The sequence below is a fragment of the Plectropomus leopardus genome, chromosome 3, assembly GCF_008729295.1.
Source record: "Plectropomus leopardus isolate mb chromosome 3, YSFRI_Pleo_2.0, whole genome shotgun sequence".
Taxonomy (NCBI): domain Eukaryota; kingdom Metazoa; phylum Chordata; class Actinopteri; order Perciformes; family Serranidae; genus Plectropomus; species Plectropomus leopardus.
The window spans coordinates 28261335-28333423 of record NC_056465.1 but is presented as its reverse complement, the minus strand read 5'-3'; the positions used below and the strand labels follow the sequence as shown (position 1 = coordinate 28333423).

The 72089-nt window shown below is 39.8% G+C and overlaps 3 protein-coding genes and 1 long non-coding RNA gene across 5 annotated transcripts in view; 3 read left to right on the top strand and 1 right to left on the bottom strand.

The window, feature by feature from the left end:
* cbarpb (CACN subunit beta associated regulatory protein b) overlaps positions 1-10560 on the top strand; it is a 20976-nt gene extending 10416 nt beyond the window's left edge. For both annotated transcript variants that reach the window (XM_042512467.1, XM_042512475.1), the window contains exons 6-10: positions 389-560; positions 1721-1873; positions 3065-3308; positions 4631-4820; positions 7548-10560. In XM_042512467.1, coding sequence (XP_042368401.1) covers positions 389-560; positions 1721-1873; positions 3065-3308; positions 4631-4820; positions 7548-9054 — 2266 coding nt within the window. In that variant the 3' untranslated portion in view covers positions 9055-10560. The remainder of the gene's footprint in view (positions 1-388; positions 561-1720; positions 1874-3064; positions 3309-4630; positions 4821-7547) is intronic.
* A 13982-nt stretch (positions 10561-24542) lies between these two features.
* On the bottom strand, positions 24543-28580 carry LOC121941320 (homeodomain-interacting protein kinase 1-like). The gene is made up of 7 exons (XM_042484097.1): positions 28386-28580; positions 28106-28288; positions 27733-27914; positions 27443-27566; positions 25867-26048; positions 25556-25777; positions 24543-24822 (listed from the first exon to the last, which is right to left on the bottom strand). Exons 1-7 carry the CDS (start codon positions 28578-28580, stop codon positions 24543-24545), a joined length of 1368 nt encoding a protein of 455 aa, XP_042340031.1.
* Positions 28581-48480: 19900 nt separating this feature from the next.
* Positions 48481-52050, top strand: LOC121962162. The gene is made up of 4 exons (XR_006107115.1): positions 48481-48640; positions 48812-48975; positions 49540-49592; positions 51497-52050. It is a non-coding gene; the product is annotated as an uncharacterized LOC121962162 (long non-coding RNA).
* An 813-nt stretch (positions 52051-52863) lies between these two features.
* fstl3 (follistatin-like 3 (secreted glycoprotein)) lies at positions 52864-59124 on the top strand. The gene is made up of 5 exons (XM_042515457.1): positions 52864-53078; positions 53506-53691; positions 56434-56649; positions 56750-56977; positions 57789-59124. The coding sequence occupies exons 1-5, from the start codon at positions 53009-53011 to the stop codon at positions 57839-57841; spliced, it is 753 nt and encodes a 250-aa protein (XP_042371391.1). The 5' UTR covers positions 52864-53008; the 3' UTR covers positions 57842-59124.
* Positions 59125-72089: the final 12965 nt, after the last annotated feature.

Here is a 72089-nt window from a genome sequence, read left to right as displayed (position 1 = left end):
CTTCTTAGACGTGGCTCAACATGCAGTGCAAAAACAAACTTGGACGATAAACATAAAGCGTGTTTCTTTAAAAAAAACAGAATAAATGCGTAATACAGTAATTCAGACAGAATAAGTTGGTTTACTTTCTTATTTTTGTAAAAATAAGATAAAAAACCTAAAGGAGCTATTTGGATGCTGACATTTTTTCTATTAAAGTGTCAAGCATGTACACTGGATTGATTTGGATAACTTTAAAGTACTTGACGTGTGCATCCAGGTAAATACAAGTATCGGATCGGGACACTGTATCAGCAGATGCTCGATATCAAATGACTCGAATCGGGATCAGAATGGGACATCCCCAGATTTTAAAGCTTTTTATTTAACTCTGTGTTGTCCACCGCAGGTACACTCTGACCGAGGGCGACTTTCACCACCTGAAGAACGCCCGCCTCACGCACCTCCACATGCCTCCACCGGCCCTCAAGATAGTCACCATCCACGAGTGCGACTCGGCTGAGAACAGCATCACCATGACGACGCGCCCTGTCGCCAAGTCAGCACTTTCCATCTTCCAGGTGACAGCCTTTAACCTGCTATTAGTCCTGATGCATCGTTAGTCGTGACTGGGGTCAATTAGAGCATCAATCACGCGGGTCAGGGGCAGGAAAATGTTTCAGTGTAATGTAGCCAAACACATGGAGCAGGGAGCTCTCTGCCTGCTCATTTCAACAGGCTGTGCACATTGATTTCCCATTTTGTTGTTCAATCAGTGGAGCAGGGCTGACAGCTGGAGAGAGGATCTGGACTTTATATTCAGTCATAAATGTTGAACATGAAAACAAACTTTGGAAGTGGAACCACAGACTTTGGTTGTACGAATGAGAGAAAATCAAATAATACAATATATATACAATATTTTTGACCAAATACTTTGAACTTGCTATTGCTACCATATTGCAGGGTTGACAAGTGATGCTTTTTAAAAATATTTACACAATAACATTTTGGAAAATTCACCCTTTGAAACCTGAGCAAATTGTCCTGATTTCTTTCAAAAAGAAGAAGGCAATGAGCAATTTAAGAGAAAATTACCTAAAATAAGCAAGAAATGATTAAGAAGTTACAAAAAAATGACCTGAATTTTTTTTTAAAAAAAAAAAAAAAAAAAAGATTAAAAAAACCCCAACATGATTTAGAATAGATTAATTTAATAATTATAAACTGAGTTTTATGGAGGTTTTTTAAATAATAATTTGCTAGTAATTTACCCTCTGTCTCTCTATCTCTTTTTTTTCCTGACACCTTTTTCATAATGTATTGCTTTATTTGCTGGCATCTCTTGCTGAATGCCTTTTTTTCTTTCTTTTGAAAGAAATCGCACCAATTTACTCAGATTTCAAAGGTGTAAATACTTTTGAACAGCATCTAAACGCAGCTCAAAAAAAGTCACGTCTATTCAAGTTTTGAAGCGTTTATCATCAGTAATGTGGATATAATGACTATGTGGGTAAAGGCAAATAATACAACAGCTAAAAGAGACTGGTAAGTTCAGAAAACTGCATCACTCTCCTGCGATGCAGCCTTTAATCGCAGAAAATGACAAAACTTATGATATTATGATATCCAAAATCTAAGATGACATCCATCTCATTTCACGATACTGCTATAATGTTGACATATTGCTCTGCCCTAATTCAAAAGGAATAGAAGCTTTTTTGTGTGTGCTTCCCTTCAGCCAATGCTGTGCCCCCTCCCGCAAACAGCGCTGACAAGCCTGAGCGTTAACCCCAGCTGCGCCCTCCCTGGAGATGCTCTAAACTCTGTGGTGGACACCAGCTTCAGTGAGAACACTCTGACTCTCAGTACGAAAGAGCCGAGCTCCACCTCTGTAAGTTACCTCCAACTACTGTCTCAATGTGCTCCACGCTAAGTGGTAACCAATAATCACAACTATGACGAAAGGATTCCTGTGTTTGGCATTTAACAGTGATGTTCTTGCTGAAAAGCACAAAAAAAGCAAGCATGAATATCTCACAAATTGGAATGTGAACTATTAGCCAACTTGTCCATTAAAAGTTGCTAACATTGTTGTTCGGCACCAGAAATACTGGTCGGAGTCAGTTTTTTTTAAAATATGGCAACTGCATATTGATTTTATGGGAAAAAATGGCAGTTTTAGGTACTATTGGCTGATATTCTGTGTTATAATGCATTTGTAGTATGGCACAACTTCCTTATTATCAAAATGTCAATCACATCCTTTTTTTCTCTTTGGTTGTTTTTTTAATTAATGTATTTATTTTTTTATTTTGTTTGTGTGTTTTTTTCATTATTCCACTGTTCCCATTGGGTGAACAGTGGTTGCGGAGTGTGGGGCTTGAGTGGGCAGAGAAAAGTTTACTTTTTATTTTATTAATTTTCTTTGATTTTCTTTTACATTTTACTAACTTCTTGCTTATTTTTGGGTCATTTCTTCTTTTCTTGCTCATTGCCCTCTTCTCATATTTTTGAGAGAAATCAAGCCAAGTTGCCCAAAGAGCAAAAGTCAAAGGGTTAATGATTACAAATGGCGCTTATGATATACTCAATAATTTATTGGATAATGTTTGTCCTCATAGATTAACTTGTGCTCAGTTTTGACTGTTTTCTGAATGTTGTAGGGTTTTTTTGTCTTTCAGACTAATTGACCGAAGTTTAGAGTTCTGTTTAAATGTCAGGGAAATTAGTCGTAAGGAACATCCTTACTCACAAGAACTGAGTGTGCATACAAATCACCCGTAAGAGCTCGTGTTTTGGAAACATGCAGCATATAGGTCAAAGTGAAGTGTGAGGAGTTAATCATTTCTAGAGTGATGAATTTTCAGTACACCAAACAGCTATTCAAGCAGCCAGTCAACCATTGAGTCATCCATAAGGACATTAAAGGGTCACGCAGCCTGAGGGAGGACCAACACGAGTGATGGTTGATGGGTAAACAAGGAGGCCTGTGTGGAACATCACTGTCAGATAGAGTTATACACACACCACTCGTCTTGGCAGGTTTTCTGTCTGACCACGCTTCTCTCTCTCCGTCTCTCAGATCGAGATGATGGGAGCGGGGCCCCGCGGCAGAGGCAGCAGTGTCAGTGTCGGAGAGGGGGCCGCGGTGCGGAGCGGCGGTGCCCCTCATGCTAGTGCCGGAGCTGCAGGAAGCCAGGGCCCGGTGCTGCAGTTCTTCACAAAACTGCGGCGCCATGCTAGTCTGGAGGGGGCCAGTCCCTACTTCAAGATCAAGAAATGGAAGCTGGACAGCAGCCAGAGAGCCTCGAGTCTGGACACCAGAGGTAATGGATCCTTGATGATGTAAGGAATATTTTTAGGAACGATCTGTGCCAATGCAGCAGGAAAGTGCAATAATTCTTTGTCGTCCTTCATAATATCAGAGAAAATAAAGTACTCTTGGCAGTTTCTTTCTTAGTTACAGACCTCTGCAAAAGTCTGAGGCCACCATAGATGTGTAGTTTTAGCAAGGTTGTAATGAGGATATATATATATATATATATATATATATATATATATATATATATATATATATATATATATATATATATATAATGTACATACACATTTATACTTATATGTGTGTGTGTGTGTGTGTGCTAGCCCAAGACCAATGAGACCTAATAGTAATTGCATGCCAGTGTTTACATGCTACCCAGAAGCCTCCCCCACACAGAGAGAGACTTGTGGAGTAAGCATCAATTATTAAGTCCCTTTTTTGGATTTAAAACTACTGCGTGTGGGGGAGGCTGTGTTCACACTAGTGTGCAGAGAACGTGACCTCTCGGTGGTCATGTGCAAGTACGCATATGTGAATGTAGCTCCCACATTAGGAGCTACAGGCTACAACAATGCTAAAAACATGACGCCAGTGACTTTTTCAAAACCACTTGGCACGTCGAGGCTTCAGGACACTTGGAGTACTTCGGACGAGCAGTATAGACATTTTGTGTATAGGTTTTTATGTAGTATGTATTTTTTTGAACATTTGAATCTTGGTCACCATTTGCTTCAGTTGTTTTGGAAATGAGTGCAACGCCTTTTCCCTGTGAAACTCCTGCAGTGTTTTGTGGACCATAGAACCTCACCCGACTTTGCAACTGGCATGAAGGTACCAGCAATGATTGAATTTTCATTTTTGGGTGAACTATCCCTTTAGGGTGGCCTAAGTCTTTTGCACAGTACTGTAGATGTATTTTCTCTGTGTGTTTAGTATTTCTGGCAGTATTCCCTGGTGGTAAACAGACAATTGTTAAGCAGGAGGCTCCAGCAACCAACTGTGAGATGCCTTTTGGCTGCTAAGACGGAAAAACCACACAGACACACATACGTACAAGACAGATGGCTCAGTGACGTAAAGTTCGGTCGTTCCAAGTCAATTTGAGCCCTGAGTAAATCCTCCCTGCCGATCCCCTTCATCCTATATACACACTCTTCCCCAGGCCCAATCCTTCGATTTCACCAAGGGACCGAAAAAAAAGACCACAAAATCCCCTCAGAAACCTCGACAGTTGATGGAAGCTTTATCCTGAATTAAGTGTCACTTCACTCCTGCCTTCTGTTACACAACTCACTGCTCTTTCACCCCGTGTTTGTTGTGAGCCAGGCTCTCCGAAGAGGAGGCAGTTCCAACGCCAGCGAGCCGCCAGCGAGAGCATGGACCAGGACGACAACGACGCGCATCACATAGACCTCATCCAATACATCGCCCGCACACAGGACATCGCCTTCCGTCCCAGCCACCCCACCACACGCCTCCTCTCACCTCCCTCCACACCACCCCCCTCCCTCGGCAGGTATCTTTAATTCCCTTGCCCATTCATCCCGTTCACTGCTTTGCTGCCTTGCACTCATTTCTTTACTGTAGCTAGAAACCGTGTGGTAATGATATACAGTAATATCTACCCCTTAGTCCCAATTCTTCACTACTCTGCCTGAACACAAGTGTGCTTTTTTCTTTTTTCTGCACCAAAAACCATTGCACAAAAACTCACAGTGGTTGTTTTTGCATGCCAGACTAGCAGAAATACAATCAAACCTGAAATGTTTGAAAGGGATATTGAACTGTAAGTCATTCAAAAATATCTTTGAAAACTGTCCTTGTGTCTTTTTAAGGCAAATAGTTTTGCAGTGACATTTAACCCCTTGAAACATGAAGGGACATCACTTTTCTTGTGCTGCTTTTAAATGCCTTTTACAAGTATTTAAACCTTTGAACCTTGAGAAAGTTGGTGCAATTTCTTTCAAAAACATGGGCAAAAATGTAATGAGTGGCTTGGTCAGAAATGATCCACAAATTGCAAGAAATTAGTGGATGTATTATTTAATTTATTTATAATTTTATACATTATTTTCTTCTTTCTTTTTTAAAATATTTTTTGAAAAAGCTAATGAATTTGTCTTATTTATTTTGTAAAAAGGGTAGGTGTAATAAGCCAAGGCTTTAGCCTACACCTTTTCAGTCATTTGTTTTATTTTGTGGTGTGTATTTCACTTTTAAGTTGTAAAAATGACTAAACTAAATTAAATATATATATATATATATATATATATATATATATATATATATATGTATAACACATTTTAAGTCATTTTGTTGAACTTTTCCCTAATTTCTTGCTAATTTTTGGGTCATTTCTTCTTTTGTTGCTCATTGCCTTCCTCCCATGTTTTCCCAAAGAAATCCAGCCAATTTTCTCAAGTTTCCAAGGGTTTATTAGATTAAAACTACATACAGTGTAACTGTAAATACTGTCCAGTCACAGCCTGATTTGTATGTAATGAGATCCCCGTAAACAAGAACCACTGTCAGAGTCGGAGCCAGATGTGGGGGATTCCCAGAGTGCACTTTTTTTGGAGAGTGAAGTGGAGAATGGGGACACAGGGTTTATTCTGGCATAGGAAACCATTCCATCGCTGACATGATCTGATAATGTCATGAAGTCCGCAAAAGTGCAAGGGTCACTGGGATTCTTGTTATTTTAAGTACTCAGTTATGCCCAATACTAGCTCGTACAACAGAAAATAACCAATCTCCTTTTATTAAGTATTTTTCTTATGTAACTGTTTATTTTCCATCGCTAAATATTAGATTAAACAAAATCAGGATTTCCTGTGTATGTTTGCAGATGTTTATTGTTAAAAATGAAAGCAATTTCCTGGAAGCCACCCTCAACCATGAAATTCGATGATGCTCATTTACAGTTTATTGCTACTGATATCACTGAAGATTTGGTTCATACAGTATGTGCTCTTTAAATCTGCTTCCCCGAGTAGAAAGCTGGGGATTTCTGGGGATTTTCGAGCATCAGCATTCAGCTACATTTAGTTCAAAGGGGTAGTTCAGATTTTTTTTTTTGAAGTGGGGTTGTATGGAGTATTTACCGTAGACATTTGATTACATACAGAGAGTAGATGTCTGTTTGTGCACCCAGTTTGGAGAAGCATGCTGGAGTCCAACATGGAGGCTAAGCAATCCACAGATGTGAGGGGGTCAACAATGAAATGTATTCCAACCACCTAAAAAAAGTACAACCTGAATCAATATCATTTGAAGTGTACCCAATAATGAGAGTATTTTCACTGCTTTCCTTTGCTGTCAGATAGTGACAACGGCATAATGAAGCCTTTATATCACTTTATTCAACAGATCAAAGCAGCAGTAGACCAGCAGCTCTTATGTTCACTGAGCCAAAATTACTGGTGGCTTTGACGAGAGCATTAATGGGAAACTGAAGCCATTAACAACTTACCCCTCAAAGTGGGTTTTCTGATGATTTGGAACGACACGACATGACTCGATACAATACGATATCATATAATATGATAAGAGAAGATACAGTACAATACGAGACGATACAACACAATGCGATGCAACATACTTTATTGTTTGTCTTGGACTCAGATGCTGGACCAATAAATGCCTTCACAGGTCATTATAAAATAAATTAGATATGAACAAAACAGCTCCAGCTGCACCAAAGCACACCCAATAAATTGCACATACAAAATATTGCACATACGTTGCACATAACTTATATTGCACGTCACCCGTTGTTAAAACATCATGAAAGTATAGCACAATCCCTGAAGCCTGAATCAGCATTGTTTAGGTTTTGGAGGTATAACGAAATTTGGTTTTAAAACAGTTGCATTTGCAGTAGTTTTTTAGGTGGCTAAAATATGTTTTGTTGCTGACCCAGTCAGCAGTACATTGCTTAGTTTCTTCACCATACAGGTGGCATGCCGAACAACATCTCTGCGGTTTGTCTATGAATAGGCGCCCGATACAACCCCACATCAAAATATCCAAAAGATCCCCTTCACGACATGCAACAGCAGCCATTGCAAGTCATGAAATCATTCTGTGCTCTGTGAACACGGCCATGTGTCAGATAATGTGATATTTAGGGAGATGCTGTTACACTGACACTTGTTTTGCGTTTGCATTTGTTTCTTCCCTCCCTTCTCTCCTTACTATTTTCATTTTATCTCGTCTCTCCACACCTGTGTGCACGCTACAGGGTAGAGGTAGAGGTGATGGTGGAGCCCAGCTGCAGCCATGGAGGACCAGGGGTGATTGGCCTGTCCCCTGATCCCCAAGACGAAGCACTGTCCCTGGCAAGAAGGGAAGGTGCAGACCCTTTGGAACCCCCAGATCCCCAGGACCCCCAATCACTTTACAAAGACATCTGGACCCTTCGTGCATCACTGGAACAATACGCAGCCTCTGACCAGAGCAGCAACAATGACAGGAACTCCGTCTGCAGTGATGCTGAGAGTGTGTGTTCGTTGGGTGGGCGCACAGAGACAGAGAGAGGAGGGCTGCCCAGCTACCCATCCCAGGATTTAGGAGATGAGGCAGAGTGTGGAGACGATGACAAAGACATTTCGATGTATATGGATGAGAGGTTGAGGGTGAAGGAGGGAAGAAGAAGGAAACAGGACAGCACGGAATCAGAGCGAGGGGGCAGCGATGGCGAAACAGGGACTCGTAAATTGCTGCAGATGGACAGCGGCTATGCGTCAATCGAGGCTCCAACTCGTGGTCCGGAAGAGCTGCGACTGTTTGGGAGCATCAGCGGCAGCCCGAAGGACAGAACAGCCCATGAAAAAAGGCACCATTTCACCAACGCAGGGCGCACTGGCACTATTGGTGAGAGCTTCGAGTCTCATCTCTTCGAGGAGGAGCCGGAGGATGAGTTGTTGTTGGGTGCCAGTGGAGGAGTTTCCATAGAAACAGGTGCTGGTTCACTGAGCTGGTTCCCATATGGTCAGATGCTCACACCTCGAGAGGCTGTGCAGCCGTCCCCTCAACCGCCAACGCTGCACCGGCGAGACTACAGCATAGATGAGAAGACGGACGCCCTCTTCCACGAGTTTCTCCGCCACGACCCTCAGTTTGACCAGCAGGAGTCGCCGCTGAGGAAGCACCGGTCCCGAATCCACCTCCGCAAGCAGTGGCAGCGGCACAAGCAGTGGAGCGACCCCGGTGTCAGACACTTCCAGTCCTCTTTTGACAGACAGCGGACGCCGCTACGGAGGGGTGAGAGCGTGAACTACCCACTGGACACAAGCTACCACAGCACGCTCCCTCGCATCGTCAGTGCTCCTGACGAGGAGGCCAGCGACGGCACCGGCAGCACTCCTGACACTCCAAAGGTCGAACCTATGACTACTGAGAGAATAGACAAGGAGCAGGCTGCCACTGAGGACCGCGCCTCCTCTTCCTCACCGACTCTTAAAGCGTCCGTCTCAGAGAAAGATGGGGCGCTGGTGGAGCACCACGACCCCCAGGAGGACAGCAAACAGCCCGGACTCCCTCCAGAGCCCTCGGACGAGCGCTCGCCGCCTCAGCAGCCCGACTCCTCAGGCTACGGCCCGCAGACCATCACAGCAGAGCTCACGGACAAACTGACTGCTAACCTGGACGAGAGGCTGTACATGGGCCTTCGCAGGACCAAGGACACAGCCACTGAGTGCGTGACGGTGACGGCCACACACGCTTCTCCGGACCACAGCCCAGTGTAGCACGGCTCCAGTCGTCCTCCTCGTCAACCTCACTCCTGCTGATTTTCTTTTGATTTGTCTCGTCTCAGTTTTTACTGTGTGCACAGCTTGAATGGTGCGATCCAGACCCATAAACACACAACGGAAAATATGCTTTAAATCATTTTACATACAGCAGATCCACTAGAAACGCAGCCTGTCTGTCTTCATGCCTGTTAACATTACAAAAGTGTTCAGTGTTGCCATTTTGCATTTTTCTCTCATAAAGTTACAACTCAAAATAATAGACGAACAGAGCTAACATATCAAAAATCATATGGTTTGAGTAACAATTGTTTCCTCATTGACTGTTTCTGTGTCTGTTTCTGCTGCTGACATCTCTGTCTCTGCTCTCCAGTGTGAATAAGTGAAGCTTTACTTGTTGATCCACTGTGAAACCAGGTGCTATTAGACGACTAGAAAGCTACAGATCTGGACGCAATAGTTAGCGTGCTAATCCCATCATGCATCAGTGGAAAAAAAGCAGTTGTATCAGTATTCATGAGCTAAAAAATTTTTGAGAATGCCATATTGAATAAGTCAAAGCTTTATGCGTACTTTAGTTGTTCACACTGGTTGTTAAAAACAGTAGTTTCCAGCCTATGGTGGTCCCAAGAGAAGTGTTTCTTTAACACAAAATCATGTTTTTTTTAAAAAATTTGAATCAGTGATCAGTCAATCAACGTGAATCAGTGATTTTTAGGAACACTTTTACTTGCATTGATTGAGGGAATATATCAATATTTTTTATAAGTCGACTTACAACAACTTATCTAACTCAATGATTGTAATTTAAGATATGGTGGATGGCGTGACAGCTCCCGAATAACGAAGCCAAAACATCTCATTCGACCCCTGGTGGCTGGCTGCAGTACAGGTCATAAACCCCGCCCCCTCCATGTCAGCAGATGGGACAAATCAAAAGTACATGTCAAATAAATTTTTCCTCAAGATGGTTTCTGTCATTTCAGGTAATTCTTATCATCCTGATGTCTCTTCAGAGGTTTGTTTTTCTGTTGAGTTTGGTTTTGATTAGTAATTTGATGCTTTGCAATTGCACTGTGTGTTGGCAGGAACTTCCTGTTTGCTACTGCGCAAACGACGAAGATGACAGCAACCATATTTAAGATATTCTGGCTTAGTTTTTACAGTGAGAGGACGTGGAGACGCACCCATCTACAGTCTATTGTCAGCTTCGTTTATGGCCACAAAAATGGCAACAAGCACGGAGCTTATGTCATTTTTTGTGGCCATTTTTCATGGATGCAGCTAGATGGCATCTCTGTTCTTAATCCCGCCTACAAAGCTCTGATTGGTGGTTGTTTTTCTAATCAAGGAAACAGCGGTTAAGCCATCAGGGGTCACAAGTACCAATTGCTTGATTGTAAGGGGCCACAAACCAAAAAGGTCGGGAACCGCTGGTTTAGAATAACACAGTTTCTCCCATAAAGTCTTATATCCTTTGATTTTCCTCACGTCTGACTGCAGCCCAACAAATGTTTGTATTGTACATTTCTGCAAATCTTGGATATGTAACATTTGTATGCTCTGGTTCTATGACGCTGTGGTTAATGTGATTATGTTTAGGCACAAAAAACACAATTAATGCTTAGAAAAAGATCACGTTTTGATATAAATATCTACTTTTGGTTGCACATTCACAGCTGGAAATGCCGTTTTGTTGTTTGTTTTTCCTTAACGGTGGCTTGCAACTTGGCAGTCATCTCGCCCATACGCTCCACCTCCTGATGACGAGCTCAGCTCACAGAAATGTAATCAGAACTACGTCTTTTTAGAAACTTTATCACAAAGGATAAATACAAAAGTAACATCCGTGATCTGCAGAGATGTACAATGCCAACTTTTATTATGGCGACTGGGCAGCTGACTGGTCATGTTTGCTGTTTGTCTTTGACTGAAAATGCTTCTCAGCTCTGTGACACGTGTTTTTTATTTTGTAGTGTTTTGTTTAAATGAGTTTTTATGTATTTTGTACGTCTGCATTGCTTGAATGACAATGAAAACTGAGAGTGGCAGGTTTGAAGAGGACAGACTGACAAAAACATGTCTCTTTTTCTGTTATAGACATGATTTTAATCTCGATAAGCTATGACTCTTAGTACTCTGGGCATCACTGACATGACCTCTGTCCTAACAGGGAAAACAAACAGGTTTACAGCCACGAGGCGGACAATTCCTTAAATCTATTAGACAAGATGGCTGCCCTCAGACGTTTGGTGTTTACGAAATTATAAGAAAGGCATGCTTCCTCGTGCATGGGGCTCACAGGACAGGCTTTATTTGTCCGCATCTGACATTGTTGTTCTCCCCTCCTCTTCCTCTTCTCCTCCTGAGAAAGTTGACAGTGCAGTAGACGCTTCCCTCGAGGGGGCCGCGGACTTCACTTCCTGTTGGCTTATGAAACCAGACCGAACAAAGATGTTGTTTGTAGTTAAGTCCTCTCTATTTCCTTTCTTATTTGGCTCTGTCTGCGCGATTAAAACAAACTGCCATCTGAATGAAAAACAGCAGATAATGTCCTGTGGGCAAAGGATGCCTGAATTATGTTTAAAAAAATCCGTCTTTGCTCACAGATCTCTGCTTTTACGTCCGCGGCAGCAGCAGCAGGTTGATTGTAACCCAGTCACGCTCATAAAATCTCACTCTCAGAGGGGCTGTTGGGCTTTCCGTCTCTGCCACATGCAGCAAGGGGAGCCTCCGCAGGAGATGGTGTTGAATATTAATCATAACAAGAGAGGGGTTTCCACCTTTCAGCCCCCGTCTCCCTCTCCTCGTTCTTTGAGGCCATTGCAGTAAATTAAAAGAGCAGAATGGAAAATGAGGTAGAGAACATTATCCTCCTCTCTTTGTTTGGGTGTGATGATGATGATGCTCCTCCTCTCCACCCGACCCAAATTAGATCTCTCTGCGCTGCGTGACAGGAGTCTCCTCTTGTGGCTAAGTACAGGAGCTCCTCATTAGGAGAGCAGTGACTGAGATGAAAAGACTCAAATAAGGTTTTTATGCTCCCCTCTCTCTCACACACACACACACACACACACACACACACACACACACACACACACACACACACAGAGATTTCACCATGAAGAAACACAACGTGCTCCGCCACAATTTTGTGCACACACCAACACACATTCTCTCTCTGGCGGATCTACACAGCAGAACGGAAATTAACCCCCCCCCCCCCTTAATTATAATGGAACTGATGCGTCCGTGATGATAATAATTACTCAGCAAATTCTGACAATGCAGGGGGAAGGAAAGGGGAATAACTGCATTTCCCACAGATCGAAAAAGTCTACGCGCTGAGTCAGATGACAGAGCAGCAACACTTTAAATAAACGGCCATAAGGGGTTTTCCCTTCATGTGTACAAAGATGAAACTTGCTGTGTATACAAGCACAACGTCACAGACTAAATGGATGTCCTTTATTAGGTTTAGACAGATGCTGTTTAACTGGGGACACTGTGGTAAAATGATGTTTGTATACTAACCAGTAGCCTGTCAAATGCATCGATGCATAGCTGTGTGTAGGTCTGCATGAGAGTTAACATTTTAGTACAAAATCTTCATGTTTTCTCAGACTTGCGGTACAAAAATGATCCATAGTTACTGCTCATTTGTTAAAAAGGCAGAAGTGGAAACATTGGTATGACTAGAGATTTTGTACTTTTCAGAGTCATGCTAGGATGCTGTGATGAGATTTTGTGAGATTTATCTCTTTGAAAGTATTTCTGTAATCCTTGCTTGTTAGTAAACTGCTTAATTTCTCAAAGAAAAGAAAAAAACACGAGCTTTCTTAACAACTCCGCTTTTGTTGAGCCTTGAGGGACCAAATTATGAAAAAAAAGTGTTATTTTAGGGTTCTTTTCCAATCTGTGAATAAATGAATGAAGCAAAGGTGTTTCTAACTCGCTTTATTTCAAGGGAATGGGTGTTAATCAAGGCGTGGGAACGGATCGCAGATAAGGTTCCCTCTCATGAATCTCATTTCATTTTTTCTCCGTTGCTCGGGCTCATATTGATTTCTTGCCTCTCCTTATCACCTCCTTCAAATTAATTGGAGAGCAAAGCCAAATCCAGCCTGTGATCTACAAAGGGAACATCTCAAAATGTCTGCCTTCTTTTTCACACCATGTAATCTATCCTGCTGGCCTACGCCTTATACTGCTACATTTTAGAGGAGAAATACATGAGACAGTTAGAACATTATTGTATTGACATGAAATCTTATCTAATGAAAAACAAATACAGGTGTCTGCTAACAATCTACCAAGTTATTTAAACATGAAAGGCTCAATTTTGTATGCAAAAAGAGTGCTTTTTCTCCAAATTCTGCCTCCACATGATGGTTGGGGCAACTTGTTCTCGGCTTTAAAAATGTAACTAAATTGAAAAAAAAATTGCAGTCTATATTTGAAAACTTTAAGGCCCTGACACACCAGCCCAGTAGTCGGTTTCAATTGAGAAAGCAGCTGGACAGAACCTGTTGTGTGTGCATGAAATGCGGCAGGACAGTGGCAGGTTGAAACGCTGCCGGTAACCATGTAATATTAGGAGCACAAGGACACCTTTAGGGAGGGCGGGAGGGGAGACGGATGGGTCGATCAAACCCAGACTGTGATTTGGGACTCTATAGTGTTCGCTTCTCATTTGAATGTGATGATTTTTTTCTACACCTCAACCGAACCAGCCGTGCCCTCATTTGTTGACATCCTGGCGTGTGTTGCCATGTGCTGTTGGTTCCCTAAACATAACCATGTTCAGCATCATCCCACCATGTGCATTTGTGGTAATCACAGTAGCAGCATCCCAGAGAGTAATAGTCAGATGCAGAGGGATACCTAGCTCATTACATGTAGATGCAGAAGTCCACTGACAGAGCGGTAATGTGTGATGAGTTGGGATAAGATCGTGCTGGTTGTTCCCTCTTATGCAGGCACCAAACATGCACACTGTTTGGCCGTTGTAGTAGCCCTTGCAGTGTGTAACTGTTTGGGCAAGAAACAGATGATATTAGGTGATGTGACAGTGAGGCATGGTATGAGGATGTCCACTTTAAGGCTGAAAGTGAAACGACTGAGGCCGAGTATGAGCATGGTGAATGGCAAAGGCATAGCTGCTTTCAATCTTGCTTAAAAAGGGCTGTCCCAACTGTGCCCGCTCTCCCAGAGTGCTTTATAACACAGTCGATATATCAAAGTCAAGATGAAGCAAACGTTGGTGGGTGAGATGGAGACTGCTGCTTTGAATGCAGAGAGAAAAGTCATGAATACACAGTAGGCATGTACCAAAATATTGTTGTATTGCTAATTACAAGGTCAATAAATGCTTATTAAATATTCCCTTTAATCCACAAAGAAGAGAACAACCAGTCACGGCAGTAAGAAGGCTTATAGAGTCTGTTGTTCTCTTTCCCTTTTTTCTTTCCCTCGAGCCATATCATGTCATGTCATTTATTCATTATGAAAAATACATTTTTCATAACAGCAAACGTATTGTCCTCTTTGAAATCATTGTCAGTCAACTGATTTAATACACACCACTTTGCACTTCGTACTGACAGACTGCAGGGTGAATGGTGTCGTCTAAAAAAGCTACATTGAGTCAGCGAAGGGTGGGGGACAGCCACGCTCTCAGACTGCCTCCCCCTCCGTGTTTGTTTCTCTGTTTTGCATCATTCTGTGCCTTTCCTCCGTCACTCGTTATTGTCTGTCAGCCAATGGCCGAGCCAGACACCCCAACAGTCAGCCAATGCTTAGTTTGCAGAGGGGGGTTCCTCCTTCAGTATGTGACGGTACGTCATCGTCTGTGCAGGGTGGAAAATCCACTGTAACATCCTTTGAGGCTGTGAATGAAAGCCTCCGTGCAGTGTGAACTTGGAAGCAGCGGGGGCCCGACAGCAAACCGGGCTCCATACGAAGATTTAGCTACATTCACATTTGTAATGACACCAATAATTCAAAGTCTAGACTCAAAACTTAGCACTTATGCAACAATATGTCAAGCAGTGCATGTTAAAATAAGGCAAGTCTCTTAAAAGAATAAATAAACAAAATGACCTAATATTGTTGTTATTTTTTCTGTTGTTAGCTGCCTTTGTTGAGCTCTCTGGGCCACCATAGCTAAGTAGGAAAAATGACACTAGACAAGACAGTAAATTTTAGTGGGAGCTGAAAAATGAGTCTTTAGTTGTTATACAATATGGATATTAAAAGACAGAAACTGAGGAATTAAATGCTAAATGAGGGGAGTTAAGCCTCTTTCACACATCGTTCCTGGTAAATTATTTGGATAACCTTTCAGTGATTTTCCCAATTGCCCAGATTGCAGTAAATTAGTGTAATGCAAAAGTTATGGATGACAACAACTCAATAGAAGAAGAAAGAGGCACATGGCTGGACACATCGTGTCATCGCTGTACATCTCTTATCATTTTCAGGAACATAATGGAGTTGTTTTTCTCCAATTTCAACAGTCTGGTTTCCATTAACCCTCAAATTGTGCAAATAGAGATTGCAAATATAAAACATGCCTAATGGAATCAGAAACAAAAGTTTACGCTAGCATGAGGTGGTATTTCAGGCTATTTGAAAAAGACCTATTTTGCAAAACTGCAATGGAGACACTTTTTTTTTTTTTTGTTTTTATAGGTCACATGTTGCGCTTGGCACCCTCGGGCATGATTTTATACCTTGTATATGATGCAAATTCTTATTCTTATTCTGCATTTAAGTGCTGTTGGGATTTAAACTGATGTCCGTCACAGTCTGTTGTGTCCTGATGCCTTCAGACTTTTTTTGGGAAGACTGGACTGAATATTTGTAAAGACTCATTTAAGTTGCTTATATTCTTTCTTTGTTTTATTGATTATTTTAATTGATTATTAAGGCCACTGTGCTTTCTTGGTTTTGGGTTTCTGTTAGCTGTGTTTTTCTCCTCCTGTGCTCCTTTCCATAATTTTTCCATTTACACAGCTGTCCTGCATCAGCCTCATTAGCAGCTCCACAGTTTTCCCCAGAAAACAGCTCCCTGTCTGTTCTTCTGTCTAATCACCTTATTCTCCTCACCTGAGCTTCTCTGCCTTTTTTCTCCACCTGCACTTCATCCCCTCGTCAGACTAGCTTGTATTAAAGTCCTGCTTTTCAGTGCGGTCTTTGCTGTAGCCTTGGTTTTGTTATGTGACCTTCAGTGTGCTTTTTCCCTGCTTCAACCTTCACTAAAGTGTGATCTGTTTGAGTTCTTGTTGCTTGCGGTCTTCACTTAGCATGACAATGTCAATCTGCAGCAGAGTCTTGCAGACATACAAGCCCTGAAAACCCCAAGTTATGATCTACTTTAACTGTCAGAGTTTGTTACAGTTTGGTGCAGTGACATCATCGCTCCATTAAGTCAACGCTGTGACTAAAAAGTCTATTCACAACTGTTGCTCATACTGTCTCGAACCACAAATAGTGATGAAGATCTCCTGTTTGGTGCCCTTGCTTCGCACAGCTACCCACACATTGCACATTTAAGGTTCTACCTTACACACATGAATGAACACATTTTTGCAATCCCCTCCACCTCTCCTCCCGCTCTGCATCTAACATAAGACGACTGTGCTCAGGGATGTTTCTGAAAGGAAAACCCTCTCCCTCCCTCCTTCCCTCCCCTCCACCACCACCACCTGCTCCTCTGATCCCCTTCCACACACCCACGCATTCCCCTCCTCCTCCTCCCCTCCTCTCCCTCACCAGATTTCCTTTCAGCAGAGCAGCTCCAGGCGGCGTTTGAATGTGCGAGAGATGCCGATGAGTCACCGGGTTCCTCTCTGCTCATGATTAGGCGGCTCTTCCATTTCTCACTTGTTATGTGCGGCTAAATAAATGTGATGCCAAAAGCTGATAAGTGTGAAATAATGTTGACTGAGCAGACCTTAGCTGTGTGTTAGACAAACATAAAGCTTAAAAAGGTTTTTTTTTTTTTTTACTACTACAGAGCTGTTTTGTGAATTGCGATGGGTGGCATGCACAGACAGTTTATTGCATTTGCTTTGAATTTGTGTATTTGTGATGCACAGAATTCATTTCAAGAACACAATGTCTGTGACTGCAGATGTGCGGATGAGATGATTTTTCATTCTTTTAGGAGCAAATCGAGGACAACAAAACTCCATTGAAGCTTAAATGAGTCATAGAGAAAAGGAGGGAAGACAGAATGAAAATTAAGACGTGACAAAAAAAGAGAAACAAGGAGACGAGAGCAGCAAGATAACGAGGCAGAAAAGGCTGGAAGGGATGAATGGGCCAGTGAAGAAAAAGAAGACCGCAAAGAAAGTAAAAAGAGAGCAGGAGAAAACCCTAGAAAGCTGATTATGCAGCATCTCCTTCCCACGCAGTCTGCCCACGCTCCTTCTCTCCACCACCGCCTCCTCATTTTCATCCACCTCCTCTCCTCGTTCAGGATTCTGCTCCCATCCATCTCTCCCTCCCTTTTCCCTTTTTCTCAGCTGCGTCATCCTCATTGTGCGAGCGCCCCCACCCTCCTCCCACCTCTCAGGGGACGGAGCAGAACTCTTCGCTGCTTAGCTTTGTTATTACATGCAGACTGAAGCTTTTGAGCTTTTTTTTTTTTGCACTTCATGATGGGTTGAAGGACAAACACACACCCACACACATGTAGACATTATTCCACACACAAGAGAGTTATAATGATCCTATCAAGCAGCTGGTAAAATCCCTGAAACTAAATCTCAGTTAAAGGAAACTTGATTTTTATCTTTGTGATTAGCTGTATATATAAAATAGTATGTGTTGGGGGTTTCCTCACTGATTCTGTGTAGTTGCTGCAATTACAGCTGATAGTGGGAAACCCTTTGTCCACACGTCTGTCTCATCCTGCAGATACAGAGATTTTCTCGTTAACTTGTCACACAGACTCCAGTGTGCCCAGCCTGCTTTAGGTGACTTCACTGATCTCGCCAGTCCTCCTTAACACAACCTGGGAATGGACGTGGGTCAGTGCTCGAGAGGAGAGTGACTAACTACATCTCGGGACATGCAGTCCTAAACGTCAACACCGATGTCAACATTGCCAAAGGGATATTACTGGATTATGACTCAAATTATCCTCCCAATCAAAATATCAATGCTTGTGCAGGTCACACAGGGCAGGAGGAACTGAGTGGGAGAACTAAAGTTGTTGACCAATAAAAACTGGCCAACTCAAAGAGAAGATTAAAGTAGCTATAAGCGATATTTTTCTAATAAGAATGAATCAAAATTTTAATTTTAAAACAATGTGACGGTTTGAAAGGGGCCATGGTGATGAACCTACAGATTACATGAACCTGCAGGCTTATCGGAGCTTCAGAGTGAGTTACAGCTCATTGTGCAGCTTTATTGTTTCTTGTTTTGGTTCACTTTCAAAAGTTTTGTGGTGCCGTTTTGCGCCACAGCAGGCAGCTGTTTTCAGAGAATAACCACTAAAAATTCAGCCTGTTCTCAATCCAAACTTGTCCAATGGTGCTGCTTTGTCAGTGCTTTCGGCATACAAGCGTGATGCCAAAAACCACCTTCTGCGTCTAACCAGAATGCAGCTGGACGGCATCAGATAAGAATGTGCTGAGACAGAACCGGTTGCCTTGTTATCATATGCTGGCGGATGGCCGGATGGCACCAGGCAAGTCCGCATGCAACGCGCACATTGAAACGCTGAAGGACACCGTCAGGTAATAACATTGCTATTAACCACATAATATAAGGAGCACGAGTGCACTTATAGGCAGATGGGTGGAGAGGTGGATGGATCCAACAAACAAACAACTTTCCTGCGAAACTCTGCAGAAGATGTTATTTTACAAGCCCCTTTTCTCAAAAATAAATCAGCTAATAGAAATAGATGGTCTGTCCGTCAGTTACTCAAACGTCAAACTTATTCAAACCAATGCTTTGCCTCATGATCTGATGAATGTTTGAGATGGAAAATTCGGGGATTCCCATGGTTACTTTAATACATTTTGAAGACATTAATGTCTGTACCAAAGTTTGTGCCAAACGTTCCAACATTTAAAAGCTGCCTTGAGAAATCTTTCCTATGATGGTGATATTTGATGAGGTTTAAGTGAGATCTGGTCATGTTGTGTTCATGTGAGTAAAATACAAGCAAAAAACAGCAGTTGATATGGATTAATGGCAGATTGAATCCAGATCCTGTGTAATATTTATGACACTAATTACTGCATATTTAGTGGCAATGACAGTATATGGGAAAGGGTTTTATTCCAAACTTTGAGCAGCTGTTGTCAGACACAACAAAGCCTCATAGCACAATCCTATCTACCTCACAGGAAGCTGATTTACTTCTGAAAATGGAAAAGCTTATTCAAAAAAATATCACACTGAAGCAGTAGGCTTCAATCCATCATCAGATGTCACTTGCACATGAAATTGAACCTTACCACAAGGGTATTGTAAATAAAGCCTAAACAAAGGTGAGTAAATAAATTGTCACGATAAATAGGACTTGACCTAATTAATTTTTTTGCAAACAGATGCACAGCCGGAGAGCAGGGGGCCTCTGTGTGCCACCCAGACTTCACCTCCAAAATCTCTATTTCACTTTTGCAACAAAACACGTCTTCATCCGAGCAATGTGACAAATAACTGACAATGAGGTGTTTGATGATTCATTTCCAAAGCAGGGGCGTACCGCTAACGCTGGGAGACGCAGCTGTAAAGTGTTATTGTAAGAAAACAGGAAACAACTTCCCATATTGGCAGTTTGTTTTGCTCATTTATTCAGAGCTAACAAGTGTTCTTGGAAGAATAAAGAGTGTTAGGTGCCCCCTTCCCCTTTTTTTTGCCTCCCCCATCTCTTCTCACATACACCGCCCGCCTCCTTCACAGTGTGCTTCTCAGCTGTGGGTTTACTGATTAGCCTGATCCATAAATAAGTAATCAAAGTGAGAGCAGCGACATTCCGCTCGCCCTTATTATCGACCTGCTCTATTGCACACACACACACACACACACACACACACACACACGCACCGCCTTTTACCCCTCCTAATGCTGTATGTTATTGGAGGATACCTGAGAGACAGAAGTTAAGCCAGTTTATGATGAAATGTAAAACAGCAGGAATATCAAAGTGATTTGCATTGGTGTGTGTGTGTGTGTGTGAGCGTGTGCGCGCGCGCGTGTGTGTGTGCGTATGCATGGCAGAGAGGGAAACATACAGTCAGTGCGAGTGTGACTAAACTGACTGCAGCAGAATGACTCACCCTGTTGCTATGGCAACTTAAAGACATGCTCTCCTCTATAATGTGCGATTTCAACTGCTGCCGGCTAAAGGGGAGAAAATGTTTCCAAAAATCACTGAGGGAAAAGGGGGGGTTACAGAGTGCAGTGTATGGGCGCAGACAGAGAGCATTAAAGCTTCCATATTTTCAAAAAAAAAAAAAAAAAAAGCAGGAGGTATTCACAAAAACAAACACAAAATGCTCTGCTACAACCACACCTCTCTCTCTCCCTCTCTCTCCGTCAGCACTGCAGTATGAAACCCAGCAGCTCTCCGCTGTAGTGGACTGATGTGAGTGGGTGTTAAGCTCGAATGCCCTTGGTAAGTAAAAGCCAGGCAGGATAAAGTCTGGCCTCCCACCACAAAACTAAAACCCCTTTAGAATTCATTATGAACCAAAGTTTTGTTTGTCCCGGTTATTCACACTGTATGTTCCTCCTGTGATATGTAGCAGTAAAACTGCAATACCACAGAATAATGATCGAAAGAAAGATGAAAAAAACTTTGACTATCAGTGGTAGAAATATTTGCATTTTATGCCACTTAATTAATCCTACTGCACTATGATTTGGAAGCATATATTGTACATATATTACTTCACTACTTTGACAGCAGCAGTTACAAATCACTAATCTCTTTAAACAGATGCACATGCAAAACAGCACAATATTTTGGTATTGAGAGCACTGAGACTGTGGCTCAGGTGGTAGAGTGGGCTGCCCACTAATCGGATTGTTGTAACTTGGTATCAATAATGCACGCAGACTTTGAGGATGGTTAACGCTCTTTTCCATGTACCTGCAGTGTTGCATCGATGGGTTCGGCCCGGGCCTCACTGAGGTCCGTGATGTTCAACATGTTAAAGGAGCACAGCTCATCTGGCTCCTCGCTCTGCAGGTGGTGAGTATTTATTTTGCGCTTTGGTTTCCCTGACTCCTTTTTTTGGCTTGTTTTTAGCACCTCTGCACTTTTTTTTTGCAATGTGCCCCTTTTTCTGGCAGTTATGACATATTGTGTCCTGAAAACAATCATTAGCAAAACGCTAACACTCAGCTGGCTTAACTGACTTATGTGGTTTTTCCTTGGACACACGGTGAACGGTGCTTGGGTGTTCGCTGCTGTTTGTTTGCCACCGTCTCCATTGCCTGAGCAATCTCCAGCGCCTTTTTGAAAGTCAGTGTGGCTGAAGCGCTGAACAATCACAGAGAGTTTTGGGTTGTGGTGATTGTGCACCAATGTCACCAACTGCCTGAATACGATTCCCCTGGTTTCTGCGGCGTGGCTATGTTGTGTATTAATTTGTATGTCTTCGCCCCGCACACACTGAGGAGAATCAACCTTTTCTTTTCCTCCGCTATAACATCATTCGCCAAGAAAAAGTGCTCCAGTCTCTCTACATACTCAATTCAGTCATCGTCCCTCTCGACGAATTCACTGAGTGAACCGACAGTAGCCACGAAAACTTATAAATTACGTGCAAAGATATTTAACATTCTGGTATTTGTTTGTAGTCCAAGTAGTATTGACCAATGACATTCAAGCAGGCTTTGGTTGTCTATAAATAAACAGTGAAAAGCGAAAAATGAAGAATACACTGGTCTGAATGTGATCTCGTAATCCATCTGCTTTCATCTGACGACAACAATTTATCTATTAAATTTTTTTCTAATTTAGCTGTATTCATAAACAGATATCTGTTTATTGAGATTAGCCGAAAGGTTGTCTGGATTTGTCTCAAGTTGCTAATTAAACTGTAAACGATGAGCAGCTCAAAGGAGAAAAAGTCTTGGCCTTGGTATCCACTTACAACACAGGGGACACGTTCGGTCTGAAAACCACGTTAATCGTTTTGGAGAGTCATGTTTCCTTAAAATGACGTGAAATAGTGCGCAGTGGGTCTTGAATGACTTCCTCTCTCGTTTGATGGGTGTGTCAAAGGCATTTGAATAAAGCCTAGGGCTTAAATGTGCCTGTTGCTTTTTGGCCTTACATCATTAAAGTTTGATTAACTCATTTGTGAGTACTGATGGCTTCATTTGCCATTTTGTGATTTTAAGGGTTGCCACCAAATACACTTGCAAGACTTTTGAACTGAGCATGCCAGTTCTTTTATTTGTGTCAGAGGTGTTACTTATCAGCAGCGATTTAAACCAAATTCTAGTAGATCTTCACTTTTCATAGGAAGTTTTGTTTTTATTTCACACTTTTATTGGCAATGTAATGTTTCCCATACCAATAAAGCCCTTTTGAGTTGAACAAGTACTGTACTGTACTGAATGAATAATGCTGTGTAAAATGGGCAGTGTGCCTGCATAATACAAAAAGGTGGAACAATCAATGCCATTTAAATTCATATTTTTGCTGTGTTTTGTTGAGGCTGAATGCAGCCTGGATCATTGAAATATTGGCCATTGCCCTCAGGGGCTTTAAAATAGCTGCTGGGTTACAAAATTGCTAGTTAATTAGCCAGTAATAACCAGATTATTAGGCTATTGTCAACTCAATAACAAATCATTATGTTTTAATATAGATGGCACAACCTGACAGTGTAAGAAGTATTTTTTTTAAAGCCCCAGTTTCCCCAGCTGTAACATTAGAAATGCACACAGTAATTCAACAGTAATTATACTACAAAGATATCATGTATTATTCTGGAATGAGCCATTCTGCATAATGAGTGATACTCTAAATATGTTTCAATGCAAATAATGTAATTTTACATTACTTTCATTTTTACTTAAGATTTTAAATGTAGGGCTTTCCCCTTTAACTATACTGTGGAAATGCAACTTTTACCTAAGTAAAAGATCTATGTATTTGTATCACCACTGTATGTAACAGCTAGAAATCTTCCCTTGATACACTTACTTTTCTTTTCTGTGCAAGGGTTATTTTAAAACACAGTAAAACTGCAAATACCAGGGGAATTATTGTAGAAATAAAGATGAAAAACCTTTGATTTATCACTGCATTGTCAGTAAATATAATTGCAGTATGCACAGTATATTTGTTCTTAGATAAGATACTCCTTTTCCACTGTACTGTACCTCACCTTTCTCTCCACCAGCTTCAGGCAACATTTCGGCAGAAGTTTACATGCCGAGGTAATGAAAATAAAAAAAGGTCTCAATTGAAGTTAAACCGTGTTACTCAAGAGAAAATACGTCTCTTAATATATTTTTTTTCAAGTGTTTTAATATTAAGTCAAGCAAATAAACAAGCAAAAATGTAAAATGTTACAAGTTAATAAAACAATAAAGAAGTACATGAAATAAAAATGAGACTGTCTGGTTTTGTTAATCCAGACAAAACGGAGGTGACCTCTTCTGCCTATTGTCTCCTCCACACAGTCTGCCCCTCCTCCTCCTCTTGTCTGGAGAGGTTTTCTCCTGTCCTGAGCTCGAAGCCTCCTCATCAGCCCTCTTCCTCCTCTGGAGAGGTGTGACTTGTGTCGAGCTGGGTTGGGCCTCTTGTGTGTCACTCAGTAGTTCTAAATAATAATAATAATAATAATAAAAAAGGTTAGAAAAAGAGAGAGATTGGGGGCGTTTTTTTCTCATCAAATGTAGGTCTAAAACGTGTGTCACATGCTCATGGAAAATGGGAAACAACAAAATAAACAGGAAGGAAATGTTGAAAACAAGGATGAATTACATTTAAAAAAGCCTGTATTGTAGTGGCAAAATCATTTTTAAAAAAAAATCAGTTTCGACCAGTCTTCTTCATGGCTTTAAAAACATACATAACATAAGTATGGCCCCAACAGGAGCCAATCACATGACCCAGATGATGAAATGACCAGTAAAACAGATATAAACATATAATGGAAAAATGAAAAAATGAAGTGGACATGAAATTAAATTACCACCTTCCCCACAAAAATATATATCTATACATCCATTAAATGCACTGACTGTGAGAAAATTACAGACAAATCACAAAGAAAATGTGAAGTCATTGTTCTCATGGAGACCAGAATACTTAGATTAAGCCATTATAAAATTGTATTGTACTGGAGAAAAGACCTAAAGTGATTTGAAATAAACAGATCCCAAGTGTATGTGTGTGTGTGTATGTGTGTGTGTGTGTGTGTGTTTGCCACAGGTGAGCTTACTATTGACGCTGTCCGTCAGCTCTTTGCAGAGGTTTATGCGCCTCTTTTTCAGCGGTAAGTGGCTATCAGAGGTTGAGCGGGCTCTGCTTCGTCACTCTTCCTTTTGAGCAGTAGTGGACTTATTTGCCCAGCCGTTTCTGCTGTGTACATGCAGTCAGTCCTCCGTCTCTTGGTGATGTCTGAGCATTTTGGTGGGGGGTTGCCGTAAGAGGCTGAGCATGAAGCTGCTTTATCTCTCTTTCTTTTGAGCAGCAGTGGGCTTGTTAGCACAACTTTCTGTGCTGTGTCCAGGCGTTCACTCCTCTGCCTCTTGGTGGTGTTTGGGCTTCTGTGTCGATAAGAAAAAACTGTTTAGTATATTTGGTATCTCTAAATAGGATTGTCCCAGAGGAACGGAAAATTCAAAATAAGATCCTGTCTTTGTTAAGCCTGTTTATGAGCTAAATAAAACATCAGTTGAGATTTTGGTCATTTTATGATACTTCTTAAATAGTGCTCCTGAGAAATAACCTTTCTCTTGTCCCAGTCTGGTTCTAATTTAAAATCCTAAAATACTTTTTTTACACTCTCACTTTAGTAATCTTTATTTGTCTTAAATTTTCCACTCTTGAAATAACAGTAAGGTCCAAGCAAAAAAGAGACAAAAAAAGAGACTAGATTACGCTTAAAAAAGGAAGAAAAATTACACCCAAAAAATTATTACAAAGAGAAAAAACATGTAAAAAAAAAAAAAAAAAAAAAACCCTCAAAATTATAAAACAAACAAACAAAACACAGAAAAAAGACTTAATGATTAATCAACTAATCGTTGCAGCTGTACTTGATAACAAAATATCATATTTCATAAAATCCTCATGATTTTGTGTTTTTTTGCAAAAAAAAAGTGTTCAAATGTAGTGAAGTAAAAATGTTTCACTCTAAAAATGTAGTGGGGTAAAACTATAACACAGAATGAAAAGAAAATAAAGGACTAGTACTTCAAAATCATCCTAAATGTACCTTCACACTCTTCCTCTAAATGATAAAAATAACTAATTCAAGGAATTTAATGAAACACATACTTGTTGCCGCACTCAGAATCATCAGAATCACCCCTTTTCCTCTTCTGTGCCGGACTGTTTTCCTCGGCGACGGTGCTGTGCAGGCAGGGTTGCTCCACGTCGCTCAGCCAAGCAAAGTTACTCTCCTCAGAGTAGAAGGCCGGGCTGTTGTAGGTCGCCTCCTCGCCGTCATCAGAGCTCTGAATCTCACGTATTGTCATCATCTCCATAGAAGATGTCACACTATAAGACAAAAACTAACTGATTCAGTTTTATGTATCTATATCAGAATTATCAGTACATGTACACACAGTATCAAAGCACAGACTTACTAAGGGCTGCTGTCGAATTCACCAATAAGGTGGCTCATTGTGATAAAAGGATGCTGGAGGATCTCACTAGGCGTGATTCTGTCAAAAGCGTCCACCGTCAGCATCTTCTTTAACAATTCGACAAAGTTCGCCCTGTCGCACTGGTATGCGTCGGCATCTTCATCTGGTAGGTTTTCAAATGTCTTGTGGGGAACAGAATAAAACATATTGGTAAGAAAATCTTAACTTGTGTTGTTAAAGTTTATGAAAACATGATTTTAAGAGGAGATGTCCTACCTGCTTAAGAGAATCCAGACTTAAAATTGTGCGGGGATTGCAGTTAAAGCAACCCACTTCAAGTGGAGACTAAAGGGAAGGAATGTTTGAGTTTAGTACATTTGTTCCAAATGCCGTGAAAAGCAAAGATGCAAAAATTTAGATGGCCATAAATACAGCTAGATGATGGACAAATGATGGTGTACCTTAAATCTCCACAGTCCTGTGTGTTCTAGATGAAAGAACAGTTGTGTGTAAAGTCCAGTGTGCAGCAGGAAGGCTGGTGGCTCAGCAATGGTAAAAGAGATATGCTTAATCTGTTGGCACAACACAATGTTGGGTTAAAGATCTCTGATGATCAGACGAATGTGTACATTTTTACCATCACTGTATGGATTAAGTATGCATTCAGTGTTTTCATGCAGCCTGTTGCAGTTGATGCTTTGTGCAATACTTAACAGTTCCAACTGCAAAAACTGCACAATATGCAATACTGAGTTGAAGTCCTCTACATTTGTGTGCCGTAATATTTCAACTGTGCAATACTATTTCATTTATCATTTTTCATTTTTACCTCTTCCACTCTTGCATTTTGATTTTGCACACTTGTAGTACGATGCAAGTGTTTGTATAGTTTTCTCTCTATTTATATTTTTTTCTTATATTTTTCTTAGATTTTCACATTTATCTATACATAGAGTGTTATATTTTGTGAATTTGTTCTTGTTTGGTCTTATACTTCTATTTTCCATACAACATATTCTCTTTGGATATTTTTATATTTTCCCTTTATCTTAAAATCTATATGTATAGGTTATATATTGTATATTGTACAGTGATGCATATATTTGCAAATAGGTCTGATATTTCTTTTTCTTATGCAACATTCTCTTATGTTTTTATATTTTCTTATATTGTTCCTATATTTTTTATATGTATATATTATGTTGAATATTGTATAATAACACAATGTACATATTTATACATATTTATGATATTTATATTTCCTATTCATATCTCTTCTTGTATTTATATATATAGAGAGAGATTTTTCTCTTTTTTTTTATATAGCTTATGAATATATTGTGTTATATATTGCAGCAGAATGCACTTTTTTATTTCTTATTCTATTTTTATTTTCTTATAATTTCTCTATGTCTATAGCATCATTTCCCACTCGCCCGCGGGATCAATAAAGTATTTTGAATTTTATTCTGGAAAAATTCTTGCTATTGTCACCCAAAGTAGGATTTTTACAAAAATAAGTCGAAGACATCGGCTGGCGTTGACATTTTTGCTGTGTTTTAAGTGTAATATTTACCATATCATATTCATTGCAGCCTGGGAACAATGGAATGCCTCTTAACATTTCGACAGCGATGCAGGCCAGAGACCACACGTCGATGGCCTCGTTGAAAGGACATCCCAGCAGGAGCTCTGGAGCTCTAAACATAAGAAACACAATCACATTAGATTTTAAGGCTATACTAAGTGAACTTCTGCTAAATGTCTACTATTAATTGTCTAGTTCATAAATATATGACGTTTTGGTTGCCTGACTAAAAACTTGCCAGTGTGCAGGATTTCATTTGTGTGCTCTCAGTTACATACCTGTACCACAGGCTCTGAAGAATCACCCCTGTTTTTCCCTCGGGGTCTTGACATGCTATGCCAAAGTCGATGACTTTGACTTTTAATGGCTGCCGTACATGGTCCACCATCATAATATTCTCTGGCTTTAGATCTGCATGTATGACTCCTACGGTCTTCAGAAAGTCCAGAGCACTGGCCAACTGAAATCAGTAAAAAAATAACTTTAATTTCACAGAACTAAAGTTGTAAATGTATTTAGTGTTTGTTATTTTGGGGTTCCTCTGTTTCTATAGCTCAACAACATTTGCAATTAAAGAAGAAACATGTATTTTGGTGGAAATTTCAAGGTCCGTAGTTTCACACTAGTTTAATTTGTGTTACACAAACATACCTGTTGCACTATGGGGCGGATCTCGTTCAACTCAAGAGGCCTTATCTCTGTGAATTGATACAGATTGATGTCCAGTTTCTCAAACTCAAGACAATAACGTCCCTTAAAGGTGAAGGAGTCGTTCAGTGTGATGATGTTGAACTTGTCTGAGTTGAGATCTTTCATCCATTCAAGGGTGGCCGCCTGAGAAAATATGAGATGTCAGATGGAGACTTGGTGTGAATGAAATTCGGTTTTTACTTAACATCCAAGGAAAATTGTGATGAACATGATGTGTCACCTCTTTCTTTGCATCCTCAATGCCACTTGTGCTTTTAAGGATTTTTAAAGCCACCATTTCACCAGTGGCTACCTTTCTGCACTTGGCAACCTCTCCATAGGTGCCAGATCCAAGGAGGTCCTGGACCTCGTAGTCTGAGGTGGTGGAAGAAATCAGGCTTCCTTCGATGACCTCAAAGTCCTGGTTGTCCATCATGATGACAGACAGAAATCTGATGTCGATTCTTAAACCTGAGAGAACAGTAAAGAAAAAATTTAGATATACAAAATCCTCTTTTGCCTTGTAAGCAGCCTGAACAAATGCTTATAGCAAAGAACTGAAACCAAATAAATACCAACTTCTTCAATAAATATCTATATTCATTGTAAACATTAATTTAAAACATGGACCCGTACTGTTAGCTGAGTAAACTCATCCTTAAATTAAGAAAAAATCTTAAAAATACATTAAAAAAAAACTAGCTATTTTGCTGTATTAATGTATCCCAGCTTTTCAATAACTACACAAAGAAAGCTCTATATTTTCATGTATGTTACTGTAATGCAAAGTATATTACCGATTATCGAACAGACCAAATAAAAAAAGGTACTTTTACAGTAATTTATGGCATGAAAAAATGACTGGTGATAGATTGGATTCAACTAATTTCATCTAAAACTAAACTGTCAGTATCAACTACATTATCTGTGAACCAGGTGGAATTAAGTACATTTATCAAAATGTGTTTCTTTATATCAACATTGCAACCAGATGTTCACTTTAAGAAGAAATTTGTGATTTTTCACTGCTGGAACAAGTATTTGTAAAACTAACTCAACTTACCAGACTTTCAAAGGTCACTCAGTGTCAGTGAATGTTGTTAGTAGTTTGTGATGTGTCAAGATGAATTTCCGTGTAAAATGACTGAAGTTTGACCAAAATGTTCAAAGTTGTCTACAAGTTATCGCGCCAAAAACCAAGGTTGAAATGACCAAAACTGATAAGTCTGAAGCATATGTAACCTTCCAGTGTGACATCATTCTGCTTCTTTGGTTCCAGAATGGAAGTTCTGGAATCTTTCATCAGCAGCTGCACACTCAGTTACCAGTTTATCTATGAACGCCTATCTCACGCTAATACAGTCTAATACATGAGATAAAACCTAAAGTGAAGCTTATAATGATCCTTTTTTGTTGAAACTCGGAGACAGCGGTGGAATAGTCTCTAACTTAAGAAGTAAAAGCAGTAATACCACATGTATAAAGTCCTACATTCAAAATATTTGCCCACTTCACTAAAATATGCAAGCATTAGTGCCAAAAATTACCAAAGTAAAGCACTCAGTATGCAGAATAGCCCATAACAAAAAAATGGCTTTATTATTGGATGATAATTATTGATGCATTCATGTGTATATCATTTTAATGTTGCAAATGTGGATACAATTTATATTACCCTTTATACTGCAATGTGGCTTAATCCATAATAATATTATTAGTCTGCACAATAAATGAAAACACTCAAGTAAAATACAAGTACCTCAATTGTACTTATGTACAGTATTTAGATAAATGTACTTTTTAATTTTTTTTTTACCACTTTTTTGACACTGACTTGGAAAGACATAAGTGCAACTCATTTCAACATTAATAACTAAAACAAATGGAGAGCACAAAGACTTAAAGGTGGTGTTATTTAATTCAAACTGTACTGTTCATGTATTTTTCACAATAATTTTAAGCTGCAGTTTGTAACTTTTATGAAAATAACATTGTGTCATATTTGCTGAAGCTGTCACAACATCCAGACAGTAGTACAGATAATCTTTGAAGAAAAGCAAGTCCCTTCTAATGGTATCTGCTAAGATCAAACCACGGTGCAGTTAGCAAAAACAAACAAAAACAAACTGTCAAACTAGGCAGCGGCCATTAAATATGAATAAAGACTTTGTTACCGTGTTGTTTATTTCTGGCCTCAAATGTGTCCAGAAACATATTTAAGTGTGCTGTTTCACTGTAAAATGAGAAAGTTGTTCCGGCTGGTGGAGAGAGCTTGGTGCTCCCGTTTAACCTGACGGCCAGATCACGACACGGCGGCCAGGTCACAAACTTCAATAAGCAACAGGCAATGCAGTACCAGAGTCCTGATCCAGAGTAAATCAGTTCTTCAGCAGTGATTGACATGAATGCTAAATCAGAGACTCCTCATCTCTGCAGTAGGGCCTTTAGAAGTGCTACAATTTTTTGATGGGTTTTATGATTTTTTTCATGGATTATTCTGTGTCCTTGAGTGACAGTTTCATCAAATGTGACAATACATTATGTATATAAAAGTTAACTGCTGTAAATCTAAAGCACAAATGGAAAATAGAATCTATCATCAAACATGTAGACTTTTGTTGCAGTTTGACCTTTCGTTCACGACAACAGCATTTTGGGGGCTTGAAAATGTAAACTTTTGAAACCAGGCTCAAGAGTGTAATTTTTTTACATTGCCTCTTCTGTCACTGTGTAAACTGGCAGCGCACGGATGCTGTGGGGATGGTTTTCATTATGTTATCATATGAATACAGATTTTCTTTTTTTTTTTAAAGCAAAGAAAATACTTTTTTTTTTAGAAGGGCCGTTCTCATCTAAATGTGGCCTCATTTGCTCTTCCTGAGATTTCTGCCATTTGTTTCCTCTGTTGAAGGGTTTTTTTGGGGAGCAGTTCTTCCTTATCCACTGTGACGGACACTGTGAGGATGTCGTATGCTTCAAAGCCATCTGTGGCACATCGTGATTTGTGATATTGAATTGAATTATTAAAAGGTTAACCATGGATTATGATATACAGTATGTCAACTTTGTATGACACATTCAACTTTGTTAAACTTCTTGTTTATTTTTTATAAATAGATATTTTTTAACATGATGGGGAAAAAAATTCCCTGAAACACGCAAAAGCATGCCTCCGTGACCCACCACGCGCACACTAAATTCATCATTTATGACCACTTCATTCCTCTTTTTAAAAAAATGAATCCTTCAAAGGAACAGTGAGATTTTCACACATAAGTCGAGGTGTTAAAGATAAAGAAGACCTTTCTCTGTTCTTGTAGAAAAAAACTTTTTCTCAGTAAAAAAAAAACCCAGCTCCTCTTCTGACCTCCCTTCCCCTTTAATAATTTATGTACAGTCCCCAAATTATATTAAAACAATATATGTGTCCTCACTTCAAATTGGAAAAGGAAGTAATCTAATTTCCTCGCACAAATACACCAGACTCCAGTCTGACATTCTTAACCTACAATTAATTGGCAATAGAAAATGAATCAGACCGTTCCCCTCTCTGTGAGCTCCTGCTCCGGAGGAAGAACACAAAACACAGAAGTAAAGGCAGAGAAGAATGATGGTCCTCATGTTTAATTTAATTGGGTCCTGTGTGGACACAGTCGCAGTTCCAGGCAGCTCATTAAGCTCCACTATGGAAAAATAAATGTTCCAATTCAAAGACTAACATGATAAAAACAAGATAGACTAATAAATAAATGGACATAATTTCCCCTGTGACACCAAAGACAGGTCTGACTTCAAGAGAAGTCGTGCAGTCAGAAAAACATGTAATAACGGGAAATAAGAAAAGATTATTCTCTTTAACTTCCAACTTCCTGTGACAGCCACGCGCTGACGGAGTCTGTGATTGAGGAGGCTTGATTATAAACAGCTCCAAAGGGGATTTTGCGCTGCAGCCCTTTATCACCTTGTTTGACTCACCAAGAAGTCACGGCAATGAGAGTGGGTAGATGAAAAAAGTTGTTTCATAAGAATGTCAAAGCTATTACAGTAGAGAAAGACTTACTGGAAGATGCTGCTGTACTCAGTGAAGCATTTTTATATATGATTACATCTAAACCTCAAACAGAACTGTGACATTATTGTGCTGAATCTAAAAACTAAAGGTTATAAAAACTTTCATCATGCATCTCGATTCTGCATTCAGCCATGAATATGTGTGAATATCTGGATCTGTGTGTGTGTGTGTGTGTGTGTGTGTGTGTGTGTTGGCTTGCTAGAGGGCTGACACAGGCACCATGCTGCAATTAGCCAAACAAGAGACAATGACATATTGAGTGCTGCTAGCACCTTCTGTTAGTCCGCCTGCAAATCCCTCTTCGGGCCATCGCTGCTGACACAACTACAGCATCACCCTGAACAGCGTCTTTCATGTTGAACCAGGTCATACTGTGGGAAAACAAAATACTGAGTACATTAAAAAAGTGTTTGAAATGTTAGTTTTCTCAAGTTATTTTAATATTCAATACCACACATGCATAGATATTCTACTTAATTGTTTCTTTTGGTGGTCTATAATTTACTGATTAATTCCAAATAATTTCCAGGGAACTTTCCTGGAAAGATGTAATTTCTAACTAATTACAGATGAAGTAAAGACTGAGTTGTATTTAACTAGTATACTTTTAATTAGTTGATTTAAAATAATTGCTGGTGAGGACAGAGGGTTTTTTATTCAGCACACAGCAGGCCCGCTCAACATGCAGAAAATGTGTCTTGTCTCCAGCAAGCATACAATTCAATATACAAATGAAAAATTGGTTAATGATACATAAATAATACATACATATAATATTTACTTGGGTTTAAACGTGACAGTTATTTCAATTTAATGCTCAATTTACAAAATTGCATTGTTCTTTCCAGGAAACTTCCTCTTGAATTTAACGCTATGAAAGCTAATGAGCTGGCAATTACAGCAGAACATCCATAACAACATTTTTCAACAGTATTGTTACACATTTGTGTTACCTGACAAACAGCAATACTGGTTTATACAGTAGCTTGTCACTGGTGCAGTACAGTTACAGTGTCTTGCAAGTCAGTTTCAGAACAAATGAACGTGTAGTTATGTATTCAAAGAGACAAAACCTTGTGACCTTTAGTCACTGAGATTCAAGCCAAGCTCCCACCACACAGCACAAAGCCACCATGATCAGCTGGTGGGACTTCAAAATCATTATCACTCACTGGCTTCCCACATCCAAACCCTATTCTCTTCCTGGCTCCACAGTCACTTTGACCTGGAGGGTTTCCATTAACCCTCAAATTGGTTTTGGCCCTGATCTGGCATCGGGGGCATGGCATCCAGTGAGAGGAGCACGGGATTGTGAGTGAAAGCATAATAAAGAAGGCTTAGGGCCTTCCCCAATTTTGTTACCTTCGGGAAATGTGGGTACTTTGAGAAATATGTCTGTAATGGATCTATTCACAGTGTGTCATTTGTCTTTAGGTAACTGTTACAAATCAATATTGAAAATTAAATTATTTTTATAAGTTGACAGTACAGCAGTTAAGGTTTGGTTAAGTTTATTAGGAGCAACAATGACTTGGTTAGTGTTTTTTAAATGCAGTATGTCATGCGGACAAGTGGCCAATCTAGCACAAACACATTATGTGCTCTTCGTAGTGTCTGGTGTAGCACATCAAATTAAACAGGAAAATGCAAGGGGAGAAGCATAAAAAAAAACAAAAAGGGGAAGAACACTTCATCATTACCTGGAACAAATCATCATTACCAGGCTATAATGAAGCCTGCTCCTGTAGCACACAACCCTGCTGTGGTGGAGTGCCTCATCACATGGGGAGAAAAAGCCATTTCCCTGTAGGAGCTCCTCTCTGAGACGATATGTGCTCGATCTGAGGACGGAAACATACAGAGGGGTAGAGAGATGGAAGTGAGGGGAGAGTCAGGGCATGGATATGTGTGTTTGCTGTGTATGTGACAGCTGAGTGAAAGATGAATCACAGAGCAACACAAGAGCAGAGGAGACGCACAACACTTGGAGTGAGACTTAATTTGCTGCGTTTGTCCCTAAAAATGTTTGGCACCAATAGCAGGTCTAGACAGGATTTGGAAAAAAAATAGGTCATGCAGCGTAACAGTCACTCTTGATGTTGTGTTAATATTTAATGCATTTCCTCCCTGTGAATTGCTCCCGAATATTCTCTCAGCACTGCTGTTTTACATGATATATATAAGATATTCTGACTGATGTAAGTGGTACTTTGATAACTGCTCAAAGAAAGCTAAAAAAAAGAAATAATTTTGTTAATCACACTTCCAGACTGCAATAACTAGCCTATAGTTAACCCTTCATAACCTGGGTGGACCTCAGTTTTCTTGTGCTGCATTGCGTTGCAGATTCCTTTTTACAAGTATTAAAGCCTCTGAAACTTCAAAATTGGTTTGATTTCTTTCAAAAACACAGGAAAAAAACATAATTAACTCAGGGAAAAAAAATCAACTTGGCCATAAATGTTTAATGTTTTTAAATCCTGAAAGCCTAACAAGGGACATGGGTTACAAATTAGCCCTGGCTAAAAACCTGCATACATCGCATCTACTTTGTATTATATATATATGAAGCAATGTTTTATGCATTTGTCTTTGTTAAATAAACAAACAAACAAATAAATGAATTAATAGAATTCTCTTAATTAAATATATAGCATCCACTTTGTTTTATGTATATGTGAAGCCATGTTTTATGCATTTGTCTTTGGTAAATAAACAAACAAACAAATAAATGAATTAATAGAATTCTCTTCATTTTCTTGTTTTTTTTAATTTGTTTTTTGTACTTTCTCTCTCTTTTGTTTTTTTGCTTAATCTCAGGTCATTTTCTCATAACATTTTACAAATTTCTTGCTATTTTTGGGTCATTTCTTGTTTAGTTGCTCATCACCATTTCCCATGTTTTTGAAAGAAGTCAAGCCAATGTCATCAAAGGTTAAATGGGCGTGAATGCACAGAGGCATCTTTTTTCTATATTTACTGTTGTGAGAGTCTACCTCATGCAATAATAATGAATATAATAACAACAAAGCCAGAGTTAGGCACAGAGTTCCAGATTTAATAAATGGTTGTGTTAACAATTTACCAGCATTGTTTACTTTCAGCCACACACTGAACTCTGCCGTGTCGAGCTCTTCCTCTGCCTGTATCCTCTCATTACTCTCCAGGGCTCAGCCTCGTATAGCACCGCACTTACCTGAGGGTGAATGACATCATCCTCCCCAGAGGAAAGCTCCTCCGTGTCCTCCTCCTCTTTCTCGCAACACTGCAAAAAACCAAAGGAAAAGGGGACAGAACAAAAAACAACAAAACCTATTGATTTATTTTTGTTATGATTTTCACTCCTCCTGCAACTAAAATGTCTCCACGCACTCCAGAAAGAAGTGTCATCCTGACATATAATTTATTTTTAATCATTAAACCCAGCAGTCAGGGACAAAGACAACATGTCAACCATCTGACAGCTTGTTAGCAGATAAGAAACAAGCCCACGGATCTACAAAAGACAAACTGACAAACGTGGGACAGAGATGTGTATGTGTGTGTGTGTGTGTGTGTGTGTGTGTTATGCAGGGGGGTCGTGACAAGTGTCATCTCATTATGGAGTGTGCCCTTTGTCTTTCACACATTTCAATCAGGCACACACACACGCTCACAAAGTAATGGAGCTTCTCTACTCTCAATTAGGGCCTGGTGGAAACAGTCAGCGCTCATTCACATTCACCCTCCTCACGAGTATGAATATTAAGTTTCTCATTCATAAATGTCAAAACAGATTTTTAAACTTAGAATAACGATATAATAATGATATAATAATGCAACTGCATCAACTGTGCCACTTACAGTCGGATGTCTGTTAGCGACACACTGGTGCATTTCAAGTCACGTTTGTGCCACTCAAAGCCGGGTGTTTTGTTACATCATCCATGAGCTTTTCCTGACCAACCAAGTAGTTGTTATTTATGAACCCTTCTTACTGCCGACCAATTTTGCGTGTAGCAGTGCACTAGTGACAAACATGTGCAATTGGTTGCGACATATGGTAAACATTGTGAAACAGTCGCAGTTTGATTAGATTTAGGCACCAAAACTTCCTAGGTTTAGAAAAAAATCATGATTGGTGTTACAATAAGTGCATTTGTTACATAACTTATGTTTACACGTGACATAATTTGACTTGACTTCTGGTTTCACTCGAGACACAAACAGCAGTCTTCTGCATCCTGTGTTTGTTTGACCCAACCATCCGACCCAATGTCATCCCTACACGGACTTTCTCTGCATTCATGCGGTGCCAGAAATTATGATTAATGAATAATCAGAAATATTGTGTCCAGCTGGAAATATTCCCATGAATGGCTTGCAAAGTCTGTGAAAATTTGGAAACTCCAGTTGCAGAGTTGGTATCATATATGCAGAAACATGGAGGGTGACAGTAAATGTTTAGTTGATTTTAATAAATGTTACATTGATACAAATATTGCATTTTATTTTTTGTTCACATTTCATTTATAATGTGTAATGAGGCTATAACTGTAAGCTGATGTCTACAGTGTCCTAGATTAGATAGAAAAGTTGTTCATTAGCATTAGTATAGCATAGATAAAGAAATAGTTTCAGGGGATGTAGACTACTAGTGCAGCAAAAAATCATGTCATTTGTTACCATTCGCTTAAACAGAACATGAATCTTTACTGGACTGCTTAACTCTCAAAGCAATAAAATATAACACATCTTTGTCATGTCTATGTTTTTCCACATTACGACTTAAGAGCTCATGAGCACGCTAAATACAGGGCAGCCACTTCCCAACTTGGAAAACAGGACCATTGGAGGAGCATGTGAACGCAGGATGTGTTGCTCTTTATACTTTGTCATCTGATTTCCTTCTTTGCCACTAGAGGTCACTGCCTAACAATAACCAACATTTACAGAAATAAATATAGGTCTTTAAAAAAAAGTCTTAATTTAGAGATTTGCAATGCAGACTGTTTGTAAACAGTCTAGTGAAATGAAGTAAAACCCAGAATGGCGTTACAACCTGCAATACACACGTTTTTACTCCCTGAATTTTGCAGCTTCCTCTTAGATGCGAGCTGCTTAAGATCTGGCACCTGATCGCTACCTTTTTGTAAATTATTAATCCCACCTGTACTTGTACGTACCTTTAACCAGGAATAAGTGTGTCCTGGTCATGAAAGGCAGCAGCACAAGAAACACAGGAAGTCAAATGTTGTAATAGGTCACTTGCTTAGACTACCTATACTGCTGTTTTTTTAGGAGGGTGGTCTAAAATATGAGCTTATGAACTGTCAGGTACCAATCATAGCATGTCATGCACAAGAAAATGTGTTTCCCCCCGTGACCAAACACAGAACACACAAGGCTACATATATAATAAAAAGTTATATAAAGAGCCAGCCTGGCTTTCAACGTGGCTCAAATGACTTTCAGCCAAAGGATAAGGGAGAGTTTATAGAAGACGGTTTCACAATGGTTGTATTCACCGTCAATGTAATACTCCATGTGTTCTCAGTAGGTGGCTTTCTCCTGCTCAGATTACGTATTGCCCAGGAAACAAAAATGGCCCACATGTCCTTCCTATTGCCAGAAATATTGAATAGAGCAGCCCACTACATGTACACGCAGCATCCTCTGTGTGAGAGCAGTGAGTAATGTTTGGAGATGGAGGGATGAAGACCTTTTGTTTTGTAACAGCTCACAGAGCATGAGTGATGCCAGCTGAGCCACAGGGGCATGAGGTAGGTAGCTGTGAGTGACTCTGTGTGTGTGTGTGTGTGTGTGTGTGTGTGTGTGTGTGTGTGTGTGTGTGTGTGTGTGTACGCGCTATTTTATAACCTAACTGCATGAAGTAGTATGTGTGTATGCGTGGGCACAAGTGTGGAAGGTGTGAGTGTAGTGAAGAGTGTGTGATGTGTGGGAGGCGCATGTACTGTCGAAAGAGACACACACACTGGAAATATACTGGTTTCTTTGTGCTTTTGTCACATGTTCAGTCCATGTTTGTTTGACTTGTTATCATCACTGTTTTATTCCTTCCCGTAATCGTCCATTCTTTGCAGAAATTAGTTTTTCTTTCTTTATCCTCAGACTAAGAGCTCTTCTACCCACTCCAATTTTCCAATGTTGAACAGCTCATCTTGCTCTGCCACCTCCACCACTGCAGTTACATAAAAAATAAAAAATAAAAACATCAAAAGTGGCAATTATCTGTGACTTCCAGCAAGTTCAACAATGAACTGAAAATGTTTTTAGCAGAGTGATTTTTGGACTGGTGCATGATGCTTTACTGAGGACTTTGAGGTTTAGACATTCTCGATTTTTGAAAATCTGGCTAAATGACCACTTCAGAAACTGGAATTGGATTCTGTGTTCAAGAGTGCAAAAAGAGCCCCAAATGGATTTAATGATATGGTATTTCAGACAAATTGATTTTGATGGGGGGAAAAAAACTACAGCAGTATGTGAGGAGACACGCACTGAGCACAGACATCTATTATACATCTATTTATCTGTTCATATCTGACAAATAGAGTGGTGTAGGGAAGGTGGAGAGGTTAAAATTGCCCTGGTTACCTCCATAAAAAGCCAATGGAATTTTTCCATTGGCTTTTGGGTTATTGCAGAAAATAAGCTCAAACAAATGTTTATTAAACTTACATGTTTTGTTCAGCAAGATAATCTTCACAAGAGTACACCACTTTCACAATTTCTGAGGCATAAATGTAACTGTCAAAAGATGTTAGCTATGAGAAATATTTCAGTCTGCACCAAAGCCAGTTATCAGTCAACACAGACACTGGTACAGATAGATCTACAATAAGTGATTATCTATTGGGTGGAGTCTAATACCCATAAACTGTATCAGTTTTAGAAATGTTCTGCAACACTACTGATATATGAAGTAACCCATGATCACAAACTTGTCATCTATCATTGTGTAGAGCTGATGAACTCTTACTTTGCTAGAAGTGCTGTCAGGTATCAATTAAAATTCTTCCTTATAACAACAGTAATACCATGTATCTGTAGCCTTGTGAACATATTCCACTTTAAGAGGTAAGGCTCTTTTGCTGCTGGTCATTAATACTGCATAGACTCCAACATGGTGCTTCGACTCATTGTAAGTCGTCCCTTATGTTCATATTTACAATGAGCCGGGTAATTAATTCTAAGGACCCATCTGCCCTTTTGCTTGTTTAAATATTTATACAGCAGTCAGTCTTTTTTCAGTTACTATTTATTCCCAGCCACTGTCACCAGTCTAGCCAGGCACTGCCAGGAAGCAGCGACCATATATGGCAGAGAGGTCGATCTAATGCTCTGGAATAATTCATTGTTGTAAATGACCAGAGAGAGAGAGCTCATTAATCAGCTTGTAGAACATGAAACTGTAACTGAAAAACAGCAGCAAATATAACAAGCTGTGATGTAAAATCATGTTGGCAGCGGCAGCAAGCAATAATAGTATCAGTCTGTGAATAAACTTGACACATGAATGTGCCTGTTGGGATTCATTTTCTCTCCGAATGCAGTGAATCTGGGTCACGTGGTTTCAAGGCTGTCGCATGGCGCTCAATTGTGAAAGACAGAATCAAAACTTTCCCTCCTCTGTTTGGTTTTATTTATCTGTTTCTGGCAGCTTTCAATGCAACAGCGGTAACAAATACACTTCATTCATTTGTTACCATGGTAACTGCTGCCGGCATGAGCATCAGCTCTTGTGTAGTCAAGAGTCTTTAAAGGGCTAGCTCGCAGAGGGAGAGAGAGACGGCCTGAAAGAGACAATTTACAGAGATGTTTTTATTATTAGTCTTACAACAGTTATGGATATCTCCTTCTAGTGTGTACATGATGAAGCTTTAAGTCACCTGTTGTTTATTTGGACAGCTGATGCTCCAGTGTAGCACCTGAAAAGAAGTTTTGTATTTGTACTATATAATTAAGTCTGTGTATCCATGTTTTTTTTTTGTTATTAGATCCATTTACACTGCCTGTTCATGGTGGGAGGATTGTTAATCTGCCTTGCCGTTCTCTATAAAAGATATGATTGTAGTAAAGAGGGACAGAGTGGTCTCACCTTTAAGCCACCAGGGGAGATAGTTACAGCGCCAAAACAGTGTCTACATAAAAAACAACGGGTGTGACAATTCAGCCCATTCCCACTTCAAACTCGTCAAATAGCGCCATTCTGTCAGCACCTTTAGCATACAAGTGTGATGCCAAAAGCCACTTTCTGAGCGTGACGCCAGAAGCCACTTTCTGTGTCCAACTGTAATGCAACTGGATGGTACCGGGCACATCCACATGCAAGGCACAGGGGGGGCATCACTTGAGAACGCAGCCGGAGTGAATCTGTCGCATACATATGATATGCTAAAGGACAGCATCAGGTGATAATGCTGTCAGTGACCACGTATAATAAGAAGAGCGAGTGCGATTATGTGGCAAAAAACAGGCAAACAGACAAAACAACCAAAATAAAGCACAAAATGACTACTGTTTAGACCTGGTATTGATATATGTCTTATATACATTGCGCCAAATACAAGTGTAAACAACCACCAAGACGCATGTTGATCTGATCACTCGAACCACTTACTGAGTTGGTCTTGGCCGCAGATCTTTTGTACCGTAAACACTAAGGCATCCTGATGCATCCCTGACAAGAACAATGTCATCAATACAGGCCATGGTGGTTGTTTTGCTGTCAAGAGTCTGATGCTTCATAACTTGCACATTTTATGATGTTACCTGACCATCCATGGTTTTGCCATGTGGAAGGAGATGTGTTAATTTTTGCCGAAAGCAGTATCTCTGGTTGTACTGACACTACTGGTAATGTGACTTGTGAGCATGCTTGTGAATTTGGAAGTAATAATGGTTCACAGGGTCCTTTGACCTGTAAGTGATGTAAGCAGTTATGAAAACTGAACACAAGTTGTCAGCTGGTCACGTATGATAGACACAGGTGTGAATGGCTATGTGTCTCCGACGAGCAAAAAAGAAACAAAATTATCTTGAAGAGAAACAAAACCACAAAAAAATGCAGAATGACTATAGAGAGACACAAAACAACAACGCAAAAGAGGTAAAACTACCACAAAGATTGTCTTGACCTTGTGAAGGAAAGGTGGTGGGGTCTTTTGCATATTTGTGCCCAGAGCCCTATAGTCTCATAATCCACCTAAGTTATCAAAGTTTTCTGAGCATGCAAAACTTTCATACTTTCCTGCACAGGGGTTTGATGAGGACAGGTCTGACAGCAATTTGCTCTGTGCTGCCAATGAATCCATTTCAACAAAACAGGCAAGACAAACACATAAGATGATGATGAAAGGCTTGAAAAAAATACACTTCGTTTCAACACAAAACAAGCTCTAAAGAAGGAGCCAAAAACATGAGGCTTAATGCAAATGACAAAAGCTTGTTTTCGCACAAATACTCACACAAACACACACACACACACACACACACACACACACACACACACACACCACTAATTGTATTCCCAATGAGGAAAAAAACTTTGAAAGGCACTGTTACATTTCATCCAAAATGCAATCTGCAGCTCATTTTTTTGGAGCACTTTCTCTCAGGCCTGTGTGAAGGTGACTTGAATTGCTACTTAAGAGGCAAAGAATGATTACCTGCTTATGCTGTGTGATGTGTTGTATCAAGAAAAAGCATCAAGCATCCTGAAACAACGGGAAAGAGAGGCTGTGTTTGGTGTAATTCAAGGACAAAAAAACAAACATGTAATGTGCCTTTCTCAGAATTTGCTCAAATAACTGTGATAACATTTTCCATCAGATATGGTGGTGTATATACTTCATAAAGGATGGTATTATCTTTTTATATTTGTTTTTGTGAACTAACCAGCTATTATGTTTCCTGTTATAGCTGCTGCGTACTCTAGGGGAAAACGTATTTCATGATGTACTGACATATAACCCTTTAGTGGTAAAATCATGTAGCGTAAGTGAGAATGATGCCTTCACAGGAGACAGACTGGCAGACATTCGCCTGTGACTCATATCTGGATTTCACCTACAGCTGACACTGCTAGACTTTATTCTCAACACGATTTAAAATACATTCCTGACGTGCTGAAAATTGATTTCTTTCTGTCACGTAAATGCAGATTCCCAAGCATGTGATGGATGCTTTTAAACCTGATTTATGTTTAATCACATGGTATTGATTTAAAAAGAGGTTCTTAAAGAGATTGCTCTACCTGTAGTCCTTTGGGACGCTGTACTCTCCTATTCCAACATTTTCAAAGAGCTTGTGAATGTTATAGGTTCAAAAGGGTCCAAAGTGGTTGTGATGTATCTGAAACAAGATTTTCATAACACATGGTTTGATGTTATTCTTCATTAAAACTACAGTAGTTTCTGACTTAACAGTTAAAAATCACTGAGAAGCAGCTCATAAGATGACACAATTTCTATATTTTCTAAAAAAATATGTTGTTTTTTATGTTCTAAGTTTATTTTAAAAACAGACTGGATGCATACCCTGTGGAAATGGAAGTGTATTTCTAAAAGACACAATAAACTGCTGCATACCGCCGCTAAAGGGTACCTTGGTTGCTTCGGTATCTGATGCCAAAAACCACTGACCAAATGCTGGTATTCGACGACTTGGAAGTGAGAATGTGTTGGAAGAATAATTAATACAATGAATCGTCATTAAACTATGTTTAAAAAATGACAAATCTACCTTCTACATGTAGGCTATGTACAGATAAAGAACACATAAAAAGGATAGTTGTACTAGTATTGGTCTATGCACATCAGAAAATTTGCAAGATTGACTGTAAAATGAGAAACCAAAGTATATCAGTACTTACTTTCATATTGATATGTCAACCAGTCTATAAACCTTAGCAGCATAACAGAGTTCCTAAAATTCAGTTATGGCTTTTGGTTTTGGTTTGCCACTTGAGATTTCCAGTGGCCCCATCTGGCCGCCATTCTATAACACTTCCTGGGAGCGCCACTGTCCGGATTACATAACTTTGCAGTGTCTGCAACTGATGCGCCAGGAATCCAGGAAACAAGTACAGTAAGTGTAGTGGCTGCCTGTGAGTGAGTCACATCGGACTGAATATCCATTAGCAGTACAAAATGTGGCAGGTTTAAACGAGGTCTGACAAACTGTAGAAGTGAGCCCTGAAGGAAAGATACGGCAAAGTTTAGTGTAAAGACAGCAGATGGTTGGTAGCACATCAGTCGCCATCACACAGCAGAGTATGTAAACCAATATGGGGGTGGTACAATAGCTGTGATCAGGTGTGGTCCTTTATAAACTATTGATCAAAAGGGGAAAATTTGTTGCTTTTAAGTCTTTGATTTGATCAATTTAGGGTGAATGAATTCAGTCAAGTTGAGAAAACTGATGTGAAATTATTGTTAGTTTTTAATTACAGTTTTCATTTGTTCATTTGGAGAGCACTACTGTCACATGGAATAACAAACCAAACTTTGATTTTAAGGTATTTTATGCACTACGCAGGATTGTCGGTTACTGTAAGTAAAAACAAACTCAGATTCACTCTCATTTAGCATTTCGACTTGTTACGTTTGTGAGTGTGGTTTTTTTATTTGTTTTTTTATGTGCTGTGCTTTTTAGATTTCTGCTGCTTATGGTCTGGCACCTGGTTACCTTTTTATAAAGCCGCAACCTCAGCGCTGTGGGAGTACACGCCTATAAATGTCCAGAGCACAGAAACTTTTAAAAAAGGAGAAAATCCAGACAGAGGCAGAAAAATACACCACCACACACTGAGGGTGGGTTATAATTTAGGATTGAGAAAGTTTTATCGGCTGTTTAAAAAAAAAAGAAAAAACATATATTTTCTTTTTATTGAAGTGTTTATCTTTAAGTAAGGTATTTCAATTCATAAAACTCTCTAAAGCAAAATAAAAAGTTTACAAAAGCAAGCACACCCAGATCACAAAAGCTAGGTGCTAGATAAGAGATAATACTAGAGACAAAAATGTCTGATGAAGGGCATGTAGCTCGAAACATCACCTCGGTTGTAATTGAATCAAATATTTATGGGAGCATAATGTTGTGTGCAGGCTTTGTTTTTCCTTCTCTTTTTTTCTTAAGCAGAATGCCATGATGGAATAAGCTGCAAGCCACTTCAGAGATCAATACCAATCAAGGTCAACACCCACTACTAATATAAGTACTAACTTCTGCATCACCCAGGCATGACCATGATCCTTAGTGCACTCCATTTTCGATGGGAAGTCAGAATTTCCAGGTTCCCTGTGGGAAATTTTAACAGGAACGGCCCCTGAAGTCAGATTTCTGACTTAGAAAGTCAGATGAACCTTTCCAACCCCAACCTCAAAATCCAATATGGTTACAAGCTACAGCAATATACTATTTATTAGCACTTCTGTCTTATTTGTGTCTCATTAAAACAGTCGGACACACAGTCCTGTGCAACATCTATCTGTGGACTCGTTGCTCATTGTTTGTATGTGCAAAATGAATAATTATATGTATGAATAATGGACATAGCTACAATTATGTCACCCATTGGTTTGTGGACTGCCTCAAGTTTGACATTTTGGCCGTCTCCATCTTGGTTTTTTTTGGAGGTGAAAAGGACCATATTTCGACAACAGGCTCGGGCTGTGGAGGAGCAAACAATGGATCTGACTAATGGTCTTTCACAGCCTTTAACCCCAGTACAATTGTCATAGACCAAAACCATTTTTGTACAAGGCCGTAAACATGTTTATTTCTGCTGTAAGGTTTGGCATTTTAACATGGAGGTCTGTGGGGAGTGACTTTGTTCTGGATTCAGCCTCAAGTGACCATACTAAAACATTACAGCTTTTCCATATTGGCTTCATTTCTTGGCCTCAGTTGCTGCTCGGTTCTTATCAAATGGTATTTCTAACAGCTTCTTAGTTTTCCAATTTGTACTGTAACATGACTAAATCCCAGCTCTGACCTCCGACCTCCAAGGTAAATGGAGCGCAGCAGCAGGTCGTTATCCTCACTGTGCAATGACCATAGACTGAAAAATAACACATGTAGCTATCATCACTCTTTGGTTTGTGGACGAGCCTCAAGTTCTTTATTTAGCTGTTGCCATCTTGGCGTTTTTGGAGCAAAAAGCATCTGATTTGGACAAGAGGCTGGTGCTGTGGAGGAGCAAGTGATGGATCTGACTGAGAAGTTAAGGGTACTATAGGCAAAAAACCTGTCATTCAAAGCGGCCCGCACTTAATTATGCATAATATTAGGCCTCAATAGAATGTTAATGAATGTGTTATATAAAAATTCAGCCACCATACAGTTGTCACGAAGGGGGAAATTAGTTAAAGAGACCCAAACTGTTTTTTGTTCCAGGCTGTAAACATGTTGATTTTTGCTGAAAAGTTATAACATGGGGCTCTATGAGGATTGGCTGACTTCTGGAGCCAGCCTCAAATGGCCAGTTGATGAACTGCAGTGTCTAACACTTCGGGTTCATTGTTTAGCCCCTGATACTGACACTTGGCAATGACTTCAAACAATTTAACAACTTGCTGAAATAATTAACAAAAACAGACACAGCGTGGCATTTTGAATTGAGCACTAGTGTTGTTGATGGTGCTTGTATAATAAAAAAAAAACAAAACACAGAGGCAATAACAATAACTGATACCATGACTGGCCAAGGAATTCAATACACAGGAAACTTATTCTCAGGAATAATATCCTTTACTTTATCCTTTAATATCTCATCGAAACAACATAACACGGTTAATAAAATTACCAGAATACACATTGAAATGAACATAAACTATTGACGGAGACAGTTCCAGTCATCAGCCACAAAATTAGATGCTTATAATACCCCATTCAACAACAAACTGACATAGATTATATTTGTTGTCCAATATGCTGGATCTACGGATGTTAATATAATAACTGAGCAGTGGCATCAGCAGCACAACACAATTACTTGAATATTCTTGGAAATTGAAATTTCACTCCATATTATGCCTTAACTTTCAACTAGGAGACCCTTCCAAACTTTCTATTTTATTTAGTTATAGACTCAAGTGTTAAGTTTTAAGACACCGGGGTCATGAAAGTCTGTTATTCGAGTTGAATAAAAACACTTGAGAGCTTGTATAAGTCTCGGTGAATTCAGGAGCATGAGGACATCTACAGAGGAGATGAACACCAGGGGTTATTCCAACCCACTGGGGAAGAGCAGAGAGATCCGGAGCAGCTCACAGACGGAGCTAAATAACAGTCTCTCTGACACCGAGGGAGACCCTTTAGTCACGACCACGTCAGTGCCCCTCTCTGGTTGCAAGGCGAGAGGGGAAAGAGAGCGGAAAAGGTGACATAGGGGCAGAGGAGGGAGGGCTGGGAGAGAGGGAGGGAGTGCTGTTTGTATGAGCAGTGCGTGCGCTGACATTAACCTTTCCCATTAATGAACCGCTGGAGGGACTTCACATGGGCAACGCTGGACACAGGAAGGAAGCAGGGAAGAAGAGTGAGGTGGAGGAGGAAAGTTGTGTGCAGAGGGACAGAGGGGGTGATTCTATCCGGCCTTGTCACTTTTCCTACCCTCACTGCCGGTTCAATCAGTAACACACATTAGGAGTAAATTGAGTGGATAGATGATGCAGCTGCTTTCAGCCAGGCCGGGGCAGACAGAGCAATTACCACTGCTGAGCCCTGTTTAGCCGTGTGACGTACACGGCAACACTGCGACTTAAGATAGGCCAGTGGGTGGATTATAATGGGGTGGGTGCATTTCTTTTATGCTCTGTGCAAAGATACAGACTTCATATCCTCTATCAGTCAGGAGTGCAACCTCTTTTATCTGTCAAATGAAGGATGCACTTCACAGAATAGATACAGAATAATGCAAATCAATGGGAAAACACCGAGTGTCTTAATAGACGTTTAGAAAAAATAGGAGATACAAGCAGTAAATGACCACACAGGAGAAAATTATTCTGAGTAAATTGATCTGCATGAAATTAACCAAATTTGTTGGTGTGACTAGGCAACCAAAACAACAAAACATGTGACTTATTCTCCGATGGTCATGTTGTAACTGTTTCCCCATGATCAGTGACACTGACATGTCAGCTGTAATTCCTTTGGGCAGTGTGACAGACATCACATATGAATGTAGAAGATGACAGATGTATCAGGGAGATAATGAGTATAAATTACATTTAGCACTGTGCTGATGTCCAAAATTAAAGGCTTGACATCTTTTTATTAAGTGAGGACATATGGTGACTCAAAGAGGCTGCAGAGATTAACAAACACTGCCTGAAAAAAAGGGTGGAAAATTGAGAGAAAGGCATGGAGCGCCCTCATCTGGTATTTTTGGTTAATTGCAACTACACATAGACTCAGAAATTCCAGTAATGCAACAGCTTCTGGTATAATGCTACAAGTTTGCATGATAAGTAATGATAGTTTAGGATATCCCCAAATCAAGAAAAATAAAATGTCTTCCATAAAGACATTAAGCTTTGGACTAATTACTAAAACCAGAACCAGTTTACTATTTATGAATGGGTCGTTTGGGGGTGTATAATTAATTGGATATAAAAACAAATTGTAACATTTTTGAAAAATGACAAGTTTGGGTATTTCATCTGAATAACTAACGATAACATATGATAACTAATGCTACATTCCATAATATTATAGGTACGAGCCAAACTAAACTAATGTTAGTTAATAAAGGGACAGTTCATTATAAAGTCAGAAATACATATGCCTATTGATATTACCTGCACTGTCATTTATCAATCCAGATTGTTTTAGTGTTAGCAGTGGAGATATCGGCTGTAGAGATATGCCTTCTCTTCAGTATAATGGAGCTAAATTCAAAATATTAAATACATTTAAAATATTCAACAGCAATGTCTCTTTCCAGAAATCATGACCCAGTTACTCATTATAGACCTAGTTGTAAGCAGTTTCAAGGAACTATTTTCTTTCTACCAAACTACACCGGCCATGTATCAATGCGCGGAAGGAAGCGTACATCATTCCTGACAGCACCAGATGTAAACATTAATGGCGTCCTCCTGGGCTGAGCTGTAAGGTCAGCTAGCTCAGCGGTGCTAGGTGAGCTAGCAGTAGATGCACTCGTCCTTCTCAGTACAGTTGGTCGTGGTAGTTTGGTAGAGTCCTGCATGAAAGTGCTCACAACTGGATCTGTGGATTATCTCTATTTATGGGAACTGGTATGCTATTGTTTTTTTTAATTTTTTCAATTTTTTTTTGAGGGGGCACTTTGACATCCACAAGCCAATCTAGTTACAAGAAGGCATAAATCTTTACAGCTGGCATCTCCAACACTTGGCAACTCACACCAAATGATCTAGACTGATCAACAGCAACAGGTAAGAGGAAAATGTGTAGACTATGTTTTTAAAAGTTGGGGGTTTAATGTCCCCTAAACCATTTAACCCATTTTAATATGTCCCAGTTTTAGCATGGGTTTTTAGGTAGCTACCTCAACAACGTAACTGAAAGCTGACACTAATTTATTTGTGTTATTTAATGGTTTAAAGTCATGGAGGAGAAGCTCTTGGCTCGCGAGGCTGCGAGATAACGACGCACTCGTTGGCTGAGCTGTAAAGTTAGCTAGCTCAGTGTTGCTAAGTGAGTTTTTTAGGGCTTTTTCTTTAAATTTGAGAGACGACAGACAACGGCAACTCACATCAAAGCACCACAGGTAAGCAAAAGACAACTTTTTTATTTATTTATTTATTTATTTTAAATGTTTCTTCTAACCTAAAAGGCTAATGTCACAGGTTTAGCATGGGCTAGCTAGCCGATGTTAACTCAGCTAACGCAGCTAATGTATGTTATCTAATGTGAACTGTTAAGTAGGTTCATGCTGTATGCTGTTCAGAAATGCAGTCGATTTCTGGCCTTTCTGCTCAGGCTAACTTGATTAGTTAACTTGCACTCATTATTTAAATAGCTATATAAGCTACTTAACTAAGCTATATATGTTATAAGTGAAGTAAAAAAAAGTAAAAAGCTAGTTTAACCTCAATGTATGTCAAATTAAAGATGTGGATTAGTAAAAGCATAAGCCATCATAACACTGAACTTGTTTAGATAAGCTAAATATCTGCTGGGAAAAATGTACATGCAGTTTAATGTTGTATTGCATTTTAGATCACCCAGAGGAAAATGTTGCTGCTCACAATAGACTTTTCTTTGTCCCATCAGAAATAAATCAGCTTCTTATTTAGAGATTGCTGACTTCTGATTTGTCCTCCACCCTCAGGACCAGGATGAGACAAGAGGAAGTCTATTTCTCAGGAGCTGGATTTAAGAAGGGTGAGAAAAATGTTCTAAATTTCATATTGATGTTAAATTAAGCTCAGTTATGTCTCTTAGATATAGGTTGGACAAAAAAGTTTTATTATTTTGAATTTCCCTTTCCTCTGGGTGTAGCTGTAGCCTTTCTATTTTAAGCAGTTTTAACAGCATTTTTTTCAGTTTCATATTTATCATGTTTGCCATGCTGGAGCAATGGTTCTCAACTTGCTTTGCCTCGGGCCAGTTTTGCAAAGTGACAGGAGGCCAGGGGCCACTCACAGCAACCCTGCACAGGTCAGGTGTATGCAGGGGCGTTTCTAGGAATTCAGGACATCCAGGGTTCATGCTGTGGTCACAGTACGAGCCACGCAGCAACAGGCTACAGGTCATTTTCAATGGAGGCTGGTAACATGAAGAAACAAACTGACCCCTGACATTTGTCACTGCAGACCGGGTGTGACGGGCCACAAATCAAACCTGAGCTGACCTCAACTATTTTCAGCGCTCCAATGACACGTAGAAGCATCAACCAATCATATGCTTTTGTTTCTAGCTGTGGAACTGTGGTAATTATTTCAGTGCACACAGGGATTCAATGGGGCTGTGATGTTAAAATTGGGCTCAGACATTGAGCAAAAGCATAGACCTTTTTTTTTTTAACCAAATGCAAACATTAGGTTAAAGAGTATTTGTGCAACACTTCAATAGCTACTTGGCGATAAGATGGTTACACTGTCGCGTTTTTACTTGTAGTGTCAACACAGTATTAGGAGGACTGGAAGTCACCAAAGGCCTCACGATACGACAATATCATGATACTTGAGTCAATTTTTGCAATTTTTAAGTTTTTGCAATATGCTGAAAATTATGATAACACATATTGTGATATATTGAGATGTATTACCTTTTTTCAGTCACAACTTATTTACCTAAAATAAAATCAAGTTGTCAACATCTGTTTTATCTAATAAGATTAAGTTCCTGGCCTGTTCTTGTCTCTTTGTTCATTTCTAATGCAGCAAAAGGTGTCTAGTGGACTGAAAAAACAGTTATTTTATTAGTACAGTAGGCTGCCAAAAGTTTAATTTGTATTAGCAAAATTGATCATTTGTATAATATAACAAACATTGCTATTGGTGTCAGTACAATATTACCATGCAAATATATTGTGATACTATGCTGTATGGATTTTGTCGCCAGTCATTAGCGTGCAACTCTGTCACATTTTTCCATAAACAAGCTCTATTTTGATGCTTTTTTGCATTCTGGCACCTTATGTACTTTCAGAGTGCAAGAAAAAAATTCCACTGTGAATCAGTTTATTTTTATTGTAAATTAAAAAATTGTCGACCCTATCACAGCTGGCACCCTGTCACAGAGCAGATTTGGCCCACGGGCTGCAAGTGGAGTATCACTTTTCTCGATAATCAGAGCATTTACACAAATAAAGTTGAGTTACATGAGTTGCAAGTTAAAGGGGTTAAACAAACCCAGCTCTTCTTGTCCCAAACCTGCCAACTTCTTCCACTAGATGGCAGTGGCGTTTTTGCCTTCTCTTTTTTTATTAACAGGCAAATGTACAGTATGACAGACTGAGCTCCACACCTGCCATGTGCAGATGCACTCACTCTATTTCACATTAGACACAGTCCACCATGGGCTTCTTCGATTTCATGCTACCCCTCAGAGCCCAGCCACTTGAAAGAGACCAATATTTCTCAAAGATGGGACGCAGTGAGCTGCACCCTAATAAAGATCATACATTAGTGGGTGCTCCAAAGTCCCCACCATGCTGTATTCATTTGTATGGCTCGGCAGTGATGATCCAAACCATATGAGGAGCTGAGTGGATCTGCAGAGACCCAGTGAAGAGGCAGGCCACCCACAGCCAACGCTCACTGCTCTCTTTCCTCCCCTCCTAGGTCAGGCAGCATTCCTTCGGTGCCCTGGGGATCTCCGCCGAAGAAGGCAACATCATTCACCAAGACTCAGATATACTACAGCATATGCTACCTTCATTTCCACCCCCCACCAATGATCAAAAGGGAGCATAAAAAAACGGTGACAGACATATGGGCAGACTCACATTACTTTGGCATTAGTGCATACCTCTCAGTGTCAGGGGTGAATGAGTGCAGGAGGAGAGAGGAGCAGTGCAGATGTTCTGATCAAACATGATGATAATGCAGATTAGGCACCTCGAATGACTCGTTTTTGAAAACCGAATGGCGTCTGGTTGACAGATACTGTATATATATATACACACGGCATTCCAGTGTTTTCAGTCTATGCTGTGGTTGTCTGTGTCTGAGCATTGACTAAAAATGACATGAATGTCCTTGATAATCTCCGACATCATTGTGTTTATTGAACTTGATATATTGCTCAAGGGCAGACCACCTTCACTCCCACTCCTCCGCTCATCTCTCAGTATTCTAACCGCAGCTGTAGAGTGAAATATCAGCTTTTATTGATAAACCCAGACAGTCAAAACTATGAGGTATAACAATGTTGGAGAGGACTGTCATTGAGGATATTTGTAGGCACTTGATATTAATTTTATTGACTATAAAATGAAGTTTTTAAGAATAATCTTAGAAGTTAACACTTTGCTGTGGTGGTTCTTTCTTTTCCTCTGGGTTTACACTACAAAGAACCCCAAATTAAGGTCAGCGCTAGAGCATTTTGGCTCAAAAGATTATTGTGAACACAATAATGAGAAATGAATTAAGCATGTAATATCTATCAGCCATTCTCCCCAGCCAAAACCACACAGAGCAGCGTATAGACGGAAATGATCAAGCAGCATATGATTTGTATGGAGAGCTATGCCACATTAAAAAGAGAAATGAGACAATATGGTCCAAAACAACAAAAAACCTGGCCCTTATAAGGTCACATTCAGAGGTTATTGTGCAATAAAGTATTTTCCCAAATACCTGAGCAGCTAATTTCATTAGTCTCCTAAATAAGCTGCATGAAAAAAAAGCTTAATTTAAAGTTTAATAATGAAAAATCTAATCTCAAACTCCACTCTAAATCTTTTCTAGGAATTAATTAGCCTTTAATGAGGCTAATATGGTGTGAAAATGTTTTGTGAGGTCATTTAAGTGCCCAGCGTCTGGCGCTGGAGGGCATGGATCATTTCCCGACTCTGGAAATTGAGTCAGAGTCAAACTGTGTCCTGCCCTGGCTTATTACTGGCTGAGCGGATCGCCCATCCCAGCAGCATAATTCCATCTGGGCTAAATATTTATACAGAGGGGGAACGACATCACTTATCCACAACACATTCATTCACATAAGGGAGAGCTACTTCCAGAGTTAGAGTGATCTGCTGTGTTTGCCAGAGGAACGTCATTTCTTTTTCTGATATTTGCATTTGAGACCAGCTTTTAGGAAATTAACAAGTTTTGTACAAACTTGAGTACACAATGATCTTTTTTATTCCTGTTTTTGGTGTGCTGCTCACTTTGTATCAGATTGGGAGGAATCCTGCTAGTGGTGAGTGGACTTTTTCCTCTTTTTTTTTCATTTTGAAAAAAAATTACCATCCGCATGTCATACTTTTAAAATAACTGCATGAATCCTCTAACAGTTATCACAATGATTAGGTACTTTTTACAAGAGCTCAAGTTTATCCTATGTGTTTGATATTTTTGAAGATAAGTTATCTAGTCTTTTATAGTTAGCTTTTAAAGAACATATTTACAATTAATATCTGTGTAAACATTGTAGCTGCCAGGTGCTATATATAAGCCTTTATAATGCAACATTTTTATAATAAGCCTTTGATTTAATGTATATTATTTAGAAGAAGTCCAGCTGACAATAACTTCAGGTTTATATAATATACTTTGTTATGTGTTTATATGTGAGTTTATGTGTGTTAGAGTAAGTTAATTTGTTTTATTTATGCTTTGTTCTTTAGCTGGGATGTGCTGGCTGCAACAGAGTCAGGACCAAAGGTGCGACATGGTGCTGATGAGAGGGGTGACCAGAGAGGAGTGCTGTGCCGGGGGACGCCTGGACACAGCATGGTCCAACACCAGCCTGCCCATGAATGAGGTCAGCCTGCTGGGCTTCCTGGGAATTGTCTCCTGTAAACCATGCAAAGGTAAACAAAGAAACCTTTAAAAAAAACACAAATGAATTCACTAAGTGGAGGGATTCAATTGGTTGCCTTTGGTTTATTGCTGTGGGGTATTAGTCACTGCATATAATTCAAAAGTTAAACTGCTTTGAACCCACATTTAAATTCTTTGCAGTCTCATTGTGAGTAAACATTATAATTACATCCCACGGCTACTGTCAGTGGTAATTTTTAAGGTAAGTACGGGGACCTTTAATCACTGCTTAGATATCATTTGCAGACTTGTGTTTTCACATCACAGGGACAAAAATCGGCTTCTCCGTAACACTAAATAACTCTTGTCTCTCCACGGAGAGTTAGTGAAAGTTAATTCAAACCATTGTGAATCAAGATATTTACACAATGAGTTCCCGCCTGGTTGCAGTTTTCTAACAAAATGCAGACGTGGATGGAGGAGAGGCGTTCCACATAACTCCACCCAGCTGTCCTGAGAAGCTTCCCCTCCTGGAATCTCTGCGAGGTTCATTCAGGTTCACTTGCAGATAATTTTTCATAAGCAGCACTGATGTAATCATAGGCCAAAAATGTGAATTTCTCCATGCTGATAAGGTCCAGTTATAATCAAGCTACTGGCAATTTTTGGGAGAACACACCCAAGGTTTTTGGCCTCTCCACATGGCTTCATCAAGCAGAGATTGTACTTAGATAAACCTGAAATAAGCAGAGACCACAGTCAGGGGTAGCCTGCAACTCTCCCTTATTGGTCCAATCAGATCCTCTATCTTTCTCTTTCCTCCCTTTCATTATGTGTTCGCTTCTTCTAAAGCTAGTTAAAAGGGAGCCCTGTTTGCTTCCATGAGCAAAATAAGGAAATACATTCCTGCAGGCGGGAATAAATGCACGCCACATGCCCAGATGTCTGGGACTCATAATGTGCTACACTAACTTGATTATTTGGAATTCTGTGGGAGGAAAACGTCAGTATCGTGAATGTCACGTCACTGAAAGTTTTAACAGTGGCTTGTCAATTCAGAGTAAGACATCATTAAGTTTTCCAGTGGTGAAGCAAGTAGTCAGATCCTTATCTTAAATCAAAGTACACTTCAAAAATAACCCACTACAAGTAAAAGTCCTGCAATGAAAATGTCAGTGAAAGCATGTAAGCACAATCAGGAAAACATGTTTATTTAAGCAGTGATGGATGAAGTACCTGAAAGGCATACTTGGGTAAAAGTACAGATTTCTTACCAGAAAATGACTTTGGTAGAAGTTGAATTCACCTATTAGTATATTACTTCAGAAAAACTCTTAAGCACAGTAAATGTCAGATACTTTAAGTATCAAAAGTAATTTTATGATATCAAATGTAGTCAAGTGTTGACAGTAAAAGTACAGGTACATACTGTTAATAAGAAAGCAAGCTGCCAGATTTTTGAGAATTATGAAGTTTATTTCTTTGTAATATGTACACTACTGTAAAAATAGAGCACAATTTAAATTAAAAGAAAATTTGCTTTTTCTCACAACTTAAAAAATTTAAGTTCCTTCCCTACTTTGTATTAAGTAAATAAGATGCATAGGGGGAAAGTAGTTGAGTAAAAGTATACATTTTATTTAGGCAATATAGTGGAATAAAAGTGAAAGTGACAAAAATATAAAAACAATATTTTTGGAGTATCTGTACTTTACTTAAGTACTGCAACAAAGTATTATTACTTTGTTACATTACACCACTGATTAAAAGTAAAAGTACTTAATGCAGATTAAAACATATTCCATTTAATAAATCACAATTATTAAAAGGAAAAGCAGCAAATCTTCAGTCGTCAGTTAATTTCTAATCAATCAAGCTGCATTGATATTCTCAAATGGTTTGTGTGCAAAAATTGGTTAAAAAAAAAAATCAAATAATTGTAGTGGAGTAAATAGTACAATGTAGTAAAGTAGAAGTACAAAGTGGTATGAGATTAAAATACTCAAGTAAAAGTACCTCAAATTTGTACTTAAGTACAGTACTTGTAAATAAGTGTGCTTAGTTAAATTCTACCACTGCTGCTTCCAGACATGTTCCTACTGGGAGATGCAGAGGAGGTGATATATATGCAGCAAGAGACAGAGTGAAAGATGGAAATCAACCAAAAGTTTTATCAGGAGAGTCAGATTAAAAAAAGCACACGGCTCTGGAATAAAACAGGATATTGGAGTGCTAGTAGAGACAGGAAATAAGGTTCTCATTGTTTACAGAATCCTCAGGACTCAAAACTGATCATCTGTAAAGGTCCTGGGAAGAGACCTGTGTGCGTTGTCTGATGTTGACTCTGCACTGTGTAGGATTACACTTCCTCCTGCGCTCTGACATTATGGGGTGTGAGAGGAGCCCGGGGCTTCCTCGCCTCTCAGCCTGTAAACTTCTCTGACAGCTATTTGAACTCCGTCTACCTCCGAGCCCCTCCGTCCCTCTGCAGGAGCTTAGCCCAGTCTGTGTGCAGCCGTACACATAGATCTGTTATGAAAACACGCCAGCCTCACATTCCACCCGGCGAGACACCCCTGTGTGTAACGGTCAATAAAGAGATGTGATTATTGTAAATATTGTGCAAGGTGAAAATTGTGTTATGGTCTGGGGAAAACCCCTGAACTCGAGCTTGTTTTGGATAAAAATGCCTGCGGATCACCTGATGTCTGCAGACTTGTTAATACAGTAACATTACACTGACACTGCGCAGAGCTCACGCACATATGAAACCACTTGCTGTGCTTTTGTAGAGACTTGCGAGGGAGTCAAATGCAGTCCCGGGAAGGTTTGCAAAATGAAGATGGGAAGGCCACAGTGTGTGTGCTCTCCAGACTGCTCTCACATTACCCGGAAGCACGCTGTGTGTGGCAGCGACGGGAAGTCATATAAGGATGAGTGTACGCTGCTGATGGCCCGCTGCATGGGGCACCCGGACCTGGAGGTCATGTACCAAGGAGACTGCAAAAGTAAGATTCATTCGCTATTTTCAAGATGAGCTGGTCTGCATGAAAGCAAAATGTCACACCTTTTATATCTGCTGATTGTCCTTTTCCTCATGCTTTGCAGAGTCATGCTCCAATGTGGTGTGTCCAGGTACCCACACCTGTGTGACTGACCAGACCAACAGTGCTCACTGTGTCATGTGCCGTACAACTCCGTGCCCAATCCCCATGCCGTCTGAGCAGCCAATCTGTGGCAATGACAACATCACTTACCCCAGCGCCTGCCACCTCCGCCGAGCCACCTGCTTCCTTGGCCGCTCCATAGGAGTTCGCCACTATGGCCACTGCAACAGTAAGACTACAAAAACACCTGTTACTTTCTCATTTTACTGCTCCTACTTGTCTGTAACAGTGAGTTTCAGGGTTCCACGGTCATGGAAAACTCAGAAAGTAGTGGAATTTCACAATCACATTTGTGCCAGGAAAAGTAATGGAACTAGTGAAAATTATTTATAGTTTTGGAAAAATACTGGAAATGTGTTGTGTGTAATAAATTAAATTACATTAATGTAAAATAACAGTGAATTTATTTTCTGTAGCTGACTACGTAATATAACTAATTTGTGTCAAGTTGTTTTAATTTATTTGTCCATCACAAAAATTTTCTCCTAGCATTTCGTCTTTCCCTTTATGTATGTCCCCTAAGCATGTCAAATATTTTTTTCAGCACTTTTGGCTTAAAAATTGTATTTTGTATTTATTTTACTGCTGATTTTTTAAAAAAAACATGCCTTTAAAACCCAGTTGAAGACGTGTTTTCTTCAAACAAAACAAAAAAACAACAGCGATTTCTGTGGCAATTCTTTTATATTTTTTTTTTTGTTTTTTTATTTCTCACGAAAATGGGTTCGGAATGCGAGGAATGCACAAAAATCGGCAAAATTACACCACTTATCGTAGTCAGAAACTGTTAAAACAGAAATTATTGTTTGAATTTTTTAGTTTACTACTAAACTTAAATCATATATGTTTGAAAAAACACTGGGCGAGTGGGGCAAGGAAAAAAAAATTTATTTTGTGTCCTTGTAAAGTTTTGTCCATGAAAATGTGTGGTAACCCTGAAGTTTTCATGCAAACACATTTTGACTGTCTTTTTTGTGCAGATCCCCCTCGGAAACCTCAAGATCTGGAGGGCAGCGAAGAAAACGCGGTCTAGATGGACAACTCGTGACACAGCCCCATTTTTAGAGACGATACACCACTAGCTTCCTGTGATGACCTTTTTCTTTTTTTGACAATCACTCCCCCTCCTCTTTGTACACAAAATGACGATACATTTGGAAAACCTTTTTCTGAAGACATACAGTAGTGTAACTGCCTCAAAAAGAGCTACAAATCCCTGTGAGCAATTTGTGATAGTTTGAAAAAAGGAGGCAGATGAACACACACGTGTCTCGAGATAGAAATATCTCATTGGCTCTTTGGGAGATGTGTGCATACTGTAAATAGAATACCACTACTATTTATTGGAGAAGGTATCAAACTCTATTTATGTTTTTATCCTAGTAACAAATCCATATATCCTTGGGAAAGCTGATGCATAAAATGTATTTATTGCGTTTTGTTTATTGTGTGTGTATAATAGCGGCTGCTGGCATTGGCTTTTTTGTTTTGGTTTTTTTTGGGGTTTTTTTTACAGTTTTTACGTTCTCTAATTTCCCCACAAACAAGCAGTTTTCCCCCCTCAAGCTGATGGAAAGCTTTGCTATTATGTTTGGAAAGTTGATACCACTTTATGGTTAATGTGGTTTCAATTCACCACAAACAAGAAGACAATAGCTACATTTGGGTTGTATGTGCTTACACTTTTGTCTGGAGGTGAGGAAGGGGCTCAGCCTACACAAACTGTATCGTTACTCTGCTCCAAACTCTGTGCCACCCGCTAATCACTAAAATTAATAGTTTGGTTGTGTTTGTAGGAGTCTCTCAGAGGATTGTTGGTACAACCCCAAGCCCTCTACAATACCTCCTCTGTTGAGTGCTTGGATTTGTTTTGCATTTCTGTAAGTCTTGCAAGTTCATTCCATTGCTGTTTTGCTGCTTTGATTTGATTGGAATCTTTTAAAGAACTTACCGGACAGACAAATGTAATCAGCACCATCTGATTGAAAGGAAAATTAAATTTGTCTGAGAATGGAGCACCAACCTGATGATACTGCCACCAAAGATGATGAGTCAGTCCAAGCTGGTAGATATCGATACAAGTGGCCAAGTTCAAATGGTCCAATTCAGTCTTTTAACTCAAAGCAGATGTCCGAAATGCTTTCAATAATCCTTATAGAGTATTATGGAACATCTCAATGACTCTTCTGTAAATAACAGTCTCATTGTACCTAACCTTGTACCTACTGTGAAATTTGAATGACAAATGCATCAACATATTTTTGTATTTTTGTACTGCCATTTCAAAACAACATAAAGTTTAAATATTTGTCACAATGTGTCATCTTTCTTTTTCAACTTTCAAAACTGGAACATATTTAATTCCCGCTTTGCAACCTGCTTTTTTTATTGCTCATATTGTTTAGAGAAGCCCAGGAATGAGTCCTAAAACCCAGAAATGAGTTAGCCTTTCAATTTTTTGAATGGGTTTTTGGTTAGAGGCTTGAAATAAGGTCTGTGGTTAACACAAGCTGAAGAGACTTTAAAGTTTTGTTCTATGACAAAAAGTATGTAAATACCCCTCTTGGAAACTTTTATGCTTTTATGTGTCTACAAAAAGGGAGTTTCTAACAAGTGGCCAAAAAAGACTATAAAACGCCAACACGTCGAGCCATGCCGAACACTGCTTCACAGCCTCGTTGCGGTGGCGATGTTGAATCATGTGACCATAGTGTAGTTCATGTAGTTCAAAGCCCAATATTAGCTTTTTACTTCTGGCTATTGCATAGGCTTCAAAAATGAAAAAATTAAAGTGGTGTTCATTTGTAAAGATTATGTTGTTGAACAAAGCGTGTAAGTATCAAACATTTGTTGGCCACAGAGCTTATTTTTTGCAATAATCCAAAAGCTAATGGAAAAACGTTATAGGCTTTTTGTCGAGGGAACCAGGTAGGTGCAACCTTTGCATCTGCCTGCAGAAAACTTCATCCCTGCGGCACTCTTATCATCAGAGATGTGGACTCAAGTCACATGAATTGGACCTAAGTCAGACTTGGGTCACAAATTTGATGCCTTTAGACTTGACAAAATCAAAAATCTTGCAACTTGACTTGGACTCCAACATCAGTGACTTGTGACATCACTTAGACTTGAAACTTTAGACTTGAATATACTTGATACCTTTCCCCCAAGCCAATTTGAGAGCCGAAAGTTTAACACAATTTTCAGATATAAGGTGAGTGAAATACAACAAGACAGGACAGAAACATACAAAATACATTCTGTTGTAGTAGGTTACTGCTTATTTGTGCTATATGCGATGAAAGTGCAGTGTTAGCACTACTTTTTATTATAAGTTCAGTTGCACTAGTTTCAACAAATACAATTTTTGAAAAGGGTTCATTCATTTTGTAAATTTAATGTTATTACCCTGTGGTCAAAATGGCATTACATTTGGTAAAGCATTATGACTTGTTTGGGACTCAAAATATAAAGTTTAGGACTTGGGACTTGCCTATCTTGACTCTGGACTTGAATTGAGCAAACAAAGACCTAGAAAGACATACTTGTGACTTGCAAAACAATGACTTGTTCCCACATCTGTCTATAATACATATAATAACAAAGCACACAGTACTCTGCAACTGTGGGTCTGACATTCACGTTGCAATATTTAGATTTTTCCAAACTGTGTCACCGTCTTAATCATAGCCAGTTTCGGCCAAATGAGATCATACTTGCACCCTAAAGGAAACTAGACAGCGTTCCTCTCATGCTGAAGTTTAAGGGTGGTGGGTGAGGCTCCAGCAGACAGCCATGCACCCGGTTTATGCGTGCAGTGGTGGTTAGACCTCCTCTCCTGTGCGTGCGGTGGCTGAGTCGCCTCTCCGAAAGGCCTCTCAAGACCTCATGCAAGAGATGGGAGGGAATCAAATCCAAGCCGGGCAGCTTTTCTCTTCAGGGATATCCCCCTGCTCTGGGTTAGGTGGGTGGGTCAGGGGGATGGAGGGCGAAGTAGCTGAGGAACGAATGTTTCGAAGTGCTGAGGCCTGGGTACTGACTCACTTCCCCATATAAAGTACCTCCCTTGTTTTTCTGTCGTTCTCTCTCCTTCCTCTGAATCCTGCGCTCTGCCGTGCACCAGCATCTGGTTCGACTTTAGGGAGATGTTTATATTCCTGTCCAAGTACCCTTTTATTACACTGGGAATGGAATTAGATGTTTTGTTAGTTCGAACAGGGCAAATAACAATGCCACCAAGGTGCTGTTGCTGTGCCCACCTATAAAACACACATTGTGTGTGTATCTTTTAGTGTTTCCTGTGCATTGTGTGTAAAATTATATATGATGGATTGATCCAAAGATCCACGCAAACATACTGGTCATATTTAGTCATCAGGCATGCAGACATGACCTCAGTGTGGTCCACTGGATTTGTCCAGGAAGAGGACGACTTCTGTCCAATGAGACCTCTCATGCCACTTTAGCTTGTTATCTTTGGGATTAAAGGTCCAGTGTGTAGGATGTAATATATGTAATAACTTTGTTTTATTTAGTGTATTATTACCTGGAAATGGAAATCTTTGTGTTTTGGTTACATTATAATTAGCCGTTTACATCTACATAGGGAGCAGTTCCTCGTCTATTGAGATCACCATGTTGCACCTCCATGTTTCTACAGTAGCACAAAACGGAAAAACCAAACACTGGCTATAGATAGAGCTATTCAAAATTTCATGTCAACCGCAGGCCCCCAGAAAGTGTGCTGGGCTTTGAAGCCAGTTTCTGTAGTGGCCAAACCCTGGAATTTCAACTCCTGGACTTTTTCTCATTGATTTACATTGGGAAAGAGACGTCTGTAAATCTGTGGATACTTTTTTTAAGCATCACAGACCCCACAAAATGATTCATTTCCCTATCATGATTAAATCCCGTCTGTCCGGTAACATTTGTTCAGTCTAGAAGAGCCACAAGATTAAATAATTTTTTCCCCATTCAAGTTAGCGGCGGAAGTAAACCAGAACCGGAAGTAGGTGGTTCGGCTGCCAGAAGTCTTGAGTGTGCTTGTTCTATGGGCCCAGTGTTGCTGAAGCAGCACTGATCATCAAGGAAATTTCGTATTGTGGTAATAGAGCTTTCTTGGCTTCATGCTTGAATAAACAGGGCCCTGCGAGAATGCTGTATCCAGGTCCCTTAATACATCCATTGTCAGCCACCAAAGTTAGCAGCCCCTTCAAGATGACAACGTCAGAAAAACTAAAGTTTTTTTCACGTGAAACTGTTATATTCAATGTTTTTACAGCTTTGAATCACCGGGTCTGTTTGTTTTTGGGAAGGAAGAGACCTCAACGGATAATTAGGCTCCCAGTAAAAACCTCCTTATTAATGAACAATGAAGGAATCCTAACCAGGAAAAGTGTCAGCTGGTTGCAATCTGCAACTCTCTTCAGTAGATGCCACTGAATCCCCCTAAATCTTACACATTGCTTCTTTAATAAATAGAAACCTCTTCAAGATCTAAACTTTAAAGGCCTATCTACGCCTCATTATGTAAGCTGTATGTTGAAAATATATATTCAAGTCAATTCCTCCCATACCTTTATGAGTGTGTGCCATCTATAAATTCTTCTGCGACCCACACAATAAACTCACCAAACCCGTGTTTCTCACCATAGTTTAAAAAGTGGCAGCCCCACAGGAATTTGCAGTGAACACCCACTAAAATAAAGCACTTTGCCGCACTTTGCGGTGCACATGTTGAAATGGCTGTGGTCTTCCAGGAAAGCACACAACTTGAAAAATAAGTTGAGACAGCACTTTTGATACATGTGTCTGGACAAACCATCCCGATGGATACAAGGCAAATACCATTTGCTGTTGTCATTATGACTGTGTAATACCTTCACCAGGAACAACCTGTACATCATTACCACACAGAGCTCTGACTGACGTCGGATATGATGTGCCTGTGTCACACCAGTGGTGGTAATGACATAACCACAGAGTAAACCTATGAGCCATTTCAGAGCTATCCTAATTACACTTGACATGAGACCTCAGGAATTCTCTGCCCACTTTGCTCCATATTTCATTCTTTTTTCTACATGTTTTGGTTTGCGGTGCAACCAGCGAGGGGTCAACCTCATTTCCATTGCAGCACAGCTTCCAGTGTGTGTTTGTCTGCATGTTTGAGTGTGTGGGTGTGATTATTGTAGCATCTCACCTGTTATGAGCATGGGATCAGTCACACACGTTACATCACAACCTTTGGCTGAGTTGTTTATATCCTTACAAACATCATGTGACGCCCACACTGACATTTCAGGGATGCGTAATCATCCCACTCTGATATGTCAAGGTTCTTTCTCAACGACGTCCACATGGTATCATTTCCGCCAAGTTGCCATACTATTTCCAGTAAGTTAACGGCCAACATGTAGATCTGAAATGATGTTGTGATGAGACCACGCACTGTGGAGTGTTTCAGAGACCACCCACTCTCTGGATCGCGCCACTGGATTGTAAACAGCTCAGTCCCACAGCTGAAACTAATAGATATCAGATCCATCACTCCATCAGAATAGATCTACCTCAGACATTATTTCCCAGACTTGCCCTGTTACACGGCAAGTCTTTAAATTTTCCACATGTGCATGTCATTTAATTTTTGACAATGATCATTACACTGACACAACAGCCCGCACTCCAGTTTTACAGTTTATATGGTTACGGATGACGTTCTAGGATTTCTCGGAAATGCTCTCTACTTTTATGATATTTAATCTGGGGTCATGTATATTTTATTGGTCCATTTTAGACTATCAGTCAGCCGAACTGTCATCACAGAGTAATGCTCATTTTACGACGATGACAACATCTTGTAGAGAAGGAGAAATTTATTTAGTAAATGTAAAAAAAAAGTTGAATTATGCAGCCTTTATCTGTTGATACAGAGCTGATCTGAGACATTATCATTATTATCATCATCTTAATTATCAGATCATGCTTTTAGTGGCCCAACATGGAGATGGTTGCCAGGCAAAAGGCTCTGCTCCTCAGAGGCTTGGGCTCGAGTCACAAATTTGATGACTTTAGACTCAACTTTCCGAAATCAAACAAGACCTGCAATGCGACTTGGACATCAGCACCAACGACTTGCGACATTACTTAGACTTGAGCCTTATTTTGTCTTGAAAGTGCTTGATACCATCTCTTAAGCACAATGATTAAACGGTATGTGATTTCAAAATGTGTCACAAATCAGTCCACTTCCTGAATCAACTTACCTTTACACTATTCATTCCCACCAAATCACACTTAATTCCCCAAATGGTATAATTTGTTTGAACCAATATAACAGCATCAAATCAAGTTGCAGGTGAGAACCATGAAGATTTAACGTTACATTATTAAGTGCCAACTGAAAAAAATTATACCAAAGACAATTTTGTTCATGTACAAAAACTATATGGTGGTCGACAAAAAAACTATTGCAGAGAGCAAAACCTAAAGTTATTGATGAAACCCAAGAATTTCCAACTTTGTTGGACACAAAGAACTCACAAAGAACGGTAAGTTGTGACTAAAATTAATATAGTTAGCGAGCAAACTCTCAGCTAACATTAGCTTAACAGCCAAGTAACTCATTTAACAGCTTATTTTAACCAAACAACAACCTCCGAGGCCGAGAAATGAAGACAATGCAGAAGTGCTAAAGATTGCAGTTCATTGAATGGTCACTTGCAAACCAAAGTAAATCCCCATATTAAAATGCCCGACATTACAGTAGAAATAAACATGATTACAGCCTCGTACAAAAAAATAGTTAAATTTAACAATAGTGACAAATGTACAGGTGGTTCAATTTTACATAACTCACCCATTTAAATTTAAATTTTGAAGTATTTATCTATTTATGAATTATTTATTTTACGTAAATTTACACATATATTAGCGGGCTGCTTAGAGTGACAGGCTGTTCGCAGAGCATGGCTATAGTCATTGATTCAGATCCACCCTTTGCTCCTACACAACTCCACCCTCTTGTTCAAATATGGTCACTTCTGGCTCTGAAAAACTCAGATAGGTATTGGCCAAAATGCTGAACTCGAGGCTGCAATCCACAAACCAATCAGTGACATCACAGAGGTTATGTCCATTATTTAGGCAGGCTTGACTTTTAGACTTATTTAGGACTCGAAACTCAAAATCTAGCACTTGGGAATTGAGTGCAAAAAGTTGAGACTTGGAAAGTCAATGACTTGGACCCACCTCTGCTGGTCCTTCAGCTGTAGGCCTGCCTGTCAACAAAAATAGTGATTCATTTGCTCAGAGAAACTTTGCAACTAAGTGTATAATCACCTTTTAAACAACAACTGGAAACTCTAGGCAGGTTTCCTGCAAATGAGCGGTGTTTGTCACTGATTTGTTCAGGATCAAATCAGAGTTAGGAAGTTGTGCAAATCCTAATTGTCCACAATTATTCTTGGTGAACTGTCTCACTTCCTCGTCGTGACCTCTGGGACGACTTCTCATCTGGCTCTGTGTGTGGTCCGGTGTGCACTGTATGTACTGACAGGAGGAAATGTACTGGGAATACAACAAAATATACCGCACAGCTTTCAAAAACATGTTAAATGTAAATATAAAATATGGTTATGTTTGATGAAATCACTTTGTTAGGGTCCTCACAGGGTTTAAAGTGTTTGAGAACACATGTGCCTGAGACAAGTACAATATGAGATTGTTTCCTCCCCTGCTTTGGCACTGACAAGGTCATTGAATTAACTTTGGTTTGAGTTCATGTTGAAATATCAAGCCACATAACTGAAATAAAAAGTCAATGAAGTGTGATAATTGCGCTACACTTAGTTCCCAAACTTGACTCAAATTGAGTCAAAGTGTGCAATTTGAGGCTTGGAAAATTACCAAGCCATGACCATAATTTCACATCGACTTTTCAGGTGGCTCGTGCATAGAAACAAGACAAAAATATCTTTTTTTATAAGCCTTGGCTTAGATACCTGCTTGTTTGTGATGGAATTTTGGTTGGTTATCATGGAAAATTGGTTGAACATTTAATTTGCGTTATGCGTTACGGTATGCCCTGCAAACTCAGCAAGACAAGAGTGGGAAGTTGCCGTGGTTCAGATTTCATTCAATCTTGCCTGCTCATTATCAACAGCTTCTTTTCGTTGAATAGCCATTAGGACACAGCTAATTTAATCATCTGTTAGGAGATCCCCTGCTTGTTGAAGTAGGACAGTGTACCACAGATGAACTCAGGAGGCCCATATGGTATCTATTCCCCCACACGACAGAACTGCATGTCTTGTAAACACAGTGATGGTCAGTTTTAGATGAGAAGAGGAACTGCACCCATGCATTGTTTTATTACGCTCCAGTGTTGCTTGGTGTGGAATGTGGAGGTTACAAGACAACAGCGTGAGCACATATGTAAACACACGCCAACTCACACATACTGTATGCACTGTATGCACTGTATGCACGCAAAATATCCTAGCAGCACATTCTGGAAACCCACACACAAAAGCACAAGCACTGAAAACATATCCTCACCCACACAAACACATTGACACACACAGAATGCATGCCAAAACAATACTCCAGACACTCCAGTAGAGAATATTCTACACAGTCCTCTTGTTATTTCACACCTATTCACCTGACAGGGAATTACATGTGGAAAAGCTGTAGGTTTTGTTCTGTTTAATGAGAATTTTTCTTCTCTCTTGTGGAGGTCAGTGGTTGGTGTTGCTATGTAGGATCAGCTGAATAGAACAGATAACACTCGCCTATGTCTTTCCAATGTGCTAGGTTTTGTGTCTTGTGCTCAGTGTCCTTGTGTTTTCTTCAGTAATGTGGTTGCTGTTGAGGTGGTTGCACAAATAGGTAAATGGATAGGTTACAGAGGAAGTAGGTATAGTCTCCTATGTATTCCAATGGCTTCTTGGCTTATAGGTGGGTATACTGTAATATATAGGTGAGAATATAGGTGAGTAGGCCTATACTCAATATACCTGTGCATACCCTCCACTACACCAATGGTTTTCTTTGACTGTGTACTGTATTGTATAGTTCAGTTTTGTGATAGATTATTTGTGAGACTGTGCTTGCAGTATCATTCACAAGTCTCAGGCCATTCTGACATTTCAAACTGACATTTCAGTGTTTATCACTTAAAGGAGTACTTTGCCCACAAAATGACAAGTTGTAAATCAATTAGTTATGCAATGTTATCTTGACTTAATGAAGAAAAACTTTCTTGTATGCCTCCACACAAAATGGAACACATATTGATTAACTGATTGATTAGGGACCAACAGCAAAACTATATCAAAACATCTGTTTACATACTCACACAACTCATGCAGTAAAAGCAAGTCTATTTATCTCATATGCTCTGTACTTCTCATTTTGCATTTTGCTAAAATAAAAGCATTAGCCTTGTAACCCTACTTTAGCGAAAGTTTTACTTTTATTTAAGTTTTAAATAGTAATGTTTTAGCAAAAAAGCATGAGTTTGTAGTACTGAGCATACAACAGGATAGGACTTGGATTCTACTGCACAAGTTGCGTGAGAGTTTGTAAAAGGATGTTTTGATATAGCTTTGCTGTTTTTAAATGTGGTCCCCAATCAATAAATCAATTGCATGCCTCAATCCGTGTATGCATGCCAGAAAAACAAAGTTTTCTTCATGAACTCAAGGTAACACAGCATGACTAATTGACATACAAATGGGGAAAAAAAAAATACTTTTACTAAACTGAGCTAAATGCTAATTGTAGCATGCTTTTCATGCTCGCAATGATAATGTTTACTTGATTTTGTGTTCGCATGCTATCATTTGCTAATTAATACTAATCAAAAAGATTAATGGATATGTTTAGCTTTTAATGTATTTGTACATACATGTCACTAGTTAAAGAATTTCCACCACAAATCGCCTTGTGAAAAGTGCAACACAAATAGACAGTGAGCATTAGTGTATTTTTTTGGGGGGGTTCCCTTTATTGATAGGACAGCTGTAGAATGACAGGAAATGTGGGAGAGAGAGGGAGAAAGACACGCAGCAAAGGGCCACAGGCTGAAATCAAACCCAGGCGACTGCAAAGGCCTCGGCATATGGGGCACACGCTCTAGCAGGTGAGCTAGAGGCTGCCCTGAGCATTAGAGTATTTTAAGTATTAAACTGTTAAACAACAGTGTTTTGAACTGAGTGCACTGTGCATGATTCGGACAAATGTAGGCTAATATTATGAAACAATGGGTCAGTGAAAGCAGACAAAGTCAAACTCTGCTGAAACATCTGCAGTGAGTAACCACAAACACTCCACTACAACAAAGGCGGGTGAACCTAGGTTGTTAATTGTATACATATGTTCCTCTAGCAACATCTATATTTTGTTAGCTGCCCAGTGATGTAATCCCAAACACTCTTATGCACTGCTGTAGTATCACAGGATTTTGTTCTGGAAAACAAGCAGAACAGAAAAACACTGTGGAATACCTGCTGCGATTCAAACATGTGTATATACATTTGGACATCACTAATGTTGACCTTAACAGCCTGTTTGCTGTTTGTCCAGAGACCTTATGGTGTGTGTGCATGCGTGTGTGTGGGTGTCTGATGCACAGCTCTTGTGACACATGGCCTCAGACAGACTGTGTCTGGAGGGAAAGAGAGTCTTCGATGGGTGGGACTGAAAACAAGTGACGCATGACTAAGAGGCCCAGGAAGTTCCAGCAGGCGGCTGTTATTGCTGAGTGTGTGGGTGTGTGTGTCTATGTGTGTGTTTATGTGTGTACGTGAGTGTGATCAGGGGGCCCAGAGGGACTGTGTGGGGCAATCCCGGCTGGAGTGTCTGGAAAAACTCTATGGAGTGACAAAAGCAGCAGTGTCCCTTGTGGCATATCTGTCTGCTGCCTTGGCTGCAACACTTTATTGGCTCTTAGAGTGTAACAGAAATTAAACTGTAAAAAGGAGGCAGAGAAAACGACAACAAAGTGTACGTGGATGTATGTGTGCATGTGCACATACATGCATGTGCTGTCTAAAAGCTAATTACAGCAACAGGAAGAAATACAATTAGTGACTTCCACCCCTTGCAGTGTTTTGCAGCATGAGTTCAGTGTTTTAAAGGGACAGTTTACCTTGAAATCAAAAATACAGATGTTTCCTCTTACCGGTAGTTCTATTTATCAATCTGGATTGTTTTGGTGTGAGTTGCAGATGTCAACCTTCTTTCTAAAATCATGGAACAAGATGGCACTCATTGTGCTCAAAGCGCCCAAAAAAATACATTAGACAAAATCAACACCAAATTCTCTTTCATGACCTGGTTTCTCAAAATAATCTAGGGGTCCTTGTTATGAGCAGCTTCATGTAGGAACTATATTATAGCAAACTATACATGCCAACCATATCACTACACAGAAGGAAGCGTGCGTCTACTCATAGATGAGAGGCTTGTTTCTGCACGAGATGTTACTATTAATGGCGTCCTCTTTTGCTGAACTGTAACATTAGCTAGCTCACTGTTAGAGAATGGGTGAAATCAAAGCAAGGCAGATAGACTGGGGCACCAGGCCCCCAAATCACCCAATCCGCCCCTGATAAAAATAAAAAAAAAAAGACACAACAGTGTGATGCATCATCGTATTTAGAAAGAATTCCATCTAAAACTAAAAACTAAAACGAAGTCTTCTGTAGAAATCTGAAGAGGTTACTTTCCTTACACTTAACTGTTTAAGGACAAACTCTGCTGTCTTTCTCTGTCTCTGTTACAACACTGCACTGTCTGCTGTGATCTATCGATCAGCTGTGTGATCAGCAAAATCTGTAAGGCATATTGTTTTCATTAGTGCATCTGTTTTTTGTCAGTGGTCGAACATAGTAAAATGAATCTCTTGGGCTCAGTTACTTTGGTTCAGATAGGAATGTGTGGCCTGAGTCGCAATCTGGTATCCAAATGCGCACACACCTGCACACAGTCTGTATTCAGACAAGTTTCATAAAAACAAAACTATTTCTGTGCATTTTCAGTATTAACTCTCTAACCAGTCACTGCATGTCGGATGTTCAGTAAAACACAGGACACAAAGTGAAATTTGTGGAGTGGTCAAATTTCCCTCTTTCATATATTGGGTCAGTTGTCAAACCCGGTTCCCTCATGGAGATTACGTGCATGGTCGAGGGCTCTAAATCAGGAGAAATACGGGAGAAATGTGACGCCGGGAGGACACGGGGAGAGGGCTGCATTAAACAGGAATCTCTCGTGAATTTGGGAGGGTTTGCGGTATGGCTGTGACTCGCTGGTCATGCACGCTGACTCTCCAAATGAGCCATGGCCTTGCAGATATATGTAGCCTTTGTTTGTATTAATTAATTTTATGTCACCTTTAGGAACCGATAAGCAGAACCTGGTACTTGGCGTTAAGTAGGCTACTCGGTTTTAATTTGGAACCGAGTTTCGGTTCCCAACCCTACTAGTCAGGCAGATTTGATCGGCAGATCTGACTTGTGGAAGGAAGTCCAAACGACATTGCTGGTGGCTTGACGAGCCCTGTTCACCGAGTTCCTAAAATTTTCTCTTGTTTTGGATTTGACAGTGTGAGAAATAGGGAGTGTGGCGTGAGAGCGCGTGAAAGGGGGTGGACGTGTGTGACTCTAATTGCGTGAGAGTTGGCAGCTCTGTCCTCCATGAAACTGTTCACAACAAGGTTTGTGAATTATCTTCAGTAACCGGGTCATGATTTCTGGAAAGAGACAATGCTGGTGAGTTTTTCAAATGTATTATTTTAGCGCTTTGAGCACCACAATTCGAATGCCATCTAGTTCCATTATATTGAAGAGAAGTCAGATATCTCTGAGGCCAAGATCTCCAACACTCTGCATCTCACACCAAAACAATCTATATTAATTAATAGCACTACAGGTAAGTGGAAAGGTATGTTGTTTAGGTTTCTGGGTGAATTGTTCCTTTAATTCATAGCAGGAAAACATCTAATATATTTATACTTCCTTAAAGCAGTGCGGCCCACTCGTACAATAATACAGCATATTCCAAATCAAGATTAGTAGTGATCTAAAACTACATGATGTGGAAGGTTGCTCTGTCTGGTAGAGTTGTTTTCTGCTGCTCACATGACCTGTCTCTGACCCAAAGTCACTCACTCCCCAGATTGCATTGCTACAATGAGCATTCGACTGGGATGGCGGTGACGCACTGGGCGCAGAGAGACAATAGCTTACCTCAGCCGGCCCAGACATAGCAAACTTCAGTGCTATCAGACCCTCTCTAATCTCAGCCCATGGGACAGTCGTGTCGTTCCTGCTCCCACATGGCCAGATCAGACACAACGCCGGCCTAGACAGGACATTAGGAGCTAACTAGGTTACACTGTGAGCTTTGCTGTGAGGACACATCCAGTCATATTAAAACTAATGAAGTCTACACTATGTTATGCATGACACATTGGGAAATTAAACCATTGGGTCATGGAAATTTTGCAGTTGTTTCATTTTTAGACAATGCATAACAAAGAACACCATAGGAGGTTGCATTCAGGGCTACTCTCCTCAAGAGCATAAAACTGGACATTTGTAAATAAAAATCAGGCCAGACCGTCTGAGAGATGTGATTGGCTGATGGGCGGTCGGATGGGAACTCCTACTCACTTTCAGCATGTGTTGCCAAGCACCACAGATACTCCAGACTTGTGTGACATGTTTATAGCTGTCAATCTCTAGTTATGGTAATCACATTAAGGATACCTGATAAAAAAAATAAACATCGAAGTTTTAATTTACAACTTTGAAAATAAAAGCAGACCTGAAAAACAAAATAAAATCAATCATTTCTCCCTCCAGTTGTTGTGTAACTAAAGCGATCTCTGAGACCTTCACTGCTATCTCAGGGCCGCCAGATAGCCGCCAACAAGAACTTGGCTGTTCTCACATAAGACGAGAGAATGCATTTCCCATGCGAGGGGCTACTTATTTACTGTTTTATGTCTCAGGTTTGACACTTGATAAAATGGTTCCAACAACTACTGTCAGATCATCAAGGACAACACACAAATCCACCTTTGACGAGATACATTTCTCAAAAACAGATGCTACTTTTAAACACTTAAAGTATGTCTGTTGGGCTCATGAGGTGGTTGACAGGAATCCAATGGAAAAGTAAAATGTGTCAAAATAAATCCAGTGCTGTGCCAGATTGCAAAAACACATCTCTGTGGTTTATATGTGAACAGGGAGCACAGGGGGGGCCTG

Excerpts from the sequence above, each read along its gene's own strand:
- LOC121941320 (XM_042484097.1), bottom strand. The coding sequence starts at position 28,580 with ATGATGGACAACCAGGACTTTGAGGTCATCGAAGGAAGCCTGATTTCT. Across the intron at positions 27,915-28,105 it reads TCCGCCCCATAGTGCAACAG|TTGGCCAGTGCTCTGGACTT; the intron begins GTATGTTTGTGT and ends TACTGATTTCAG. Across the intron at positions 24,823-25,555 it reads GATTCTGAGTGCGGCAACAA|AAGCCCAAACACCACCAAGA; the intron begins GTATGTGTTTCA and ends TTATCGACACAG.
- fstl3 (XM_042515457.1), top strand. The coding sequence starts at position 53,009 with ATGATCTTTTTTATTCCTGTTTTTGGTGTGCTGCTCACTTTGTATCAG. Across the intron at positions 56,650-56,749 it reads GTACCAAGGAGACTGCAAAA|AGTCATGCTCCAATGTGGTG; the intron begins GTAAGATTCATT and ends CATGCTTTGCAG. Across the intron at positions 56,978-57,788 it reads CCACTATGGCCACTGCAACA|ATCCCCCTCGGAAACCTCAA; the intron begins GTAAGACTACAA and ends TTTTTTGTGCAG.